The sequence below is a fragment of the Nanorana parkeri genome, unplaced genomic scaffold (assembly GCF_000935625.1).
Source record: "Nanorana parkeri isolate BGI_ZX_2015 unplaced genomic scaffold, ASM93562v1 scaffold684, whole genome shotgun sequence".
NCBI lineage: Eukaryota > Metazoa > Chordata > Amphibia > Anura > Dicroglossidae > Nanorana > Nanorana parkeri.
Genome location: NW_017306952.1, coordinates 715,603 through 787,691, shown reverse-complemented (window position 1 = coordinate 787,691; position 72,089 = coordinate 715,603). Strand labels below are relative to the sequence as shown.

The following is a 72,089-nucleotide window of genomic DNA, read 5'->3' as shown; positions in this document are numbered from 1 at the left end:
GGTCATTATATAAACTGTTCTGTTTCATGCACAGGAAAAGTCATGTTTTGTATGCTGGGGGAGAAAATGTATTGCATCACAATCAGCCCCAAATAGAACAAATGAGTGTTTTGAGAATGTGGCTTCCTATAAACAAGCTTTTTTTTTTTCTTACCGCAAACCTGTCAAAAGCAAAAAGCCAATGCCCACCCACCACTCTGTGCCTAAATGTAGCCTTGGCTCAGCTGTAGTCCAGTTTAATTCCTGACATGGCCTTGTTTAGCATTCCTGTATTTTCAGATATTTGGGAACACTTGTCATGTCTACTTGGATTGTGAATGGCGTGCCATCAGCTCTGAATGTTACATGGGGGATGGGGGGCAAACCTAAAAGTGTGACTTACTGACAATGTTGTTGTTAAATGCTGGCATCCTGTCAAGTGCAGCGAGTGATGATTGTTTTGCTCGGTCCAGTTGCCAAGTGTTCTTCATTAGGAAAGTCATAATGCAAATGTGATATTGGGCCTATGGGACGCAGCACTCGGGTACTGGCTTATTTACAAAGGAATAGAATAGTGATCAGTTAGGAATTTCCAATCTTGCCGACCGAGTGCTTTACCAGGGAGAGAACGCAGACAATAAAGATTGTTGTCCATTCTGCCAAAACCAGATGGATTGTGCGAATGTTCTCTTAGAACCTGTAGAAGTGGTGCAATGATACAAAAATTCCCATAGAATTAAAGTATAACTGCAGTTATTTACAGATAGATATATTTTTACTTTAGAGCGTAAAAGTAATTACAAGGGCTGCACCGATACCGTTTTTTCCGGTATCGAGTACCGATATATATTTTTTCGGTACTCGCGATACTGATCCCGCAAGTCCTATTAAGGAAGCCAGGCGGCGTATAATAGCACACTCACAAGCCAGCATGCAAAAAAACTTGTATCACCGCTAAGGTTAAAAACATTTATTTTGCTAGGCGGCATATAATGACTCGCCACCTTGCTTCCTGATTAGCCAGGAAGCCGGTCAGCGTGTAAAGACTCGCCACCCGGCTTTCTGATTAGCAGGGAACCTGGCTCCATGCGTCCTCATCACCAGGTGACAAGGAAGCATGGAGCCGGCTTTCTGGCCAATCTTGAAGAGGTGGGGCGGGTAATGACTCGCCACCTGGCTTCCTGATTGGCCAGCTTCTCAATCAATCAGGAAGCCAGGCGGCAAGTCATTACACAGCGCCCGGCTTCCTCATTGGCCGGGAAGCCATCTCCATGCAGAAAGCCAGCATGAAGCTGGCTTTCTGGCCAATCAAGAAGCTGGGGAGGGGGTGTGGGTAATAACGCGCCATCCGGCTTCCTCATTACCCATCTTCCCGACCAATCAGGAAGCCAGGCAGCGCGTAATGACTCGCTGCCCGGCTTCCTGATTCCGGATGTTCGGGTAACGGGCGAGGCATCGGTGCATTTGGGCGAGTAGTATCGGTGCATCCCTAATTCCAACCAAATAATATATGCAGCATAATAGCTGGCTTAGAACTGGCCAGTGTTTAGCATCTTGAACCAACAATAGCTGAGGGCTAGAATCTGTGCCAGGTTTCTATTGGTGTTTGTGTTCCCATTGCAGAAATTAACATCACTGTGTGGTCACTACAACAGGAAATGTAAGGAAATCATTGCAAAAACAAATGGTAGTTTTCTTTTACTAGAAAAGGAAGAACTTTTTAACATCAGATTTTTATTGTCTGTGTCCTCATTGTGAAGACCCCCTCTTACTTTCTGCGTGTTGTGTAGATCGTGATGGGAAGGGAGGTGAAGTCTTCTCAGCTGAAAAAAAGCTGACCGAGGTTCTAACCCTTCCCTAATCTATCTAGGAAATATAAAAAAAAAATTAAAACTATTAGAACTTTTTTTAAACTGCTTTTTAATTTTAAAGGCCCATTAACACTTATGCATGTTGTCCTTGCATTAAGGCAGCCCATTCACTTTGAGCCTTAACTTACACAAATCATACTTGAATTGTTTTACCCAAAGCTGTGCACCGTAATGTACATTGCATTCACGTCTGTGCGTTATGGTGCGCTGAAGGCTAAGCCCTTTTCTATGTACTGTATATGTGCAATAAATAACAGAACATATATACCGTGCATTGGAGGGCACACATGTTACACACAACATACACATGGACTCAGTGGTGTGATGCCACCCTACAAACTCCAGTAAAAGGAAGAAGGGGACATCTGTGCTCTAAGTTCAGTGAGGGTGTCGAAGGAGATGTCTGCACATGTCTGGTCCTAACAGGTGATGACAGAATCTAGAGAACAGTTTCTTAACCCTCAGGTTCTCAACCCCAAGGCCCACTTCTGACAGGTCTGCTTTCGAAATTAAAATTATTAGGATGCGTTATTAGGACACGTTGAAATAGTTAACCCATGTTTAGCCCATGTTTAAGAGCTCTTTTCCATGGGTTTTCTGATCAGGTCTGCCTGTCAAGTTTGTCGTGTGGACCTGATCAGAAGCCCAATTCACTAAAGGCCAAGGAGCCTAAATGTTTTCCAAACAATCCATTATGTTTTTAAATATCTAAAACATTTGTATTTACTCTTATCTGTTTTTAAGTTTCGTATATTTGCGAAACTGACAAACTATTATAATTACCCCCTGAATCCAACAGTAGTACCCACTATTGTAGTAGGTAGGGATGCACCGATACCATTTTTTTTCGGTATCAAGTACGAGTACCATTTTTTTTAACTTCTTGTTTTTGGTACTCACCGATACCAGAAGTCCCACTAAGAAAGCCAGGCGGCGTGTAATAAATAAACACCTGGCTTCCTGATTATCCGGGAAGCCGGGCAGCGTGTAAAGACTCGCCACCCGGCTTCCCGATACTAGCATGGCAGCAGGTAGTAGCAGTAGGCATGCATGCTCCCTCGTCACCTCAGTGGAGTCGGCTTTCTGGCCAGTCAAGAAGCTGGGCGCTGTGTAATGACTCATTGCCCGACTTTCTGATTGGTCGAAGCTGGCAAATCAGGAAGCCAGATGAGAAATTACACAGCTCCCGGCGAGTACTCACCCGAATACTTGGCACTCGGTGCATCCCTAGGCATCACCATATTTTTCATGACGATAACATGGCATATTGTAGGGTGATGTAGGTATCTATTTGCAAAATGTTAGACAATATTTCTGATGTGCTTTTTTCAGTAATCTCAGCATGTAAATCATGGCTGAAAATCAGATTCTCTTATTTAGATCACTTTTTTTCAGCTGGTAGTTGCAGTGATAAGTTGACCTCTGAAATGCTCTATGCAGTTTGTGGACACAATAGTTTAAAATTATGGTCTGATCTCCCATGCTTGAATGATCTGTTTTGCAATTCGTCTAATGATGGGGTTCCCAAAAATTGTGTTGGTCGTTTGCTATAATCCCAGAGAGTTTGCCATCTATGTTCCTATACCCCGTCTAAGCCTTTCAAGACCAAATCAACACAAACAAAAGCATGCTTAGATTGAGCTGAATTCGGCAGAGACTGCAATGCATACTGCCATCTCACAGGTCCCCATGGCAAAGAATTTTAGTCCCAATTCAGAGCAGGATCTTTGCAGGACACAGGTCCCTTCAAACCATTCTGTCCAATGTAGTTATTGCACTAGCCATCATCTGTAGAGACTGATTTGTCAGCAAGTTGTAAAATAATTTTGACATTTATCTTTCATTTTAGGGGGTTTTGTACCTAGAATGTTATGTGATCTTTTAAATATGTCTTGACTGTTCTCTGGGTTACCTTCCAGTAAAGCTTTTTGTTACTAATAATTATAAAAATATGACAGATCTAGCCACTAATTATTGGGTAGAGAAAGGATTGATAATGAACTAACATACCATTGGTTGCAGGTAACAGATGGCTTTGTGCAAAGTTTCTTCTGTGGACTGTACAAATGTTGTCATCTTCAGGCAATTTGTAAAACTCAGCAGAATCTCAGTTGATTTTACATCTGTTAGACTAGCACAGAATTTGTATTCAGCACCATGTACGCTCTGCGTGAAAACACTTCACTCTCTCCATAGAAATCATTGGACGCCATACCTCTTCCGTTTCTTGGACACCCAACGCTTCCGTCACTCAGCACCTAGGACACACCGGCCAGGTTTCTGGACAGCAGGGTATGGAATCATCACATAATGCTTGCTTGGAGAGGTAGTTACTGGAAGCAGAGTGCACTCGCACAGTGCCCACCCAATAATGTCCCAACCGGTTGATGTGAAGTTGCCATGTTTCCCCTGCAATGTATGCACATGTGGTATGCAGCCATGGATGGCATTGTAGGTGTAAGAGGTCAGAATTTTTTTTAGCATTTGCCTTTAAGCACATACAGATCTTTATAGTTGGCAGAAGATGTTGTCTTGTTTTTTTTTTTTTCCCATGCTTGAATGATCTGTTTTGCAATTCGTCTAATGATGGGGTTCCCAAAAATTGTGTTGGTCGTTTGCTATAATCCCAGAGAGTTTGCCATCTATGTTCCTATACCCCGTCTAAGCCTTTCAAGACCAAATCAACACAAACAAAAGCATGCTTAGATTGAGCTGAATTCGGCAGAGACTGCAATGCATACTGCCATCTCACAGGTCCCCATGGCAAAGAATTTTAGTCCCAATTCAGAGCAGGATCTTTGCAGGACACAGGTCCCTTCAAACCATTCTGTCCAATGTAGTTATTGCACTAGCCATCATCTGTAGAGACTGATTTGTCAGCAAGTTGTAAAATAATTTTGACATTTATCTTTCATTTTAGGGGGTTTTGTACCTAGAATGTTATGTGATCTTTTAAATATGTCTTGACTGTTCTCTGGGTTACCTTCCAGTAAAGCTTTTTGTTACTAATAATTATAAAAATATGACAGATCTAGCCACTAATTATTGGGTAGAGAAAGGATTGATAATGAACTAACATACCATTGGTTGCAGGTAACAGATGGCTTTGTGCAAAGTTTCTTCTGTGGACTGTACAAATGTTGTCATCTTCAGGCAATTTGTAAAACTCAGCAGAATCTCAGTTGATTTTACATCTGTTAGACTAGCACAGAATTTGTATTCAGCACCATGTACGCTCTGCGTGAAAACACTTCACTCTCTCCATAGAAATCATTGGACGCCATACCTCTTCCGTTTCTTGGACACCCAACGCTTCCGTCACTCAGCACCTAGGACACACCGGCCAGGTTTCTGGACAGCAGGGTATGGAATCATCACATAATGCTTGCTTGGAGAGGTAGTTACTGGAAGCAGAGTGCACTCGCACAGTGCCCACCCAATAATGTCCCAACCGGTTGATGTGAAGTTGCCATGTTTCCCCTGCAATGTATGCACATGTGGTATGCAGCCATGGATGGCATTGTAGGTGTAAGAGGTCAGAATTTTTTTTAGCATTTGCCTTTAAGCACATACAGATCTTTATAGTTGGCAGAAGATGTTGTCTTTTTTTTTTTTTTTTTTTAGGCCAGCAGTATGCAGCACACATTGCACCCAACAAAGGTTCAAGGAAGGCAAACGCTATTTTCAGAAAGATGTCAGCAGTGACCGTCCCCATATTTTTCTTGGTCCAGACTTCTTTTAATAATGGCCGGCAAGGAATGGTTTTAGAGTGTGTTAAAAATATTCATTTCTAATTGTTTTTTGTACACAAAATGAGCCATCATAAAAGTTTGTCCTATCTGCACCAGACTCGATAAGAAAGTATCCTGTCTATGGCCAGCCTTGGTGTATACTGCTTGTGTTTTCATCTGGTACAAACTGGTGGAACATTTTCAATATTACCTGCAAGCAGTCAGAAAGATTGTGAGACTCTACAAATCTTCATAAACAATGAGGTTGGTCTCTTCGGACTTTATTGTTTGTTGCTTCCTAAAGATTTAACACTGGCAACAATTCGGTAATTCCTGGCTCTTGGCCAGGTCACAATAACCTTCCAATTGTGTCACACAATGAGACGCAAAGTATCCCAAAAGTACAAACAATATTTTCCATATTGGCATGTAATCATGCAGTTGCTTTTGTGAATGAAGCACCCATTAGATAAATAAGGGAGACTACAAAAGCACCCATGAGATGAATGATGGAGACTGCAAACGCACCCATGAGAGGAATGATGGAGACTGCAAAAGCACCCATGGGGAAAATGATGGAGACTACAAAAGCACCCATGAGATGATTGATGGAGACTGCAAACGCACCCATGAGAGGAATGATGGAGACTACAAAAGCACCCATGGGGAAAATGATGGAGACTGCAAACGCACGCATGAGAGGAATGATGGAGACTGCAAACGCACCCAAGAGATGAATGATGGAGACTATAAAAGCAACCATTCTTCAAATGCGCTTATGAGATAAATGATGGAGACTACAAGTGGCAATTTCAACACATTACAGTGACATGGTCCACTGTTGTCGCATTCGGAAAACCCACCCTTAGAAACTCTTATTTTACAGAAAGAATAGGTGTTGCTTGGACCAGACTGCCAGCAGAGGTAGTGAGTCAGTCAAACAGTAAATGAATTTACAATAACGTACCTGGGTTAGGTACATTTAAAGCCCAACTCTGAGGACAATAAACATACCTGGGTTAGAGCAGCTTTTGACAGATATTGTTTGCTTGCACTTCTGTACATGAACAGATCTGCCAGATGTAGAATAAAGCCTGCATGATGGCAACGGGACGTGACATTGAACAATTGGACGTGCCATTGTCGTCATGCAGGCTTTATTCTACATCAGGCATGGCAGATCTGTTCATGTACATGCAGGGATTAGTACAGCTTCAGGCTTCGCAGAGAAATGACCGTAGTCCTGGGGTCTATAAAACCTGCAGCCCTTACATCCAATTGGGCCAGAAGTACAAACAGATAGGGCTGCAACAACTAATCGACATAATCGATTAATCGGCTTCCAAACAGTTGGTCCTGTTCACGGCTCCACAAACGCTGCGCACCGCTGCCAGACCCGCCCGCATTCACGCTCTACACGCCGCACCTCCTTCCCGCCTCACACTCACCGCCCGCCCACATCCACGATCGGCACAGGGACGCGGGGAGATGTAGTAAGGATGAGCAGGTGTGGGGGGATGACAGCCGCCGATAGACAGGTCCCTCAGCTAAGCCTAATCCCCCCCCCCCACATGGTGCTCTATAATGTATTGCTGGGATTTGTATTCCTCTATAGCTGATGGTACATTGTGCTGTATAGTATACATAGGAATACAAATCCCAGCAATACATTATACACTGTATGTATAATGTATTGCTGGGATTTGTTGTACTCCTTTATAGTTGGTGATATTCTGCACTGCGCTGTATAGAGGACTACAAAACCCAGCAATAATACATTATACATCGCAATGCAGAATACCGCCAGCTATAATGTACTATTGCTGGGATTTGTTGTATTCCTCTATAGCTGGTGATATTCGGCATTGCGCTGTATAATGTACTATTGCTGGGATTTGTAGTCCTCTATAGCCGGTGCCAGTCTGCATTGATTGCTGTATAATTTTACACTTTCCATTTCACTATATTGCACACCACACCATTTTTTTACTTCCACCGCTCCAAGCTTGCTCCTGTGATGGACTACAATCTTAATACAAACTAGTAGTCCATCACTGGAGCCATTTTTAAAAATGTATTTTATTGTTTATCCAATTAACCGATTAATCGAACTTAATAATCGGCTAACTAATCGATTTTGAAAATAATCGTTAGCTGCAGCTCTACAAACAGACAAGATCTGTCCAAAGCTAGAATGATGGTTTGCTTTTGTGGCAACTGAATATATACTTTAACCCCGGTTGGTTTATTGTGCCTAGAGCAGGTTTTTAAATACATATTTGCCAGGCGTACTACCTCTGCTGGAAGTCTGTTCTAAGCAGCAGCTACTCTTTCTGTATAACAATGGTGGTGATGGTGATATTAGTACAGTAAGTGTTACTTAACTGCATTAAAAATAGTCTCTCCCATCATGCAAAACAAGGCTGTATTGTGTGGCAGAGCTGTGTAACTCTCAGGACTGGATGGAGAAAAATGAAAATCCTTTTAATAGGTAAAATAGCTCTGTGTTTCATCTACCTAGTTAGCTGTTTGTCTGGAGATTCCCTTTAACATGTTAAAGCTTATATGAGATTTTAGGTTTGCCAATACTGTAATGCTTTTATTGCTAGCAAACGACAAACATAAGACGAAGACAATAAAAGCAAGTCAACAGCTATTTCAAGGCAAACATTTCATGTTCTTACACCTGAAGTGGCTGTTTTGTGGATTCTAATTTTTAGATTATTGGGGATATACCGATAGTAGTGTACTCATACTCGTGAAAATGCCCCGATACTAAGCGCAGATACCAGCGTTTAAAATTTGTAAACACGAGTGGCTGCCTGAGGTCCCATGCTTGCTGGCAACTGTCTTTGACTGCAAATCTTCCACCTTCTCAGACCCCTGCACATCTGCTCACACCCTGGCACCCCTTCCTCACATCCCGGCACCTCTTCTCACACTTTGGCACCCCTCCTCACATCCCGGCATCCTGCTCAGACTCCGGCACCCCTCCTCACATTCTGGCACCCCTACTCACATCCGGCACCCTGCTCAGACTCCGGCACCTCTTTTCACATCCCGGCATCTCTTCTCACACTCTGGCACCCCCTGCTCACATCCCGGCACCCCCTCCTCACACTCTGGCAACCCCTCCCCAGACTCCGGCACAAAGCCCCTGAGACTATGGCACAAAGCTCTGCCAGGGGAGAAGGAGTGAAGCTGCACCCTGACAGCAGCACCATGCAGCCCTCTTGAGGAAGGTAAGATATGGGGGTGCCAGGCCGATGTCACTGTATGATTGTCACTTATTGAAGGACCCTGCAGGTGTCACAAACGTAAAACATGACACAAACACTTTGTTAAACAAGACAGAGCCTGATATTCACTAGAAAGGTGCCTTACTGTGTCACCAGCTTGCTACAACCCGTCATAATTGGCTGATTTGTGAATACTGGAGAAAATGGCTGTATTGTTTTACAAAAACTCACACGACACTAAAAAAAAAAAAGGTATCGGTAATTGGTATCAGCGAGTAGTTGAGGAAAAGTATCGGTACTTGGTCTGAAAAAAGTGGTATCGGTGCATCCCTATAAATTACTCTTAGGGCTTGTACTAACAGGCATTTAAATAAAAAAACAAAACAAATAAAAACCACTTTTAAAGCTGAACTCCAAGATAAGCAGCTATTGTCTAAATACAATTGAATTGAAGCTGGCTGTGCTTTGCTTATATCTTTCAGAACCGTGCACTAACTAGCATAAAACCTTTTCCATTTGTTTTCCGGACCTGGCTGGAGTCAGGGTTAACCGCGTGTAACCGTACGCCTATCCGTTTAGACCCAGCTGCCCATAGAGTAACATTGGGCATCCAGTCGGGTCCACCTGAAAAACTGACTGGTGGTCCCGATGGCACTGCCCGTGTGAAAGGAGCCTAATGCTTACATTCTAAATCTTGACACAAGCGTTTTGGACTTTGCTGTAGCTCACGTAACGCTATAAAATGACACCGGTGTGTATGAGCTGACTGTAAGAACATTACAGTCTTTATGTCCTCACATATTGGAGTCAGTCTGTGTGAGCTGTGGTGGGGGTTTTGTAGGCCTGCAGCAACAGGGTCACAGCTCATTTTCCTGCACTGCCGCTCCAGCTTATCTCCGTCCTTTTAGTTGTGAACACCATTATCAGTTAAGCAGAGCAGTATTCAATGAATCCATACTCTATAAAAATATTTTTTGTATTGATGAAGAAAATCTAGTGTGTCAGTATTGTACTAGCACAGCTAGAATCCATGTTAGGGTTTGTTGCAGTGACTGGAAGCAGACGTTTCCAGTGTAGAATGTTATACTTTGTACAGAGTGGCAGTGCTATTTTTAGTCCGCTTAAACAAAATGGTTTCCTGAGTACAGTATGTTCAATACATCTGTAGAAGGTGTGGTGACCTAATCATTTTCTCCACACAGTATGTTTCTTGTTACTATGCTATGAGCCGCTGCATGCATATTGAACAAAAGCATTGTCACAACACGAAGACGAGCAAAACAATGTGTGGTGACGTTATGCACTTCTGAATCCGTTTGCAGCACTCTGGTTTAAATGATACTGCTGATTTACTGACTGCAACATAACTACATGAAATGAAACAAGTGATTACACACAAGTATTTCAATCCCAAAATGCATTTAAACACAGGGCCTAATGTAATGGATTTTTCTTGTCTTTTTCAGTCTGTTATATATATATATATAGATCTATATATATATTTTATCATTTAAAATGTATCTGTTAAAAAGTAAAACATTTGTGTGATTTAGTCTCAACCTTTTTTCACTCTTTAATTGTAAAAAAAAAAAATGACATGTAGTCTCCTGCAAAATCTAGACCAGACTCGTACCCTAAATAGGAGTCCAGTATGTATTTTAAAGGAGAATTATGGGGAGAGTGAAATACACTCATCCCCATAATTAGCGCCAACGTGTGACACTGCAGCTATCACACATCAGCTCTATTTATCCAGAACTGAGCAACCGCATATCGCTGATTACCCAGTTCCCAATCTCCATGCAGAGAGCGGTGACAGCAATAGCCTGCTGTGTCATCCTGTGACCCTAAAGAGAACGTTGGCAAAAAAGAAGTCTGGCCATAGTTTTTTTTTAAGGGAGACCCAATGCAAAAATAAGTGGTGTCCCCCCCTCCCCAAAATATCTCTATATCCCATCAGTCGCTCCCCCTTCCTTTTTCCATCAGGATAGCCCCCCCACCTCAGTATTTTCAAACATTTCTTAGAGCTGTGCACTTCTGGGTTCACATTTCACAGGGGAGATCCGTGAATGGAATTTCACTGTTCCACTGCTCACTATCTTAATACAAGTTTTGGATTAGCCCTTGACACATTGGGGGAGGGCGGCTGTGCATACTTGCAGTAACGTGGGAGTGATCAGCCACCCAAATCGCTACCAGGAGAAAACTGACCAATTGCAGAACAGATGGTAAACAAAGTCAAAGCTGTTATTGCAGTTGTAAGTTCAACATGCTGGTACTGCCTCCTCCATTGTAGTTCTACTGGTGGCAGTGAGGGTTAAATTGCACCTGTGGCCAGACTATATTGACTATATTTAAAGCTTATTTTTTTTGCATATTTGTAATGAGCGGAAAAATAGCTTTAGGGCTTGTTCACATGATATCAGGTCCTGATCAGGTGCGGATCTGCAGACGCGGTGCTACTGGTGCAGTGCGTTTTTGATGCATTTTTGATGCGTTTTCGGTCCGGAGGCTGACAGTTCATTTTTTTTCAGCCGTGGGGCTGTCAGTATGCAGATTCTTCCTCTGAGGTCACTTCCGCCCTCTCGTAACATCTACTTCTCTTTGTGTATGCTGGTGATCAGACACATATCACATATTTGCGGGCATGTTGATGGCGCTGGCTACAGCAATCTGCAGAGAATGAGCTCGCAGGAGACGTCGTCATTGGGTACACCCGATCTTGAGGCTTCGGGACTCCAAGGGTCAGTCCTGGAGTTTGTATGAGGATTTCAGGATTGCGAGGTCACCCGGATAAAATGTTTTCCTTTACTCGTATGTCGTATGACATCATAAAAAGTGGAGCAAGAATACTATTTTTTTTTTTTTGCTTAGCTGCGTTGCGTTTTCGCTGCGTTTTCATTGGTGTGTTCTTGGTGCCGCTTTTAACAGCAGGCAATTGCTGTTAATGTACAATCGATTAGGCGTCTGTACAGCCGCTGGGTCGTTTTTTTACCATACAGTGCAACACCTCCCCCCGTGCCCCGGCTGCCGCTGGCTTACCCGGGCACCGATGTCTCCGTGCGGCACCCGGGACTGGTTCGGCGGGTCTCCCCACAATGCTGGGAGAGAGATGCAGAGCAAGAAGCTGGGTGCTGGGTCATCGGTAGAGGACGGCAAATGGGCATGTAAGTCAGCCATAATGTGCTAGTATGCTATTCATACATGAACATTATGGTAAGAGCAGCTGAACTACACTTCCAATTTAACAACTGTTGAGATGAGATATCTGCCACATAGGAAGTGCATTGTTTTCCATTAGTCGGCCAACTTCTAGGCTTTGTAAGAAGCAGTAAAATACAACCATTGTCTAGTACTGCAAGGCAGGAAGTTGAGTCTGTGTATGTAATTGGCAAATATGTTCATATATAGAATTAGAAGCTATACATAAAAACAAAGATTTTTTTTTTTAGTCACATTACCAGTAAGCTTTCCTCCTTTAAATGTATATAACAAATTACATTCCCTGTGTAATAAGCTTATGTGTTGTTTGTTCTGTTGTATTACTCCGCTGCCTTGACTTTTTTGGTTCATAAATATTTTTTCCTTAAAAGCCAACTGTGCAATGCCATTGTGTGTTTTATAATTTGCATTCTAACTTGGGAATAATCCGGGAGATGTGTCGTCTTTCCTATTCGGCTGGGACTTGAAATATGATTTGCCAAACCATTATGGGTGGGACCCCATTTCTGCTTTCTTTGCAATACTCTTGTGCACTATAAGAAAATACTTCATTTTTATGATGCTCCAATAGAAGTTTGTACATGACTTGATCATATAGTTAATCACATTAAAATCTGGAAATCTGACTGGGAAAAAAAGAACAAAATATAAATATATTATAAATAAAAGTTGGGTAATACAGTATTATAATTGTAGTTGTTGCAATACAAGTTTTTTTTAAATGTATTTATCTTTGTGAAATTATCTGGTCTAAAGAAATAAGTTCTTTTGTACGAATGGGGGAAGTTAGCATGCAGTTGGAAATAGAAAACCATATCCGAAGATAGATTTCACAGTTCTCTATGCCTGATCTGGTTCATAAGACCCAGCGTTCTTAAGAAGGCAAGGAAATGAGTGATTGCATGCTCTGACTCATACATAGTGACACACTACCAACGTCTGTTCCCTCTTCTCCATGGTAAACTGACACTTTGTAATTCCATTTAAATCTGGAATCACAAGGTGAAAAGTTCCAGCTGGGATTGACTGTTGAGCAATAGTGAAATGGGAGTGACTGTTTTTTTTACATTGGCCTTTGCCAACCCGCAGAAACCCATGTAATCTGATTCTGGGAGTTCCTTGTTACATGTACTTTTTTTTTTTCTTTTTTTTTTGGGCAGAATTTCAAGACCAAATGATATATGGAATATTGTTGAATCACTATGTTCCAACATTGACTGTTTCAGTACAATTTCTCAATACCAGAGTCCCGGATTGACATTTATACATTTTTATCCCATGAGATCAGAGCGGTCAAAGTGCAACTCTGTATATACATTTAAAAATATATATTTGGGATAAATAAAATAAACAGAACATGTGCTGTAACTTGAGGCTCTGTTATTTTCTTTCTGCTGTACCTCATAAAGTAAATCTAAATCATTTTTTGTTGTTGTTAGAATCGGAAATGGTTAGACCAGGGCTTGACAAATTTGCTTTGAATCTAGGAGCCAGCTAAAAAAGTTAGTTTTATAAAAAAAAAAATTAAAAAAACCTGGCTCCTGACAAAGCTTTATCTTCAACATATTAAATGGGGCACGTGGCAATACCTGACATGTCTAGCGCAATTATTGTTTACGTACGTAGGTGCACCTGAATTGTGTTTCCGTTTATTGCGGGTGCAATAGCCAGCCTGCTACTGGCTATTTCAAATTGCAATAGCCCATAGTAGGACGGCTATTGCATCCGCCTACTCCAGGGGTGGCAAACTCAAATTCATCGGGGGCCGCATCAGCAGTATGGTTACCCTCAAAGGGCCGGTTGTATAGGACTATGCATCTACTCTTTATTATCATAAATAGTTGCCTCTGTATTCAGTTGCTACTGGTGATAGCGGCCACACCCCCAGTAACCACACCCATTTATCAACCATATTTTTGCTAAAATATAAGAGTCGGGGTCACGTCGGGTAAATAGACACCAAACATGACATGCTTTAAAATTGCGCGCACCCGCAAAATCGCAAAAATTTACCATGCCCAAAATTGACCATAGGTGACGCTTTAAAAGCTTTTACCGCTCATCAGTTTAGTGTTATCAGTGATTGATAGCCCTACAATTATTGCTCTCATTCCTACAGCCTCATTCTCACTATATGTACCTCGCAAACCTAGATACCACTGTCTGACTAGAGCTTAAAGTAGAACAATGAGGTGAGTGGTTTTCACTCAACCTCATAGTTCGAGCCGACGTGACAATGAAACTGTCAGACGTCGGCTCAATAGATTGGGAAATGAGCGAACACATATCGTTGCTCGCTCACTTCTTGATCCTGGTTGGCTGTGGTGGTCTCTGTATACCGTCATCTCGGTATACCGCAAGCTGTAGCTCGCAGTATACTGAGCTTTGGGTCACGGGAGGATGCTAGTTTATGTCCTCCCGTGACCCTGAGGAGAACTATGGGGAAAAACACTGACCCCATAATTCTCCTTTTTAAGGAATGATTTTTTTTTTAATAATAAAAGAACAGGTTTTTTTTATTTTTTAAATTATACTGCTACTCCTATATGTTTTGTGACGGGTAAGGAATTTATATGCCGTCTTGCAAAGTTTCTAATAGGTCCATTTCAAAAAACCTCTTTAAAGTTGTATTGGGAACAGTGGAGTAAATTTATATTTAACCCATTAACCCATTTTTTTTTTTTTTTTCTATTACAGGACATGGCAAAACATCAAGAGATGCCGCTTCAGTGCGGGCAACACACCCTATCCCAGCTGCCTGCGGGATATACTATTTTGAGGTGAAAATTATAAGTAAAGGAAGAGATGGGTATGTATTTTTTTAAACTTTATTTTAATGGTGCCCTTCTAATAACTCTATTAAGACAAAAATGGTATAGTATTTTTAAGCAGGGTATTCACTGTTATTTTCACTTAAAGGATACGTGGCCAAGTAAATTAGATTAAACTTTTTTCTGAGTTCCTGATTGGAATAATTGTCTTTTTGTATTTTGTCAAGAGGACAGGAAGTGAGGGCAGATCTCTTTGCAGTTCTTATTATTACTATTATTATTATGCCGCATTTATATAGCACCAATAGTTTGCACAGCACTTTACAGGGGAGACAGTACAATTACAGTACAATGCCATACAAAAGGGGGGCAAGTGGTGCAGAAGATAACTGTGTGGGATGAGCTGATTGATGGAGTAGATGTACAGTTTTTAAGAGGAGGGGGAATATGCTTCTCTGAAGAGGTGAGTTTTCAGGCATCACCTAAAGGCAGACAGTTTAGAAGATAGCAGGATAGGTTGTGGTAGAGAGATCCAGAGGATGGGAGAGGTTCTGGAGAATCCTGGAGGAGGTGATGAGGGGTCTTGGGAAGAGATGGCAGTTTGGGTCATATCTTGACATCAGGTTTGAGATGTAGCTGGGGGCAGAGTTGTGGATGGCTTTGTATATTGTTAGTATTTGAACTTTGTGTTGCTCTATTGAAAGCCAGTGGAGGGGTGGTGGCCACTGAACGCTTGGTGAGGTGGATGAGTCTGGCAGCAGCATTCATGAAAAACTGAAGGGGGGGGGATAGCCAGTGTAGTGGTAGGCCAGCGAGAAGGGAGTTGCGGTAGTCGAGGCAAGAGATGACGAGAGAGTGAATTAGTAGCTTTGTGGTGTCGTTTGTTAGAAGGGACAAAGTTGTGTGTGCTTACAGAGGTACCCAACTTATAAAGAAAAGGTTCTGGGGTTTGGAGGAGTGTCCTAGCAAGAGCCCCTGCTGAACTGATGTTGTCTTATATTACGGAGCAGTGGAACGTTGTGGTTTGCCTTCAGAAACCTACTGGTATCCACAGTGACATGCAGGCACCATAAAACTCAAGCAAAAATAGTTTTTTTTTATAGTTGACTCAAAGCTGAGAAAATCTTTAAAAGCTGCAAAACTGTTTCTTGGCTTTGTTAAAATAGCTGATTATTTGGAAGTTGCACTTCCAACTTCCATCAGTTTACCATCAGTGACTGGGCCTCTGAAAGTCGAAAATGTATACATATATACAGGGCTTGAAAAATTTGATGGTGTCTCACCAGTCAGTCAAAAATTTCACCAGTCAGCGTGACCGGACTATAGCCTTGCAATTAATGTTAAAAAAATTTGGGGACAGATAGAGCTTTATTCTTACCCATATTTTAGTAAAACATAAAAGTCGGGGTCACATCGCGACCAAACATGTCAAGCCTTAAAATTGCACGCGCCCGCAAAATCGCAAAAAAGGCCCATAGGCGACGATTAAAACGCTTTTACTGTTCATCAGTTTAGTGTTCTCAGTGATTAAAGTAGAACTATGTGGTTAGAGCTTTTCCCCATAGTTCTCCTTAGGCCCCGTTCACATTGAGCAGTTCGCAAATCGCGCAAATGCTTGCATTGAGCAAGCTTGAATCGAGGATAAATCCGTTCCAAAAAGGGTCCTGCTGTAGCGACCCGCGACAGCAGGACCCTTTGCCCCATTGAGAAGCATTGGAGAGCGATATCGCGCGGTAAATTGCCGCGATATCGCAGGATTTACCGCGCGATAAATCGCTCAATGTGAACGGGGCCTTAGGGTAACGGGAGGACACAAACTAGCGTCCTCCCGTCACCCTAAGCTCAGTATAACGCAAGCTACAGCTCGCGGTATACTGAGAGCTGAAGCGGATCCCGACAATTATGTCTGGATCCGCCCAGCTGCGTGAGTGACAGCTGGCCCTGCCTATCTAGAGGCAGAGCCAGCTGTACCCGCCCCCTCCCCCGTCCGTTCCGCCAGGCAGCACTGGAGGATCGGAGGAGGGAATCCCAGTCCCTCCCCTGTCGCAGCTCTGTGCTGTGACAGGATCGAGAAGTGAGTGAGCGCCGGTATGTGTTCGCTCACCTCCCGATCTACTGAGCCGAACTGTGACAGTCTCATTGCCACAGGTCGGCTAGAACTATGAGGTTAGTGAAAAGCACTCACCTCATAGTTCTCCTTTAGGCTGGGTCCCACTTAGGTGATCGAAATATGCGCGTATGACGTGGGTTTTCGGGCCACGTGTTTTTACCCCGATTTGCGGTCCACGAAACGCGCATCAAACGCGCGTTTACAAGGGCTATCCGGCTGTATCCTAATGGATACGTGCAGAAATACGCCCCAAAGAAGCTCCTGTACTTCTTTGGCCGTAGGGCGTTTTTCCCATGCCCATAGTAAATAATAGGATTTCACTTGCTGGGCGTTTTACAGCGCGTCAATCAGCGCTGTAAAACGCCCAGGTGTGAACCCGGCCTTAATGGCTCTAAAATGATTGCTCTCACTCCGACGTTTGCGGCGATATGTAACGTGCGGCACAATAGCGCAATCGTCTTCACACGTAGACGCACCCGACGCATATCTGTGGGGGGCGGGGACTTGTTTATGCTTTCTTTTTTTGTGTGATTCTTTAATTTTTGTATTACTATTTTTTATTTTTTTTACACACAACTTTATTGCTATTACATGGGGGGCTAAGAAGCCTCCTATGGGATAGCCAATTTACATGACAGGTCCTCTTTATGGAGACATCAGGGGTCTCGAAGACCGCTAATGTCACCTAGGGACCCCCAGAGAAGCTGATGGAGCAGAGATCGGCTTCATCAGCTTCTGTAGCTGGAGAGTGACACTGAATGCAGGAAGTGATGTAATATACTTCCTGCATTCGGGGACTGAGAGGAGATCAAAGGGAGTTTGTATACTGAACTCCCTTTTAATCTCCTGTCACAGAGTCGTGCCGCCACAGCGGATCTCGGGACCGGCAACGGCAGTGACGGCTGCTGATACAAGCGATCGAGCGTCTATAGAGATCGCTTGACTGTAAAGCTCCCGGCCGGCCGTGTAATTACAACGGCCGGCCGGGAAGCTGCTCGTCGGGCTCCACAGGCATCGGGCAGACTTCTTCCTGATTGGCCGGGAAGCCGACTCAATGCTCCCTCGTCACTTGGTGATGCAAGTGACGAAGCCAATCAGGAAGGCAGGCGGCTTGTAATGACTTGCTGCCCGGCTTTCTGACTGGTCGGCAAACTGGCCAATCAGGAAACCAGGCAGCGAGTCATTACCCGCCCCCCCGACTTTGGCCAGAAAGCCATTTCCATGCTTCCTCGTCACCTGGTATCAAGAGAGCATGGAGATGACTTAGTGGATAATCAGGAAACCGAGCGACAAGTCATTACACCCATCTCCCTCCCCCGCCTTCCCTAATGGGACTTCCGGTATCGGTATTCGGAATCGACGGGTACCGGAAAAAAAAATATTGGTACTCGATACTGAAAAAACGGTGTCCTGCATTCCTAATATTTCGTTTTGACTTTTAAAAGGCAGTATGATGCACATTAATTACATACAATTTTCGTGGTAAAACAATAGGCCGACGTGAGGTTTGGGAGTCTAGTATGGGCATGGACTATTTTGGGGTATATGTGACAACTTACAAAATGTAAAAACATCTGTCTCTATTCTTACATTAAATAACATTTTGTATAGCTTTCTATAACATTTTTACACTGCATCTATGTTGTGGAGGCACATCCTTCTGTACCTGTCTCAAAGCATCAAAATGGGGCATAGCTTAGTAGTGCTGATTGGTTATGACCTAGAAATATAAAAACCCGACATTCAAGTTTTAGGTCATCCTCTTAAGGGAGGTATATTCTTTTACATGTTTTCTAGTGCCAAAATGCATTTAAATGTTTGTTGTTCACATTTTGGAATGTGTCACTGGGGCTTTAAATGCAATTATACACCCAAAATGATTAATTGCCCAGCCCAAATTTTACAGTTGTGATGCATAAAGTTTAAATAAAAGGTGCACCTTTTATAAGAACACTGTAATGGGTCTAGCCTGTGTATCCTGGTTGCCATAGATCAGAGAGACCTCATTTAGGCCACAGTTTTAGAACAGCACTATGGATTAAATCCCTGGCTCACAAGACCCAGTGTTTTTCTTTTTGTTTTTTTGTTTTCAATTTGATTACCTTTTTTTCAGGTACCTTGTGTCTATCTCAAAATAAAAGGGCATTTTCTAAATAATGAAAGTAATTCTGTATAATAGGAGAATAGTGCTTTCTATTTCCGGTCAGCACCACCAGAGGGTTATTGCACACATTCAGCCTTATACCCCAGAGTGCATGCTCCTGTTTTCTGTTAGCAGTAATGGAGGATTCTTGCAAAATGAACCGGAAAACGTTTAATATGGCAAAGAGTCCCTTGTTGGAAAGTGATAGGCTGTCCAAGAGTCACACATGATAAAATCTGATAATGTAACACTGAGATGTAAAGCTCAACCATATCCAAACTGTCCATTCCAAGAGCTGAAAGTAAAACCAGTGCTGGATAGTGCCAACAGGGAACCAAACACTCCGTAGCACACTTCAGGGAGCTGTCATTTGACCTCTGGCCTTCTGCCTGTACCAGGGACACCATGTGCACCTTAGGATATACTTTACTTATTCTTTTTGCCCGCCCCCCCCCCCCTGCCCAGATCCCACCCTCCCCTCCACAGATGCAAACTTACCAAGAACCGTTGTACCGTGGCCTTTTGTGCCTGTTTACATCCTGCGACGAGGAGACAAAGGGAGATGACCCCCCATAGACTTCTAAGAGGCTCTACTGCGCAGGCCCAGTCAGGAGATTGAGAAGTTTGGAGTGGGATGTAAGCAAACACAGGAGGATACGGTGTCCGGATCTCAGTAAGTGTGCATCTGTTGGAGGGGGTGGATAAGTGCACTTCCTTTGCACTTATTCTTTATGAGCATCCCCCAAACCTCATATGAGGCAGGGAAGGGGAGTTTGGAACATTCATCTGTGTGGGTGTTGTAAATTATAGTGGTAAAAGGGTTCAATATAATATTTAATCATTTCATATTTATCTATTTAAAAAGGATTATGTATACTTGTAATTGTAATCTTATTTCCTACACAAAGTAAACACATCATACACATAAACACTATATACACTCATGCACAATTTTTAGGCAAGTTGTATTTTTGAGGATTCATTTCATTATTGAACAACTACCGTGTTCAGTCAATCCAAAATGTTAATAAACCTCAATATTTAAGAACGTGAAAGTAAGGTTTTGGCTTTCTTAGGAGAATTTCTATGTGTGCACAATTATTGGGCAACTATTAGTGTGCAGAATTATTATGCAACTGAATGGAAAATTTTAAATTTTCCCATCTCACTTGTTTATTTTTAACTGTTAAAGTGAGAAGAATAAACAACTCAATTTATAAATAAACATTTCTGATATTTTCCAAAACAAAATTGGTGACCAATATGGCCCCCATTCTTTTCAATAACAGTCATCAGCCTTCCATCCATGGAGTCTGTCAGCTTCTTCATCTGTTAACAATCAACTTTTGTGCAGCAGCAACCACAGCCTCCCAGACACTGTTCAGAGAGGTGTACTGTTTTCCTTCACCGTAAAGCTCCTGTTTAAGATGGGCCCACAAGTTTTCAATAGGGTTTAGGTCAGGTGAGGAAGGGGGCATGTCATTATTCTTTCATCTTTTAAGGTCTTTACTGGCTAGCCACGCAGTGGAGTACTTGGATGCATGCGATGGAGCATTGTCCTGCATACATATCATGGTCAGACTGTTTCCTGTACCACTGCTTGTAGAAAGTGTCTTCTAAAAACTGGCAGTAGGTTTGGGAGTTGATTTTGAGTCCATGTTCAACCCGAAAAGGTCCAACTAGCTCATCTTTATTAATACCAGCCCACCAGTAACCACACCTCCACCTTGCTGGCGTCTGAGTCGAAGTGGAGCTCTGTGCCCGTTACTGATCCAGCCACGGGCCCATCCATCTGGTCTGTCAAGAGTCACTCTCATCTCATCAGTCCATAAAACCTTTGAAAAATCTGTCTTCAGATATTCTTGGCCTAGTCTTGACGTTTCAACTTATGTGTCTTGTTCAGTGGTGGTCAAGTTTCAGCCCTCCTTACCTTGGCCATGCCTCTGAGCACTGGACACCTTGTATTTCTGGGCACTCCAGGTAGGTTGCAGTTCTGCAATATGACAGCACTGGAGGATAATGGCTTCCTGGTAGCTTCACATTTGATTCTTTTCAAATCTTTGGCAGTTAATTTGCATCTTTCTTTCTCTACACGTTTCTTGCGACCCTGTTGACTATTTGCAACAAAATGTTTGAGGGTTCTGTGATATCTTGGCAATTTCAAGAGTGCTGCATCCCTCTGAAAGACTTTTTACAATTTTTGACTTTTCAGAGTCAGTTAAATCTCTTTCTTGGCCCATTTTGCCCGAGGAAAAGAAGCTGCCTAATTATTATGCACACCTTGATATAGGGTTTTGGTCTCCTAAGGTCACACCCTCCCTCATAACACAAATACACATCACCTGATATGCTTAAATCCAATCAGCCTTCAAGTTTATACAGCTTGGAGTTAGGACAATATGCATAAAAATGGTGATTTGGTCAAAATACTCACTTGCCTAATAATTGTGCAGACACTGTAAACTTACAGTGTAAATTAAGCAAAAAGTGCACGAAAGGTGGATATTTACTGGTATAACAACAATCCTAAAAACATTTCTGATCCAAGTCTACTGGGTAGGTGCTTATCATGTAGCTGTCCTTTCCTATCTTTGTCCTTCTTTTTTATTGCTCATTAACCTACTGCACGCTATTGGTATCTATCCCCTGTTCTGCAATGTCTTCATTCTGACCTTGGCTACTTGCTCAACAGAGAATAGCATGTAAGCAATGATCAGGTGGGCAGTGGCAAGGACACATGGACAGTAGATGCTAGCTGCTTAGTTGTCCATTGTCTCTGAATTCTTTGGAGTCCTAAGAATAGAGTGAATTGGCCATTTAAGAAATATGAGGTTTGTCAGTGCTGGCCTCCTTCTGAAAATGCTAGTTGTCTGGGTGTGTCTGGCTTCAACACGTTACAGACCCACAATAAACAAGCAGCAAATGAAGATTGGAGACATCAGAATCCTTATCTCTGTACTTTTTCCAGGTCAGCGAGGCCAATAGTGTTAAAGAGACAGCATAATATCCAGGCAGCTAGAATTAACAGATGGTAGGCTACAAATTTCTCCCATTACAGGTTTCTAAAGGTGACCATACACTGTACGATTCTCGTACGAGAATCGCGGGAAATCCCGCAATCGTACGAGAATCGTACAGTGTATGGAAGGCGTGCGACCGTTTCTACTGTACGGTCGCACGTCTTCAGTCGAACAAGCAGGCTTGAAAACCCGCCGAGAATGCTTGTTCGACAACTGCCGAACGGGCCGGTGTGCGCACGCGCACACTGCCCGTTTGCAGTGATCGGAAGCACGCCTCTCAGCGTGGCGGGCTTTCGATGATCACAAGTACGATCTGCCCGTCCAAGATGGGCAGATTGTACGGGCTTTCAATGAGCTTACGACCATCGCAAGACCAAGGTCTTGCGATGGTCGTAAGGTGTATGGGCACCTTTAGGCTTCTTTTCACTATAGTGTCACTTATTTGACATTCTATTTGCCCTTACAACAAAAAAAATATGTAGTAAAGTGTATATAGTTAACTACCCAGTTATTGACAATGCCACGCATGAAGGGTGTGTAGTGTATGTAGGATGGGCACACTGATAGTCAAATAGGATTATAATGTCTTTGGGATGTTGACTTTGTGCAGTATTTACATGATGTTGACTATGTTTGATCAGTGACATACAGTGGAGACCTTTTATTTTTCTATGTGGATAGGGGCTATAGCAAGTGCAATTTTACTTGGGCATAATTCAAGTGTGGCCCCCAGTACTTCGATACGGCTGCTCAATAGCTGCATGGCCTTGTGTGTTGAGGTGCATTGCATCAAGTTCCACAACCCATTTAAAATAAATGGGTTATACTGTGCCTCAGTGCCCAAACATTTCTTGCAGCGTAGTGTAATGCCCACTAAAGAGAAAGCGGGGAAAATATGCCCCTATCATTAGTGGCAGTGGCCGGAATAGTAACTACCAGCGTTGGTGTCAGTGGCAGTGAAATCCCTCAGCATTTGCACCAGTGGCAACCATAACCCCCACATTGGTGTTAGTGGCAGCAATTATAACCCGAAACATCGGTGTCAGAGATCACAATAATAAACCACACATTGATGTCAGTGACTGTAGTAAATCCTGACATTGATGTCAGGGGCAGTGTTGTTAACCCCCTCATGCACTGGTGCTCTGTTACAGTGCTATTTAACCCCCTCCCCCCACATTGCTATTCAGTGGCAGTGGAATTGAACCTCTGAGCAGAGGGGCTACTTGCCTAATCACACAATCCCTCACCGCTCTCTCTCTCCCACCAACAAGGCCAGGACTTGTACTGTTATGGGGAGATCACTCCAGGGGTGTGGAATTCCTATCGCCCAACACCTGGGACATGCAGTTTCGGGTGCCGTCCGAGTAGTTTTTTTTGTACATTTAGCCCTGCTTCGGACAAGCAGAGCTAAATGTACAGTGGGGAGCCGTCGCTCGTTTTTATACAAGTGATCTGATCAGATCACTTGCATGAATTGAGCAGCGGAGATCTTGTCCACCCGTGTGATCACTGAGACTGGAGCGCTGTAATCACTCATCAGTCTCAGCTGTCAGGAACTGCACAGAACATCTGTTCTGTGTTGGAGGGCAGGTTCCATAAAGAAAACCTGTCACCTCCAAATTATCACATAGGGGCTTGTATGTGATAGGAATGAAATTAAGTATAGAAAAAAAAAGTAAAAAATAAATTTAAAAAAGTAAAAAATAAAAGAAATTAAGACCAACCCTGCTGCCCCCGCCATCTGCATGCAAATAAACGCTTGCGTAGGACATTGTGTGTGTGCGTGTTGAGTGCTGCCGCCATTCCACCGTGTGCCGTTTTGTGGTAGCCAGGCAGCAGAACTCTTGGGGCGGGCTTGCGATGATCGAGAGTGCGATCTGCCTGTCCAAGATGGGCAGATCGTACGTTTTTTTAATCGCTTTACAACCATCGCAAGACTAAGGTCTTGCGATGGTTGTACAGTGTATGGCCACCTTTACACACACACAATGTGCAAAAGGTAAGTTCAATTTCCAGGTAACATGGGAAAATGGAGTTACCTGATGAAATCTGGCCCCGTCTCTCACAAACACCCCCCCCTAGGAAGCCAGGCGGCATGTCATTACCCGCTGCTCGGCTTCCTGATTACCCATGAAGGCGGATCCATGCCAGAGAAAGCACCAGTATCGGTATTCTATATTGGCGAGTACCGAAAGCAAAATTTCGGTACTCAATACCGAAAAAACGGTTTTGGTGCATACCTAGTTTTGAATAAAACTATTTTTTTGTATTGGGACAAGTAGATTGGGACCCTGCTTCAGCCCTTGGACAAATACCGTTAGTTTTTAAAAAAAAATTTAATTTCCACACCCCTTCACTCTGCTTGGTACAGTCTTTATTTAAGTGCTAGGTGCTGGAACGCAGGGAGCGTTTCAGTGTCTCCTGCTGCTTCACCCAACAGGTGGCAGACACAGCCTAGCTGATGGCTAGTTGCATGTTGGACACCAGAGGTGTAAGGCATCATGTGTACACGCAGCCAAAAACCTAGACTTCTACCCGTAAACAAGGATTTAGGATTGTGATAATCTCAAGGCCAATATCTTACTCCTAGAAGTAGACACTGACCCTAAATAATGCAGGAACAAACATGGAGCCAGCCTCCTTGGGGGCTGGAGATAATAACGATTTGAGAGAAAGATTAAGCATGGTCAGGACAGGTACTGTGATCACATTAAAAGGTGATAAATATCTGCAGTTATGTCATGCTCACACATATTTAAGTGCATTTTTTGCTTTGTCTAGCGTGAAGGCTTTGCTATGTGAAGGCCCTTAGCCTTCACATAGCATGAAAAAATGCATGATGCTTGATCCACCTCAGTTTGAGCACTCAACATCAATGGATATGTACTTTTAATATATTTTATTTTTTCTAGGATCATTTCTATTTCACCTCACACATTTTAAACCACATCGGTATCTTTGAATGTACCCACTTTATGCATCTTATTCAGCATACACTGATATTACAGCTTAGGTTAACAAGAAATATTCTGATGGCTAATGTTTTGTCCTGTCATGTATATAGTGTTTAAGTAGCCATATGTATTAATTCCAAAAAGTAAGACCTGGGCTTTGCTAATGCAGAAAAAACATGTGTGCGTTTCAGAGTAAACCGTTGTTTGCTTCATTTAGGGCCCATTTACATCTTGGCAGTCAATCACATTGTGTATGTATGTCCTTGGCAGTGACAGCAGACTGTAAGCTTTAAGGCCTGGTTCACACCTGGGCGTTTTACAGCGCGTTCCTACGCGCTGTAAAACACTCAACATGTTAAAAACCAATGATTGCCTATGGGCATGGTTCCCACCTGGGCGTTTTACAGCATGTAGGAACGCGCTGAAAAACACCCTACGCCCAAAGAAGTACAGGAGCTTATTTGGGGCGTATTTGCAGCGCCTATCCATTAGGATACAGCCGGATAGCCCTTGTGGTAAAACGCACAGCAAACGCGCATATTCGGTACGCCCAGGTGTGAACCCAGCCTTACAGGTCAGGGCCTACGTATGTCTGTGAAGGAAGGGGATGATTGGACATTAGTCTACAGGAAACCTACCAACACTGACTAGTATCTACTTTTGGACTCCTACCGCTAACTGTAGCACAAACTGGGGGTTATAAAACTCTGACAGGCTGAGATGGTAACGACAAATGCAGTCTAAAGGCAAAGAGCACAGACATCTCAGGAGTGCTTTAAAAGTTTGTGGCCACCATTTAATTCTCCAGGATCTTGGCTTTCAGAAAATAATATATAATGTTTGGGGGTTGAAGTAATTTTCAGGCCTAAAATGTGAATTATAACGTGTGCAAAAAAATGAAAAAGAAAAAGGCTTTGGTCATGAAGGGGTTAATTGTTGTGATATTTTATGCCATCATGAAACTTTATGACCTGTGATATATGCTTTTAATTTTAAAGTTATTGCATACTTTGTCATTGAGTTTATTTTACATGAGGTTCAGGAAAACCGCTTGTGACTAAGCTATTTTTGTTTCTGGATCTGTGTAGCCATTTTGTGCAATAAAAAATATACAGACCTGTTAAATGACAATGTTATGTGACAAAAGAAACTATATAACTCTTTTTTTTTTGTCTCCAGATATATGGGCATTGGGCTGTCCACACAGGGCGTAAATCTGAATAGATTGCCAGGTACGTTCAGCAGATTGCTTTATTAGTGTGATATTCCAGTTTAGGACTTGTTGCACTATAACTTGTCATGTTTAGGAGCTAGAGCATGAATGATGTTTTTAAAATATTAATGTGAGCTTCAGAGAACCTGGTACTAAATTACAATTTGTTCTGCATAAGTGGGCATGATGCAGTATATGAATGAAAGTTTAATGCATATCACAAAAGTGTGTTTTGGTAACTTTATTTTACTGAAAAAAAGGAAGGAAATGCACAACAAGAGAAACGAAAGAAAAGAAGGGGAGTACATTGTGTTAGAAATACACAAGTGTTTGGCATAATATGATAGGCACTTTCAAACTAGCTACCACTCATTTTTCACACCCCATCTAAGGTGAGGCATGTTGTTTCTAGACTCGTCTCCCTTTTGAGTTCTGTAACGTCCGTTCAAGCTGCAGCTATAAGACCTTCAAACATCTCACAGCTGATCCCTTTCCTGCTTGTTAATGGGTTGAACATTTGTCACGCTGCTACCTGGGTCGGCTGTATTAACGAACTAGCTTCAGCTGTTAACCATTGACTGCTGGAAAAAAAAAAATGCTGCAAATGCTTTCAATGAGTTTACGACCATCGCAAGACAAAGGTCTTGCGATGGTCGTAAGGTGTATGGGCACCTTAAGAACGCTTTTAAAAATAGAAGTGTTTAATAGTTTAGTTTATTTTTATCAATTAAAATGGAAAATGAACAAAAGAGAAATTTAAATCAATATTTGGTGTGACCATCCTTTGCCTTTTAAAACAGCATCAATTCTTCTAGGTGCACTTGCACACAGTTTTTGAAGGAACTCTGCAGGTAGATTGTTCCAAACATCTTGGAGAACCAACCACAGATCTTCTGTGGATGTAGGCTGCCTCACATCCTTCTGTCTCCATGTAATCCCAGACAGACTCCATGATGCTGAGATCAGGGCTCAGTGGGGACCAAACCATAACTTCTACATTGTGTGTTTGGGGTCCTTGTCCTGCTGCAGAATAAATTTTGGGGCCAAGCACACGCCTCCCTCATGTTATGGCATGATGGATAAGCATCTGCTTGTATTTCTCAGCATCAAGGACACTGTTGATCCTGACCAAATCTCCAACTCCATTGGCAGAAATGCAGCCCCAGACTTGCAAGGAACCTCCACCATGCTTCACTGTTGCCTGCATACACTCATTATTGTACCGTTTCCAGCCCTTTGGTGAACAAACTGCTTCCTCCTACAACCAAATTTGTTAGACTGTGACTCATCAGTCCAGAGCACCTGCTGAATCTCTGGGCACCAGTAAGCAATTAAATGAACATTTCAATAAATAACACATTCCTTCTGAAATCTATGCCTCAAAGAATAATTACAATTTCCGTTTAGCGCCCCTTTCATATTTATCCCCTATTCAGTTTAAAAAATGCATTACCAGACTTCACACGCAGACTTTTTGCTGTATATGTTGTAGCGTACCACTAGCTGGATAGCGTTTACAGCCCCCATTGTGCTGGCAAACTGTTACTAGGGCAAATGTTGTGTTCTTCTATAGAGTTAAACGGACTACCTGGGCACAAGTAGATAGCTGGCTCATTCCACTCTGTAGAAGAGAGCCTTGGATATTCTATAGTGAACCCTGATATCTGGCATTATGAAGGATCATGAAGCATCAGGGCTGCCTCAGAGGGTTGTTTCTCAACAGCCTCCAGAGATGAGCCGCACAGAGACCAGCCATAGATCTGATGCCTATGTGACTCTGTTTTAAGTGATCATCTCCGTATCTACACTCCTCATCTGTAATTTGGAAAATTATTTGCTGCTCTTCTTTTTATCTTTCTGTCTCAATAACCAAAAGGTTGGGATAAGCATTCTTATGGATATCATGGAGATGACGGACATTCATTCTGTTCCTCTGGAACTGGTCAGCCATATGGCCCAACATTCACAACAGGCGATGTCATTGGATGCTGCGTGAATCTAATAGACAATACATGTTTCTACACTAAAAATGGACACAGCCTAGGTAATGTATTCAAATCAATTTGTTTTATCTATTTTCTGTAAAAAAAACAAAAAACCTTTGAATTGCGAACCATTAAAGAGGAACTGATCTGTGCTCCAAAAAACCTGGAATGGAGGAGAGAATTAGTTGCCAGTATTGCTTGTGGTCTCCCTGCAGCTGATCTGTCCCCATGATTGACTTACAATGCCTTGTTCTGCACTGTTTCTATATGGAGGTGGCTAGCTTGGTAGAGGCAGGGCTTTGTTTCTTCAGGTCAGAGCCTCCAGCAAGGAAAACAATGAGCAGCACAGCATTGACATCAGCAAATCTCACTCTAAATTTCCTAACCCTAGCAGTCAGGGGCAGCAGTGCCCTAACCTCACACTGTGAATATACAGTGTACAAACGAGTCCCTACACACCAGCACATACCTGGAAGCACATACCTGGAAGTGCACTGCTGTTTTTTCAGGAGAAATTCCAGACAAAAAGTAGGCATTACAATTAATACATTTTCCTTATAACATTGCAATTCTTAATTTTGAGTTCAGTTCCACTTTAATGTAAACCTGTGCTTTCCTAATCCAGGACAGAGTGACGGGTATTCTTGAAGGGGACATAAAGCCACACATTTAATGATCTGCCAGTTACTTTCAAGGCATGCCAACTGTCAAGGTGGCTAGTGTGCTTATTTCAGCTCCCCTCTGAACTTTTAAGCCTCAGCATGGTGTCCTAGTTGACCACACGTGCAGCACCATGGCAACTGCAATCCAAATACAGGCTAAGATGGCACCTTTCTTGGCTGTAAGGGATAGGAGGTTTCAATTTCACTTTAACCGCTGCCTTCCGCAGCTGCACTTTCTCACTTTTGGTTGCATAGCAAATAGAAATATGTGATACTTCTGGGTATGGGGGGGGTGCATGTGACTCGCACACCTTCCTTTCATGTGACAGCGCTGATGCTTGGTGATTGGCCACTCAGACACTCAGTGTTGTCAAATGAATTTGAGGACCGTTTGGAGCCCTGTGTAAGCAATATATTGGAGCTTACATGGTGCTTCTTAACTTTCTACTGGTAGTTAAAAGGAGTGGTAGGGATTAAAAGAGGTATGTGCAGCTGGGAGAGCAAAAAATAAGTGAACCTTTTTATGTTACGAGCCCCCCACCCCCCTTTATTTATTTTAACTATCTTACATGTGAGATCCCTCTCATTTTGTAGCGATTGAAAGCTACAAACTAGTGTCTGAAACTAGTACAATCATCCATTCAGTTATAAATGTAAATGTGCTGTACTATTGGAGTGTGTAGGAGAGATCCGGAATCTAAATAATCCTGGATGAATGGATAGATTTTTTTTTTTTTCTGTGCACATATACATAGTATATACAGGGAGGAAAATAATTATTTGATCTCCTGCAGATTTTGTAAATTTGCCCACTTACAAAGAAATACAAGGTCTATCATTTTTATCATAGGTCTATTTTAAATGCTAGAGACAGAATATCAACCAAAAATCCAGAAAAAAAACACATGATACAAATTAGATAAATTGAGGAGAGGAACATGTTAAAGGAAGCTGTCCTTGAAATGAGCAGCTATATTTGCGGGTACAAATGAGTTCGTAATGAAGCAGGTCTTTTATTTGTTCTGCCAGCTATGCAGTTGTACATTCTTAAAATGACACTAACACTGTGTGTATTCATTATAATCCTTCAGCCCTGAGGTTTGCACACTGCTCATTGGCTGAATTAGAGGGTGTTTCTAAGAGGGTGGTTTTATTCAAGTCACTGAAGATGTTCTTTAAGAACTACTTGGGAGGATACAAATTATTTGGCTGGCAAAACAAATCTATATATACATATTGCTGATGGCACTTCAATGTTCTTACTCTAAATATTTCTTCTTGTAGTTTATTATAAAAATGTCACTCGCCAAGGTAAAGGTAACATTTATTTTTGTCTTCTTTAAACAGGTATCGCCTTTACAGACCTCCCGGTGAGTGGCTTTTTAGAATTCAAATGTGTATTTCTTTTTCTCTCCGTTGAATCAAAGTGCCCCAGGTAATCATACTGTCTACATTGCCTAAGAGCCACCAATAAGATTAACTCATAACTTGGGAAATGGCAATAAGAATCTGAAATATCGGGCTATGAATAAATAGAGATCTCATTAATGACCCTTATACAAAAAGTTGGCCCCATGTTATGTGGTTGTAGAGTTTTTCTTGGATCTACCAACAACTATGTATTACAAGGGACTGCCTGATTGAACAAAAATTAAATGGTTTGTTTTGGGAAGCCCTCAAAATTACAAAGATTTGGTAAATAGTATGGTGGCCATACATGGAGAGATTATACTGTATATACAATTGTCATTTCGATTCACCAGCAGGGAGAGAAGTTCCTTTCAGACAGTTGATTAACCACCAACGCAGTAATAAAATTGTAAGATACAAACAGTCCATATAACAAGATCGGAAATAACAGTTTAATAACGATCGACTTTCTCGTATCCTTTGTAACAATCATTTAAATAAACAGAATCGCATGAAAAGATCGTTTGAGGTGCCATACACATAACGATCATATCTTTTTACTAACTTTTATGCTATTGGATTTTCTGCCCAGACTGATCGTAATTTTAATATAATCAATGGGGTTTGATCTAAATAGATTGATGACACGGTGTATGGATTTTCTTTAATTGATAGATTTGATTGTAAGGTCTGATTATGTAAAGAATGGTTACATGTATGACCACCATACGTGATGCAACAATCAGACTGTAAGATGTATGGCCAGTTTTAGGCACAATGTTGGGCTACAACATTAATGGTTCCTGAGGGCTTGTTCACACCAAGCGTGGAGCAGGTGCAGAGCAGTTGCAGACCGGATCAAAACTGCGTCCAATGTATTCCTATGGTATTTTTAGCTCCAGTTCACATTGCAGCGTTCCGTTCCAAAGCAGGTCCAGAGCAAGTAAAAAAGGGCTTGCTGCAGTTTTTTTACCTGCTTTGGAACTGGAACACATCAAAAACGCATGTAAACGCGTCACAAACGCAACGCAATTCAATGCAAAAAACTAACCATAAAGAAAAAAAACTCTATGGTCATCTGTGATGACCTAATCTTCCTTGGTCACTTCCTGTCTGTGTAAAAAGGTGACCTTGTGATCTGTAGACCAAAGGAACAATGATGGATAAGTATTGTGACCCTGAGAAATTCATTAGTATGGTGGAAGAGTGCCCTGAGCTGTATGACAGCAGACACTTTCAATACAAAAACAATAGGAAGAAGGCTGATCAGTGGAGTTCTATAGCAGGAAGAGTTCTCCCTGGATATGAGGATATGTCCTCTACTGATAGGAGAGCTGTGGTGTGTACTTCAATGTGAATGGCACTTTGGCGTAGCAGTATAATAACCACCAGGAGCATGCCTGCATCCAATGGATCCATGTTGCAACCCCCCCAAAAAAACGCTCTGAAAAGCATCAAAAACGCGTCTAAAGACTAGGGTGCGTGTGCAGAAACGCGAGCAGATCTGCTCTGCATTTGGTGTGAACAAGGCCTTAAAAGCAATGTTAGAATGTCCTCTATTTATTAGTAGTATAGTTTTATTAGAATTTCTGTTGGCAGGCATGTATTTCATATTTCTCCCTTGCCATGACTTTGTTCAGCTCTGCCTCCTAATTTATACGGACAGTGCTTTTGACAGCAACCAGTGCAGCAGTTTATCATCATGAGACTATTGTGTGCACCTGTGAATGCAGGTTAATACAGGCCTGCCAATGATTGACATTTTTGTACACTTCATCCATTTGTAAAACAGGGGTAGCCAAACTTCGGCCCTCTGGACCACTTCCCACCACACACACTCCTCCAGATAGCTCAGAGACCTCTCTTCTGTCATGAGTATTAAGTGTCCTCTATGGGAACAAGAGCTTTATCAATCGATCACTAAAACTGCATCTTGAACATTCTCATAATATTAATATAATATTTAAACGCATTCAAATATAACGTAAAATGTAGCAATTTTGTTCACTCCTTGAGCATACATATAAACTCCCACTTCCTTCTGTACCGACTAGATCAGCATGGGACATCGATCTTAATAAATGATTTCCAGTTATAATCCAGTTAAAACACATCGACCAAGTTTAGTCCTGACGAAGCCAAGCAGATCAATGGGCGAAGCGCATTGATGTAGAACGCTAGAGGTTTCAATCCACTGACTACCAGGATCCTTCACACGCTATCAGGAGTGTGTGTGCGGTGGGAAGTGGTCTGGACTTTCTGTGGTGTGATGTGTTGTTTTATATGACAATGTTGTCATAATTTTAACAGGTGATGGTAAAGTGTTCTGTTTTTTGATTACCAATATAGAATACATTATTTTTTTTATATCTTTAACTCCGCATTTGACCCTTATTTGTAACCTCTGTGGCCTGAAAATGTATTTTTACCAGGAATTGTTTTTCTTTAGAGTTTAATGGTTACGGGTCAACATCGTATTAGATGAGATGGAATGGAGGAATATTCCCAAGAAGGGATTGACAGTATTTTATTTATTATTGTTTGTAGTTTGGCTAGCGCTGGTATAGAAGATCAGTTAGGTGACGCTTTTAGCATGGTCTGCTGGCGGTCAAGGGTTGTTGCTAACTTTCTTCAAATAGTTCCTGTTATAGAATTATCTACACAGTTTTGTAAGGGGATGCGTCACATATGAAATATTTCTAGAAGCAGTTGATGTGGTTTGAGTTTAAGGCTCTGTCCGATGATGAACATTACAACACACCCTTGTAAATTTCCTAGTATATGCAGAAGACATGCCTTAAAATTGGCCGGACTCTCAGTTGAGTCAGGTCATCAATTTCTTGGAAAGCTGATAACCCTGAAAATATCGTAAATGAAGCATTAGAATCTCTCCAAACTGATTGATGAATAGCATATTCATTTGTTATTATTATTGTAATTATTACAGGTATATAGATAGATATTTTTGTCAGTGAGATATCCGCTGATTTCAAGTTCTGATTGCTACATAAATATTTTCCTTAATTCTAAGTTTAACAACTAAAATCTAACTTTATTCTGTATATATAAAATGATGCCATATTTGCAGACTGTGTACCTTCTCAGCTTGAAATTTCTAATCACAGTAGCAAGGCAGTAGTAGTGTAAAGATAAATGTTAAGACATGCGACCGTCCAAGTAAATATTTATAGAGCTTTGCTATTATAAGATCAGGTTGAAGTTTGGCTGAACTTACTCTTCCCTTTTTAGCTGTGTCATTCTTTTATAACTACTGCAACCTAATAACTGATGTTTCTTTTTTAAAGCCGAACCTGTACCCAACTGTCGGTCTTCAAACACCAGGCGAAGTAGTTGACGCAAACTTTGGCCAGAGTCCTTTTGTGTTTGATATCGAAGACTATATTCGGGAGTGGAGAGCCAAAATTCAGGCACAGATTGAAAGGTTCCCAGTTGGTGGGGACTGGCAGTCTGTAATTCAGAAGTAAGTGCTTTTGTGTTACAAGTTCAGCCTTTAGGCGCTAGCTGCAATGGTAATCCTCTGCTGACCAGATTTATAAGCACCTGCAAAACAAATGATTGTTACCGTACACCAAAGCATCTTCATTTTACACAAATGGACCATCACAGAGGCACAGAGTTCACTCACATTTACCACAATTCAATACACTGTGGCTGCTTCAGGAAAAAAAAACAGGTTGAGTAAAATTGGATTTGTTGCCCATCAAAGCCAAGCAGATCTGAGTTATTTTCCCAGTTCAGCTCACAACATGAAACCAAACATCTGATAAATTGTTTAATAATCTTCAATTTTAATATGAATTGAGCAGAGAAATTATTCAATGATCCACTGCATTTTCTTCATATGTGTTTAAATGTTAATATGATTGAAAACTATTCTGATGGTTTACACGGCTACAGCTTCTTCTTTACATATATATGCCTAGGAATATTTTATGATTTTGTGTGCTTGGAACTGTGCTAAAGTTGGCATGTATCCATACTTGGCTAGTGAGACATCATTAATTTAGTCCTGCAGTTAGGCGAACGATTACACGTTTATTGTACTAATTTATAACTACATTCAGTAATGACTTAATGGAGAATAGTGCCTGGGTAGCTATAGATTTGTTAAAACAACAACCAACAACTGTGCGGCATACTCTTTTCACGCAATGCTGTAATCCATTCAGAAGCCACAATGCAAAGTGTTCTCAGTTGTGATTTATAAGGTCAGTTGCTATTTTGTAGCTAGGTCAACACATAAAAGCTTTAGCTTGCTTAATGAAAGGTGTACCATGATTAATTGACTTGACCCATGTCACTGGTTGATAGAAAATATTCAGCGCTGTTGAATGCAGACAGATAGCTGACTTGTGACAAAGGAGCTAATCAAAGGTGAACTGATGTTTTTTCATAATATCATATCACTGTTTTAAAGCTCCCTAACACCTCTTTCTTTTATTTTAGGATGGTGTCTTCATATCTTGTGCATCATGGCTATTGCTCTACAGCAGAAGCCTTTGCCAAGTCCACAGACCAGACTGTTCAGGAAGAGCTGGCCTCCATCAAGAATCGGCAAAGTAAAGCATTTTTGATTATTGTTTGATCATAGCACTTGTATCCCCACACTGTCTTTCTTCGAACATCCAACAATAGTATCAAGGTTCTGTTCAGACATGTGGTCAGCTGTAGCTTTCATTATTGTTTATTCTCAAGGCACAGGACAGTGTTATAATGTTAATGCGTTCATAAGGTTACCAATAGTCATTTCATGACTATTGTTTTCCATTTTAGTTTGTCTCCACTGCATTTTTTACCAAAGGTTCCTAACCACTGTCTCTCAGATACGATATTGGATATGGTGGCTTTCAGCAGCAGTGTGTTTATCCAACTGAAAATCTAGCTACTGCACTATATACTTCCCACATAGATAAGCCAAATTATGACAATGTATATCTCTCCTACTTTTTACCCTGCAGGGAGTCTTGAGGATTTTTAGGCATCAGGTAACCCTTCCTAAAAAATAATCATATTTATAGCTCGCTAAACTAGTATAGCCAGTGGGGGTGGTTGGTGGGAAAAATGCCCCCCTTACTGACTGTTTAAAAAGAACATTGGTGTCAGTGGTTACTTACCTGAGAGAGTACACTGGTCCCACACCACTAGTTTCTGCCAAGTGACATTGGCCCCGGAACTATGCAGGCATTGTCGGGCAGGATTTTCATCTACTAGGAGCCACTTTTTGGAATAACTTCCCATCAGACTATGACTTGGATACAATTTTGACCACTCCTTCATGCATAATTTCCAGTAGCAAGGTGTTTGTCGGTTTCCATGAATGAACTGCCTGTTTCAAATCCCTCCACAACAGTTTTATGGTAATTCAGGTAATTCAAATTAGAGCTTTTAATAAGCCAGTTCATAACCCTCTGCCTCTGATTTTAAGACATTCCCTGGTGGAATTGCTAGTGTGTTGAAAGCATTTCCAGCTCCACCTTATCTTTTGGACAGCTAGCCTTACATTCACATCAAGCACACTTTGATATGTTGCAGAATTCATAATTGACTCAGTGCCTGCAAACTACCCTAGCCCTAATACAGCAAAGCAAGCCCGAAACATAACATTTATACCACCATGCTGCACATATGGTTTAAGGTTCTTCTCCTGTAATTCTGTCTTCAATTTGTGCCAAACATGTCTACTGTTACTGTGGCCAAACAATGCCATCTTTGATTCATTAGTCCACAGCACATTTTTCTAGGGCTGCAACCACCTAATCGAATAATCGATAATGACAATAGTTGTCAACAATTCTCATTATCGATTTGTTGGTCTGGATCCCCTAGTTCTCTCTTCCCTCCTGGGAGCCGGTGTTTAATCGGCTCTGTGTGCCCTTTGATCCCCGCTGCTCCCACACAGACACAGATCCCTGCAGCCTGTGGCCTGCAGTGAGGAGAGCTCCCCCAAACCTCAAACACCCCCCTCCCTTCCTCGCCACCGCTCTGTAGCTCTCTCCTCCCCACTGGGAGCCCACTGGATGTTGCGGTTTGTGTCCGAACCCAGCTGTTCTCCCCCACCTGTATCGGCAGAGGTAGCAGGGATCAGAAGGGAGCGCACCGCCATGCCATAACCAGATTGACAGTGTACAGACAATTCAGTTGGATGTATTCAATGGTTCCATCATGTATCGTCATTAGGGCCAGTTTGGCGCAACAAGCAGACAAGCCTATCTCATTTTTACAACTTTATTTGCTTGCCATTGAGAACGCTGTAGATCTTTGTGTTTGGTAATTGATAATTGACATCATCTTGGGTTTTTTTATTTTTTTCATAATGGTGTGAAAGTGGAGGGTAATGCTGGTAGATGCTTGTGGTTTTACGAGTGTTTAACACTTTAATGCATTGTAAAGGCTGTCCGTTAAAGCCGGCCATATACCTTGCAATTTGAATGTACAATCTCTATTTAGTCTCCTTTTTAGATATACCAAAATAATGTAGTAGCAGCTCCATCTGAACACTCAATTTGATCTAGTCAGGTGGGCCCTTGTACTGCATTACTGTTGGTAGATCTAACAGCTTTAGTTCGATCAAATTGACCGATGTATGACTAGTTTAAAGGCCTACTGTTGTGCTGTGTGATTCCATGATGTTTGACTGTTACAGTAGCGGTGCTAGTTGATAATGTTGAAGAGTTAAGTGTGATTGGATTCATTTTTTTTATTCAGTACCCTAATGTCATTGGGACCTGAAACTCCTCTACAGAATTACCTCCTTATTGTGGCTATATGCAAACAGCGCAGCTTTATAGTAATACTGGGCAACTGCATGGTACACAGGTTGTTACTAATTATCGGGAACATGGAAAACCATCCCAATGCTTGTCTTCCTACTAATCGACTGTATAGTTTCTCTCCAAGATAATAGGTGCAAAGCTTCAAAATTCTTATTTCATAGAGTAGTATTATACTAATGAGTAAGCATTGATTTTATTTGCCTTTCAGGGATCCAGAAATTGGTACTAGCAGGAAGAATGGGTGAAGCTATTGAAACCACACAACAGTTATACCCCAACCTACTAGAAAGAAATCCTAATCTGTTCTTCACCCTAAAGTGAGTATCCAGTCCTTTTATATTTATGATCTATTACTGAAAAGCTGTCAGCTACATTTGTCTGAAATTCATGTACAGTATACATTGTGCATTTCAGTTTACTTCTGAAATAGGGGAATTCCTTTTGATAAAACTGTAATCTACACTGCCTGGCCAATAAAAAAAATCACCACCTGGATTTTGGACAGTGTTATGATCTGGGGTTGCTTCAATTGGTCCGGTCTTGGTTCAGCAACTTTATGCCAGCCCAAAAAATGAGGTCAGCTGCCTACCTGAATATACTGAATGACCAGGTTTTTCAATGAATAGATTCTCTCTTCCCTGATGGCACGAAATATATTCCAAGACGACAATGCCAGGATTCATCAGGCTCAAATTGTGACAGAGTGGTTCAGAGAGCATGAGCCATTTTCACTAATGGAATGACCACCACAGAATCCAGACCTTAACCCCATTGAGAATTCTTGGGATGTGCTGGAGAAGACTTTACACGGTGGTCCGGCTCTCCAATCATCACTACAAGATCTTAGTGAAAAATGTTTGCAACTCTGGAATTAAATGTTGTGACATTGCATAACTTTATTGAACCATTGCCATGGCGAATGAGTGCCATAATCAAAGCTAAATGTGGTTCAATGTAATATTAGTGTGTGTGACTTTTTCTTTAACACTAAACTGTGTTTTTTTATTGTACAGAGTGAGGCAATTCATAGAAATGGTGAACGGGACTGACAGTGAAGTGAGATGTCTGGGAGGTCGCAGCCCCAAATCACAGGACAGTTACTCAGGTAGGCCTTTGTAGATAATCATTTGATGTAACTGCACATTAAATGATAACCGTGTTCAGCGATTTGCTTCCCTGATTTACAGAATAGTTTCTGGAATAAAACTATGTAACATTTTCATCATGTGCAGTATTTTTAGTTGTTTGCATTACCAATTTAGCAGTTTGACATGCACTGTGAAGATCACCATGTCCAAGACTTAGTGACAGAGTGGACAGGCTTATTCCTAATCTGCCATTAATCAATATTTGCATGGGGCAAGCAACTTCTGCAACAGTAACATCTGGCCCTTTCTTCAGTAAACCCCTAGGTATTGCAAACACAGTGTAACTAAACTCTGTGTCTGAAAGAAGCCAGGTCCAGGTGTCTGCACATGCCTTTAGCATTAAAGCTGAACTGGCTGATACAAACAACTACCATTTAGAACAGCTGTAAATTCCTTAAAATGAGTTAAATGTATTTTCAAATGCAGCTAGTATAAATGTGAACCTGCCAGGTTTTAGAAGGTGGACGAGCAGCACTGGGAGCCAGTCAGGCTCTACTTTACCGCAGGGTGCTTTCTGTTTATCCTTGGGAGCTTTCTGACTGGAGAAAAAAGAGCAGAGTGAACGGAATAGTGACCTAATCACTGTGCTGATATTCCCTTTATTCGCACAGCGGTCTAGAGGTGGGTTGATGAGGAACCTTGTATTGCCTTACTACAATGAGGTCAGAGATCTGACTATATTGTCTGGCAGGCCTGTCTGGATAGCAGGATTGCCTAAATAAACTTACACATCTTTGGCAATTAAGACCGTTCACATATGTGTGCTTTTAACACATAAGTCTAGCTGTCTGCCTGGAATTCTCCTTTAATACTGCTGCACCCAGCAGCCCCCTGAACCTTAGTTTAAATACTGCCATGCAGCACATTGCATTATTTATTGCGTGTCTAGGTTCTGATTTCCACTGAATTTATGGCAGCAGTGATGTGAGCTGTACTGGATCTGAAGGTGGAAGTAATGGTGGATGCCAAGCAGGCGTTGTTTGGATCACATTCTTTCTGTAAAATGTAAAAGCGTACATTTTAATTCTGTACACTATTTTTCTACACTGTATAAATTCTCATTTATATATTTTTCTAATTTCGATAACTGTTCACCTTTACAAATGTGGATGTAATATTTATGTATAACCAACCTCCTAACACTTATGTATTTGAGGGTTTTCTTACAGCAAATGTCTCTCCTTTCCTCTCCTTAGGATCAGACAGCAACTGCAGTAATGGTGTTATATCCAACAAAGCTCACCAGTCCCACAGTCGTAGTAAACACCAGCCTTCCAGCCTTAATGTAACAGAACTTAACAGTATAAACATGACAATGTCACAGCAAATCAACAGCTATCCTAGGTAAGGAGCCCCCGCTGCGAATGAATGGTCTGCTTGATAACTAAAATTTTCTGACGACTGTCAGATTGAGTTTGTGCTGCTCCTGCAAAGCAGCCTGTTGTGTGACTCACTGCGCGCTGCAGCATTCCTGCTGATTTACCAGAATATAAGCTTGCAAGGGAGACACTTCATTCATGCTTCTGTGCAGTCTCAGGAATACATTTTATAGAAGATTGCATGGTGTAGAGCACTGTGGAATATAAAAGACAGACTGGCAAAGACTGGCTTGGCTTCACCTGCAGTGCAGTACTGTGTTAAGCTAACTTCATGTCAATTAGCCCCTCCCCTTCCATTTATACAGGGCCTTTAGCATGGCCAAAACATTTTTTTTTTACAAGCTGATTTTTCTGCAGCTTGTATTTTATGAATAAATGTTTAGCACATATAAATTAAAGAAAAATGTAAAATTGTTTTATAGTTGCTTTTAAACACACAACATGAGTTATAGTATCATAATTACCTAACACGCTTTTTTAAATTTTGCTAGCCCCCCCAGGCTATAGCCTTCGTGACTCTTCTATAAGCCTGGGTTTGATGGTAATGTAGCCTTGTACTCTGTATTCTTTATGAGCTGAAATACTGTCACTCTGCCTGTCTATCCTAGCTACTGCAAATTAGAATTGCAACATGATTCAGAACAAAACCATATAATGTTATATATGAAAATAAGCATGATTGGAGCAAAGTAAACAAAATGAGTGATGTTTCCTTAATTCAGGAAACCTGATATCTTAACTGGTAAGCATTAAAGTGGACCTTTACCCATATCTTTAAAATAACCACAAACATACCTTTTAGAAATGTTTAGTAATGACAATCTACAAACACAAACTTCTAGATAATTGCCGGCTTTGTATTCTTTGTATACCTTTTATTTCTCTTTTCTTCCCCAGTCTTCTGACAGTGGCCATGTTTACTAAGGGCAGGTTACTAGCTCTCCCATTACTTTCTGGATTTCTGGCACATGTGACTAGACATGTGACTAGGACATGTGACCATGCACATCACTCAGGGGAGGAAAATGCCTTTCCCTGAGATCTTGTGAAATTACAGATGAGATTTCCCAGCAATGCTCTGCTGATAAGGCAATCCCAGTGTGCATTGCTTTGGCAAACAGAAGTAATTTGCACTTTCAAACCAGGAAGTGAATGCTCTGCAAGTGTAAGTATTTCACAATCACAGCATTTTACACCTGACATGTCTATGTTCTCATTAATCATCCTACATAGAGGGATGCATTGGTAGAATTCGATTTTTTAGTGTAAAGGTCCGCTTTAAAGCGCTTGCAGCCTGCTCCTGGGATAGAATAGGCTAAACGCAAGACGTGTTCAATGCTCAGTTAATTTGTTGTGCACATGTTGAATTCTGGCAGCCATGATGCCTCAGAATGGGAACACTTATTCCTGGATTGCTTTTAAAATTTAGAGCTTAGAGGTTCTTTTGGAATATTTGTGATGTAGCATTTTCTTAGTGTCAGGTTAAGTACTGATAAAGTGCTGTTGATATTGTATTCTAGCCATAAAAATGTAAGGAAACCTGTCCTGATCTTCTAAAATAACCACTTCTGGTACTCTGTTTAATTTCATGTGCACAGCTTACCTTTGGTAAAAAAATTTTTTAAAAAAGCTCCCCTATCTGAATTTAGAACTCTGTTGTTTTCCTGCATTAGGGCCTTCCTCTTATCTGTCACTGTATTGGAAGGTGGGCATGGGCTGTTAGTTACCACCAGCACATCAACTATTGTTGGTATATGTGCATTTGAAAAGGATGTCCTGCACTGTAGTTTCACAAAACCATCTGATTGGGTGTATAAAGTGAATGAATTATGTGAGAAATCAGCTATAGTGGCTGTGGCAAGAAGGCAGTGGATGCTTTTGAAATCAGCATATTCTATATGATGCTGTGTATAGGCATTGGCAGAACAACTTTGCTCAAGAAAAAAGGTCTATGGAAAGATTTTTGACAACATTTTATAAGCTATGGATATTTTAGTGTTACATGGACTTAGCTAAACACTCCTTACTGAAGTACTCTTGGTATATGTACCCCCAGAGGTACCTCTGGCATTGTGCCTCAGAATGCATTATAAGAGTTCATTCACACATACATGGGTAAATACATTCTCTTAGTACAGGATACTAATGGACACTAGAAAATAATAGTAAGTAATGGAACTAGTACACACCAGTCTCCTGCAGTGCAACCCTAAAATGCTACCTTACCCTTTTCATTTCATTGTGTTAACACACACATATATATACACACACACACACCATGTTACAATGGCACCTGGAAGTGGTTGGTATATATTGGGCAGCGAACATTTTGTTGGAAGCACAAAAATGGGTCAAGCGTAAGCATTTGAACGACTTTGACAAGGGCCAAATTGTGATGGCATGATGACTAGGTCACAGCAACTCTAAAACTGCAGCTCTTGTGGGCTGCTCCTGGTCTGCAAAAGTGGTCCAAGGAAGTTGAACCCAGAGACAGGGTCATGGGCGGTCAAAGCTCATTGATGCATGCAGGGAGCAAAGACTGGCCCATGTAGTCCAATCTAATAGAAGAGCTACTGTAGCTCAAATTGCTGAAATAGTTAATGCTGGTTTTGATAGAAAGGTGTCTGAACACACAGTTCATTGCATTTTGTTGCATATGGGGCTGCATAGCCTCAGACCAAGCAGGGTGCCTATGATGACCAGTTTTTACCACCAAAAGCACCTACAATGGGCAGGTGAGCAATCAGAACTGGCCCACAGAGCAGTGGAGGAAAGGTGGCCTAGTCTAATGAATTATGTTTTCTTTTACATCATGTGGATGGCCGGGTGCATATGTATCACTTACCTGCGGAAGAGATGCTTCCAGTATGTGCACCAGTATGCACTTTGGGAAGAAGGCAAGCTGGCAGAGGCAGTGTAAATCTTTCGGCAATGTTCTGCTGGGAAACCTTGGGTCCTGCCATTCATGTAGATGTTACTTTGACACGTACCACTGACCAAGTCTTGGAAATGACGTTCCCTGATGGCTCTGCCACACTGCAAAATGGTTCAAGAATGGTTTGATGAACACAACACGTTTGATGTGTTGACTTGGCCTCCAAATTCTCCAGATCTCAATCCAATTGAGTATCTGTGGGATGTGCTGGAAGAACAACTCTGAACCATGGAGGCCCCACCTCGCAACTTAAAGGACTTAAAGCATCTGCCACTGATGGCTTGGTGCTAGAGGTCTAGTGGAGTCCATGCAGGTGGTCATAATGTTATGACTTCAGATACCAAGTACAGTACTCGGTACAAGTTCATGTACAGAAACTTTTCCAGCTCCAAGACTAGACTAGAGAAAAATTCAAAAAAAGTTAGGAGGCAGCTGTCATTTTTAAGGAGCACACAGAGTTCCTGGGATTTGTACATCTCTGTTTTTAATGTACGATTGTTTTTCATAAATATATATAAGTGATGCACAGATACCAGTTTTTTTCAAGTACAAGTACTGATACTTGTCCAAGTACTCACAGATACAAGTACTGATACATTTTGTTGATTGTCATGTGACAGTTTTTCTAAAACAATACCGACTAATGATTTCAGGACAGTGGTGGAGCGCCAGAGTCAGGTCCCGTCTGCAACCGCTGCAACCCTGGTAGTTCTCGTGAAAATGCCAAGTATCTGAACTGGTATCTGAACATCCCTAGATACTGGCTGTATCCCAATGGATACGCGTGGCAAATACGCCCCAAAGAAGCTCCTGTACTTCTTTGGGCGTAGGGCGTTTTGCAGCGCGTTCCTACGCACTGTAAAACGCCCAGGTGGGAACCATGCCCATAGGCAATCATTGGTTTTCACATGTTGAGCGTTTTACAGAGCGTAGGAACGCGCTGTAAAACGCCCAGGTGTGAACCAGGCCAAAGGATTATTTAGTATAATCTGGATGACTAGAACCCCTCATCAGTTTTTTTTATTGGAGATAGCACTTACCCCCTCTATCCAAATCTTTGGATTGGAATTCAATTGTAAAAGGAAACTGGATCTAATAAAGTTTATCAGTGTGTATTCCCCTAATCATCTTATTAGTTTTGGGGCAAATAATTGTTGTTGGGATTTGTGCACAAATGTTCCCAAAGACTAAAACAGGACAAACCTGAATGTGACAATATACAAGGAATGAATGATATTTATTTTATTAGCTACGCATAGTCTAGGAAATGTTATAGGGAATGTAACTGTGGGTGTGCACAATTTCCCTAGTTACCCCATATTGATTAGTTCTAATTAGGAATTGGAGGTCAAATATGCATAATACACACTGAATCTTTTTACAGTACCATGTTTGATTGACCAAATAGTCTCAAGTTGGGTGTGATCAACACAGACTAAGCAGAGGAGTAATAAGAAGCTCTAGAGCGATTATTGGGGAATTCTCCTAAATCTTACTGTGTGGTCCTGGTAGGAGAAGGGTGGTTTTCTTACCTGGCTAACATAAAAAGTTTCAGATTGTCAAAAGGACCCCCAGATGCCAGATATAATGAAATGAATAAGCTGATCATTAATGGGTTATACTTATTTAGTGGCATGATAATGATTGCATCAGTAGGGGGTTTGTTTTTTCTTTACATTGTCTCTGTGAAATAATGTTTGCACCTTCTTGCTCTGCATTTTGCTAATGTAATGTATGATTTGTTTTCTCTACAGCAGTGATGTAGAAATGGAGACTGATCATTACTCCAATGGGTTTGCTGCAGCCTCATCTAATGGATTTCTTAATGGCAGCACAAAGCATGACAGTGAAGTGGAAGAATGTGACACGGAAATGGGTTTGCTGAGATACTCATTGCATTAATCATTAGCTGCTCAGGATTAGCTTAGAAGGGGTTTCCCGTTTTAACTGGCCAACCAGTACTGTGTGGGGCCTCTCTATTTAGTAATGCAGGGGAGTGTTCTGCAGCTCCATATTCTTACTGGGGTCAGAAAAGATTTAACATCTGGTATTGTGGTGCAGTCAGAAAATATTGCTCCTTGAAGGTATTGTACCTGAACAGTTAGGTTTCCACCTACCAAGCACTGTAAACAACAATAATAGAAGGATCCTGCTGTTTAATGGGAAGGGAGAGGTTTAGGCAGATGGGTCCCTTATGTGTTCCTACCTAGAGAGGTTCTAAGCAGATGGGGGGCATACAATGTAACTGAATTGACATCTACTTTGGGGTACCCATGGACATTAGAAGTAGGGTATATCCGGTCTGTCCTATGGCACCTCTGACCTCAGAGTACTCCATAAACATGCATGGTCGGGCATGCATTCATTATTATGTCAGTGGAGGGTAAAGGCATAGACAGATGTAGTCTGTACTAGTTATCTCAGGAGAGAATAATATTGATTGGGACATATTTTCGTACCTGTTTGATCCATGTTCCCACTGAAAGTTGTTGGCTGGAGGTCATCTACCTCAACCAACGAACAGAATATTTCCTGGTATGGCTAAAAACAACACTATAGCATTATAGTATCCTTGCTTCTGTATGCAGCTGTAGATATTTGATGAGTTGCTGGAAAAACAACTGATCTAATATCTAAATCTTCCTACGCGGCAGATGATCACTCATTTAGATAGTTTTCAGGGTCATTATTTCAGTTTGTGCAAGATGCTGTAGAATTAAATCAGCTAATGGTTTCTTTTGTCTCTTGTGTATTCTAGTAGGTAGATCTTAGGGCATGGATCCTAAGCAGGATATAGCAGGAAGTGCAACAGAAGTAGAAATACACCATGGTGATGAATATCACCCAGCTTGGCACAAAGCCAACACTGCAGCAGGGAGGTTGAACCAATGGAGTTCTCATGCCATACAAGAAGGCAGCAGATGATAAAGACAACCTATAACTGACCCGTTAATCTGACTACACTGGCTGCAGGAACATGTGATAGTATCTGGCAGTAATGGGGTGGACATGGGAGGCATAGGCATTTTTCAGTCGCACATTACCACAATCCAGTATTGTACTGTGATGTGCTATTAAACCTCTTGTTGCCACAGGTTCATGTTTGGTGGCTGCAGATGAGAATGCAATGTGTGCAGAAACATGAACAGTTGCTGGTTGATCACAGACTTTCAAATATATTTGCAGATCTCAGTATTCAATAACGAGTACATCTAATGCTGAGGAGCTGATATCACAAATAGCGCTTCAATAATGTTATCAATATTTGACCACAGTTAGTGTACTGGGCTAGAAAATATTGCCTGTGTTTTCCCTATAAACAATTAGCAGTTCATGGATTTTTGCATGATGGAGCATGCTACCGTTGCAGTCAGGCCATGTAGGGGTTAAAGTGGAACTTCAGGCAGAGAGTACAGCAGTAATGATTGTAAAATGAAGAGGAAGATATATATATATATATATATATACACACACACACACAAAATAAACCTTTTTTTTTATTTTAAGGATTCTCTACTGTATAGTGTTTTGCGGTGGAAAAAACCATCAACACTAAGGTGGACATTCTCCAGGCTAAGATGTATTGGCTTCACTCGAACAACATACACTGGCAGCACTGTTTTTGGGAGGAAGCCTCAAACAATCCACTACAAGTTGAATGGATCAAGCACTGACCACTCTGCTCCATCTTGTCATATCTGTTGTCAGATTGGCAGTTTAGAGTCTATAGGGGATGTTGTATAGTGTAGAGGGAACAATGCAAGTTTAACTTTCAAAGCCAGTTCAGAGTCTATTGGGCATGTAGTTGGGTGTAGAGGGGACGATGAAAGTGTCGCTTTAAGCTGGTGCTGGTGTCACCTGGTGGCCAAAAGAGAAGAGTTTTCACACCAGTCTCGCTGCACACTGAAGGCACAATTAAACATTTAGGCATTTAGGGCTCTGGACTTTTTGAACAATGCTTATTAGATTTATGTTTTGGCTTCCAGTTTATTACTTCTTACTTGTGAGACTTGGTTGTGCACATTATTGCACTCTGAGATGTTTTTTACCAGCGTTTTGTAAAATCTGTGGTCATTTAGCAGTTGTTCCTTTTTGCTGATGGAGTCCTGCGTTGTGTCCATACTAGGGATGCACTGATACCAATACTAGTATCGGTTTTGGTGTTGATACCGAGTATTTGGATAAATACCCGATACCCAAATTTCCGGTATTAGGATGCCGGGCAGCGAGTCATTACACGCTGCCCGGCGTCCTGATTGGCCGGGAAGCTGGCACCATGCTCCTTCGTCACTTGGTGACAAGGGAGCATGTAGCGGGCTTCCCGGCCAATCAGGAAGCCGGGCAGCGTGTAATGACTTGTTGCCCGGCTTTTGATTGATAGGGAAGATGGCCAATGAGGAAGCCGGACGGTGAGTCATTACTGGCCAGAAAGCTGCCTCCATGCCTCTTCGCCACCTAGCGACGAAGGAAGCAGGGAGACTGCTTCCTGGCTAATCAGGAAGCCAGGGGGCAAGTCATTACAGGCCTCCTGGCTAACTTAATGGGAATTTAAGCATTAATCTTCTGTATTTCCCTGGAAATCTGATATCTGACCTAAAGCCTGGGGAACATGGACACTTGCATATATTTTAGAATTCTAGTCTTGCTAAACATACCCAAATACCAATGCCCTATCCTTAGTAGCTGAAGAAAAAAAACAGTAGGTTTAGGGAAGGAACCTGTTATCATATATGACTTCATCATTAAACAATGTAACTGGTACAGCTTCTATTGTTGCAGAAGTAGATTCAACTCAGGTCAGACGCCAGCTGTGTGGAGGGAGCCAGGCCGCTGTCGAGAGAATGATCTGTTTTGGAAGAGAGCTACAAGCTATGAGCGAGCAACTGAGAAGAGAACGAGGAAAAAATGCCACTAACAAAAACATGTTAAAGGTATGTAGGCTGTTTGAGCTAAGATGCCTTGTTATAATTTGGCCCTCATGTATGACAAAGGAAAGATGGGGGCAGTTTGCCTATTGTTCACTCCTCTGTATCCCTCAGCTACCCATAGAGGGGCACTCTGATTGCATTGAGGAATGCAGGATGTGATTTTTAAGTTTACCCATCATGAGACAAATGCATTGGCTGCCATTGCTGACCACCTACTACAAATACTAGATGCCTGGCTGTCTTTGACTTCAATACTTACTGACCTGCAAACAAAACATGCAGCAATAGAATTCAGAATAAAGTCAGAACTCCAGGGCTACATACTTGTTCTGGTAGAGTAAAAGTATTGAAGTCCAGGAGTCGCATGACATCCAGGCACCTAATATTTTGAGATGGAGACCAACAAATGGCAGACCTCGCATTTGTTTCTTTTGAGCATCATTCGGGAAAGAAAGCTTTTTTTCTGGGTTTGGGGGCTCCATGGATGCATTGTACTGCAATTTACCCAAACCAGGGGTACGCACCGGCTCCATTATATGAGGTGGCCTTATCACCTATTTACAGTGGAATCTACTATCATATTTTGCTGGGCTCGGGCTCGGACCATAACTCTGTGTGGTATCAGTCACTATACCACACTGTAGTTTAAGAGAAGGGAACTACCAATCTAGGAAATGTATTCCAAATGACAATGCCATTGTTACTTTGTCATATCCATTTCCCTGACAGATGACAGCTTCACCTCCTCAGATAAAACAATATTCGGAGCTTCGTTCTATCTCAGAGGTTGTGCTGCAATACCAGCGTTCACGGAGCTATGGTGCTGCAAGCATAATGTGACATCATCAGGTCCCAGTAAAACAAGGGATCCAAAACGGAGATCAGAAATGGGGATTACATTTAATTTTATTCCCTTTTTGGGGAAAAATATCTTTTGGTATAAATAGTCTGTGCTTCCGGTATTTCCATGATGTTTGGTTTTCTTTAGATGTGCGTGTTTTACTATTTTTACTCATCATGCTTGTTTTTGTTTTTTTATTACAGGATGCATTTAGTTTATTGGCTTATTCTGATCCCTGGAATAGCCCAGTTGGCTACCAGCTTGATCCCATACAGAGAGAGCATGTGTGCTCATCTCTTAACAGTGCAATATTAGGTAAGAAGGTTTCTTTTGTGTTAGGACGCTTGTATTCCTTGCTTGTTCCTAAAATGTTGTGTTGGCTTTTTTTATTGGTTGCTGGTAAAATCTTGGTTCCATGATTTCCAGAAGTATATGTGAATTGTTTGATGATCTGACTTAGTGCAGTGGCTGTCTTATTTGTCTGTCTGCATTTCACAGATGCATATATTTTATACACAAGGCCTTGTTTTATACAGATAATCGTGTCCTGGCTGCCGTTACTATAGAAACAGTCTGGGAATTCTGCCAAATTCAACGCAACACATTTCTGTGTGTATTTGTGTGTGATCTGAGTAGTGAGGGGGTTGTCTGGCAAAACGCACAGGCACTCATTCTTCTTCCCCTTTACAGCAGTTACCATTCTACTAAAGCAGCAGATTTCATTTGGCATTTATTTCTTTTTATAATTTCGAGCAAGATTTACTCTATAGCAGTGGTTCTCAGCCTGGGTAACCTCAGGGCCCACATTTGAAATAAGTCGTGACCCAAGTGGCAGCAGTATGTGTTCCGGTGCAGGCGATTTGAACTGTGGGTGGGAGGTGCGTTTGGGCAATGGCAATGCAACGCACCTCCCAGACCAGAACGCGCGATAGGTGCGATTGCATGGTACAGCGTGGTAATTGCACAGGACTGTTCTATTAATGCGCTGTACTAGTGTGAACGGGCACTCAAAAATACACAACAACAGACACAATCACAGACACACCAAAAACAATTGTAAATGTTTTTTTCTTTTTACGATCCACCCTGCTTTACGAGAACTGGAGTAGATCCTCAGCCTGGGGTCCAGTGTGGGCTCCATATGTGTATTGCTTGTACAACTCCCTTGTACACCCTGTAGAAGTGCCGGGAGCCAAAATGTGATGTCGCTCCGGTCCAGGCACCTCTACAGGGCATGCAAGGGAGCTGTAAGCAATGCACTTATGGATGGAACTCCCTCGCGACCATACCCCCTATCCCACCTCAAACTAAAACTTGGTGCCGGGCGGCATATTTTGAATGGCTGCTCGGCGCAAGTACTGACAGTGCTGCGCTAGGGGGAGGCTGGGGATCCTCTCACCTAGCACAGTGGAAGGCACACGGCGACCCACTGAACAAGGGGTTGCAACCCACCAGTTGAGAACCACAGCTCTATCTACTCCATCACCATTCAAGTGATATGCAGACAATAGCTTACAACTGTTTGGTTGTATTTTTTTTTCCAGATATAAAAAAAAATAACAATTGAAAATACCTGATATAAACCTTTTACCAGCCTGGGTGTTTCTAATGAAGCACGTGGTAAAAAAAAATCTATAAGCTAGTTTCCATATGTAAAATACACATTTCAAAATGATCCGTAGATTCAGGATTATAGGCCGCGGATATCAACTTTTCTTGTTAAATGCTCATTTACCTGGCAGTTATGCTGAACCTCTGGCTTCAGTTACTGACCAGGAACCCTGGAACAAGCATGTCTTATATTGCAGATTACCAACCTTTCGATGTGGCATCTGCATTAGTCGTCTCTTTTTCGGGATAAGTCCATTTTCTGCAAGTACAGGAAATGACCTGCTGCTGATCCAGCAATCTTCTGCAAACTACAGAATATCTCCGTCCCTGTTGTACAGATGAGGAGGCATTTTATAGTCAAAATGAAACCTGAGCAGGCTCGGGTGACAACACTGTTGCTCCATAAATTCAGTACAGTGAATGAGCATGATCACTCAAGGACAGGAAGTGTTGCTGGTAGGATGACACAGGTGCAAATAAGTCATAAAAAAGAATGCAGACACCTCATTTTAGCACTGGCAAGATGCAATATATTAAATGTGTGTTCTTGGGTTTAGATATCATTTTAAAGTATTTATATATTATTATTATTATTATTATTATAACAGCAGTAGTGAAATTGCAGCTGCTTTCCCCTTATTTTCTCTGGCAGCAGGGACTTGTCAGCCTGCCAGCCTTCTAATGTAAACAATCCGCAAGTGCTGTAAGCGGTTAGAAAGTGAGTGTAACCTGACTTTAGAATATGTGTGAATTACTCCACAGTACACGCAGCTACAGAGGTCAGTATTGTCTCCTGGTAAGAATATGTAGGCAGTATGGCCCACGCTATCTAGTTGTCGTTTTTACTATTAAGAGTCTCTATTGTTTTAAAAACGGGAAAACGATGGCTAGTTAAGACACGCACTCTCCAGTCTTCTTTTTACAATAAAACCCTAGAACACATATTTTTAATGCTTACGTGATTTTTTTTTTTTCTTCTGTCTTGGTATTTCTCTGTTCCTAACAAAATGTTGTGTGTTTAATTCCATAGATATTCACAACCTGCCAAAGCAGCCACCTCTCTCCTTGGCTCTGGAACAAGCTGCTCAGTGTTTAGAGATGATGGCTCACTCAGGCATAGGTTCCTGTGCATTTGCCAGGGTGGCTGATTACTTACATTAGCTATGCATTAGAAGTCCAATGTAAACACAGACTATATATATGCAGTATGGGAATACTGTAAGACACATAGACCAGCTCTAGTTATTTGGAACTTTTATTTTGTTTTCAGTTATACCATTTGTAACAAGCACGACTCTACCATTGACTTTAAATAGCTATTATTTTTTAATTACTATATTTTCTTTTACTTTTAAGAGGATGTTGCTATGTAATTCTGGTGTGATATACCAGCAATAATTTGATTTGACTATATTAATCTATAATATTCTCTTCCAATACGTGAGGTACAGTGAAGAACAAAAAGTAAAAAAAAAAATTCAGAGACTCTCACAGGGTTGCGCTAAAGGACAAGCGAAATGCTTGCGGCTTGGTCCTGTGGTTTCTTTTTTTTCCTTTTCTCGTTTTGTTTGGGTGCGTAACAGACACTTCTGTGCTGCAAAAGGATAAGTGTTTACAATCTGCATCCAGGCTTTTTATTTGCACAGTCCATTCATTGCCTCCAGGTCTTCACTCACCAAACTGTTATGTAACTGTTGTGAGCCTGCACGCACTGTGATTGAGAAACCGAACTGCCAGCGTACCAGTTGTGTATGTTCACTTGGCATGTCTAAAGTGTGGACATCAATCATATACGCTTCTGGTCTATCTAGTAACCTGCAAAGGGCACCATCGGATGTAGGACATCTCGTGTGGAACTGCAGAATATCCCCCAACTCTTGTTGTAAGACTTGAAATAACCTGTAATTTTTTTTCCTTCTATCTGCATCTTGACTTTGTAGTCCCAGGATGGGTTGCTGTGGTCAGCTTCAGCCTTTGTTCTCGCTACGGGCTGTGTCATTGTTTTTTCCTGTTGTGTGATAAAATTCTTTATTGTAACATGTCAGCACAACGTGTGATGTGAAGACTTCTGCTCGACTCATCCCATAACAGGACTGCTTCTTCTACACTATATTAGAGATTGGTGTGTCTTTAATCATTTATTTATAGAAAAGAACCAAATATTTAGTCTATTTCTAGGTATCTTAATTTCACCTTTGTACACTTTAATTTTTAAGTGCTAAAATATTGAAATAAAAATGTAACTGTACTTAAATTAATCTGCCAATAAAAATTTAAAAATTTGGAAACTGATACAAGCCTTGGCGTAATTTTGGTGTGTCTTGGCTCAGGGAGAACGTTCAATGCCGATCTCGGCACAGGATGGCCTGATGCTTCTGTATTGATTTCAAGGGCGTGTAATGACGCACTGCCCAGCTTCCTGATAACGGAAATATCGGGCTAGGCATCGGAGCATTTGGGCGAGTACAAGTACCCGCCCAAATACTCGGCATCGATACCGATACTAGTACCGGTGCATCCCTAGTAAGTATTGGTGGGGGTGTTGGGGACTGCCCGTCTTCCTGATTGGCCGGGAAGCTGGCTCCATGCTCTCTCGGCACCTCATGACGAGGGAGCATGGAACTGGCTTCCTGGCCAATCAGGAAGCCAGGCGCTGCGTCATTACACAGCGCCCGGCTTCCTGATTGGCCAGAAAGCCAGCTCCATGCTTTCTCATCACCTAGTGACGAGAAGCAAGGAGACAGCTTCCCGGCCAATCAGTTCTTGAGTAGTCGGGAGGCTGGCTTCATGACGAGAGAGCATGGAGCCGGCTTCCCAGCCAATCAATGCGATCCGCCGCACGGGATCGCAAGGCACATTGTGCCTGCGGTCCGAACCTGTGCGGTGCGATCAAAATGCTACAAGCACTATTTTGATCGCATCACACAGGGCCGTGCGGCGGATTGCATTGTGGCCGGAGTGTGTGGCTACGGCGCCATTTACTTGAATGGCCCGCCACGCCCCCTCCTACCCCACTAAAAAGGGAGCCGGCCGCAATGCGAGGCAGTGCGTTCCGGCCAAAATCGGGCCGGAACGCACTGCTTCTAGTGTGACTGAGCCCTAATGCTTACCTTTTGGCGAATGCTCCTTCCCTTCTGCCGCTGTAGGTGTACTACTTCGGCTCAAAGTAAGTATAGCAAGAAGGGGTAATTCCATTTTCCCAAATTCTCCTGCGAATGTGGAATTACCCTTTAAGTCCAGAGCTACACTCGATATCAAATATCTTTGCCACTAAGAGATTATCTATGTCTCTGTGTTGACTGTTATCTCATTAACATCACAGTCATTTCAGAGTGCTACAAAGAAGGTGACCATAAACAAATGGTTAAATCTCTCAGGCAAGAGATACAAGCGCATGTGTAGTCCTGAGCATTATAACAGCAGCTGTTACCTTGTTGCGTACACAGGGTTTAGTGCACCTACAATAACACAGCTGTTGTCCCCTTTCATGTGTTTCAGAAAGGGAATTTGTGATGCCAGGAATATAGAAAGCTGTCATTCTGGAAATGCTGGCACACTGGCTTTAATATCTATAGTTACTGACCTAGAAGAGTATGCAGATCAGAAAAGTCACAAGTACTAATTTGCATACTTGTTCTGTACCAGTAAATCCAAATATCAAAGCCATTCATTTACTGTGAGAGTTGGGCAACTAGCATTTTCAAGACGGTCCAGCAATGGCAGCCTCCACATTGTTCTCATAATACGGTGGCTTAATAGGACAACTTCACCTTTTCGTTTAGATTTTTTTTTATCCATTGAGGGACACAGCCCTGAAGAATTCTGGGACATGGGGTTAGAGGGATCCCTCCTCTTTGCACCTGGTGTGTTTGTATTTGCAGCAGAGGGCTCGGGGACCATTTGCTCGCCCTAAGGCCGTGGACAGTATGGAAAAGGATTTTACGGTCAGAACAAAATCCTGTTTTTTCTCCACTGTCCACATGGCCCTAGGGCAGGGATGTCCAAACTCTGGCCCTCCAGCTGTGGTGAAACTACAAATCCTCTCTCTCCGGGAGTCATGTCGGTGGCTGTGAGGATCTTGCAATGCCTCATGGGATTTGTAGTTCCACCACAGCTGGAGGGCCGGAGTTTGGACACCCCTGCCCTAGGGCAAGCAAATGGTCCCTGAGCCCTCTGCAGTACATACAGGTGCAAATAAAGAGTAGGGATCCTCTACGCATCTTGCTCCCCCTTGCTGTAGCACTCGCTAAGCCTTTGGTCTTCAAACTCTTCAGAGACTCTCGGGCTGAAGCATTGTACGGTCTGGTCCTGTCATACTGAACTCTGCAGAGAAATCACCAGGCATACTGGCCTGACCTTGCAGCAGGGTCCCGTGAACTGGATGTACAGACAGAGAAGTTACTGCAGGGCTGTTACAGAGAGAACACCAGTGTACTTAATGAACTGGGAAAACCTCCACTTGGCCGACTGGAGAGACTTTCAGGGTTTCCAAAATCCAGCATGAAACTACCGGAAGCTAAGGATAGTAGAAAATCTCTCAAAAGACGTACACAGCAAAGCTGATAAGAAAAACACGTCCACTCTCTCTTTGAGAACACTTAAGCTGGCCATACACCTATAGATTATCTGCAGACTTTCTATGGTCAGATGGGAAAAGTGCAACAGATTCCTCCATCTATGCTAAGCTGTGTGGATGGAGGAATCTCCCATCGGCCAAGCTTCAGTATCTTCCTAGTTGGCCCCGCTGGCTCTCAAAATACATGAACGATCTGATTGGATGCAGACATTGCTCAGGTATTTTGAGAGCGAGCGGGGCCGACTAGCAAGATACTGAAGCTTGACCCAGTGCGAGATTCCTCCATGCACACAGTTTAGTGTAGATGGAGGAATCTGTTGCACTTTTCCCATCTGACCATAGAAAACCTGCAGATAATCTATAGGTGTATGGCCAGCTTAAGTGAAACCGAGCATGAATTGTGTGGGAGGGGTTATAGCCCTTAGGGGCAGGCCTATAGGGACAGATGGAAATTTCCCCTGTAGGTAGCAGGTTCATAGTTGGTGTTTTCATTTGCAGCTGTTTTCCTCGATGGATGATGGAGACAAAGCTTCTGTGTTCCAGATTTTCCTTCACTTTCTGGTCAAAACATAGAGCACCTTACTGTCCTGGTGAAGGCAAACCTCTTCACAGATCCCCTGATAGGGGTTCAAATCCTTCCCCAATCTATCCAAAGCCTAAAGTATATGTCAAGCCAAAAGGTTTTGTTTTTTTAGTGCACCTAGTACCTGTCTTTGCCATTGTCTTACTTATAAGCCACATACTGGTTCCAAGGCACCTCTACTGCCATCAGAAATAGAGGCTGCCTTTGCTGACCACCTTGTGGAAATTTTGAGTGATGTAACGGACCTGGAACAAGAATGCGGCTAGTGACAAACTCCTCCTGCATGCTCGTTCCAGGTCCATTAATTATTGAAGTCTTTGTTCACCAGAACAGCCAGGAACCCAACCTTTTCAAAAGGTGAGTTCCGCAGTAGGCTCTGTATTATGGTGATGCCAGTTTATTTTAGTGTTAGGCTTTAGGGGGGTTTTATGGTAGGTGGTAATTTTCAGTGTTTGTGTGAGGGGATGGTTAAAAATAAACCCTGGCCACACTTTGAGGAAATGACGAAGACTTGGAATCTCTTCCGGTCTGTGTTGCCGTCATGAAGAATTCTTGTTTGGGTGGGACAACAAGGATTAGTATTATTGGGGACACAGACACAAGCGAACAAAGACTTCACAATAAAACATCAGTAACAGTGTATGGGGAGTGCATGAGCGACACTGCTGCTATTGACGCAAAACCTATTTCACCAGCAAGTTAACCCTTTGCATGGTAAACAAGAGAACTCTGTCATAAATTAAAGAAGTCCTCCGAGACTTACCACGTTCCTAGACTTAGAGACTGCTTTGCCTCCAACATAGTACATAAGAGTCTGGGGAAGCACCATAAGCAGGATTCAGTACTCAAATGTGACATTCCAGGTTATCTTTGCCCCATCAATGGGCATATACACAAAGGGAGCCTGAAGAGAACGATTCACATCAAAGGTTCTGGACCCAAAAGAGTTCTGCGGCTAACACAGTACCGAAAGGTCTGGGAAGTGCCACAAGCAGAGCCCAGTGCCCAAAGGTCACATTCCAGGCAAGACCCATAATCTATCCACTCTTTGACATCCATCCACCTAGGGCACACAGGAAAAAGAAAGCCTGAAGCATGCTGGGAGTGGAGGGGATTAAACCTGACTGGCCAATTGCTTTATTTGTCAGTGTCCAATTCCACCTGTAGGTGGCAGTATAACCCTGTTATCTCTTAATAACTGAATCCTGTGCTTTATTCCAGTGAAAGAGATCTAACCCCAGCTACACATAATCCTGATCACCATAAATATTTAACCATACCGGAAACTCTATAGCACCTCCCTTTCATTGCCGGCGTAGTAATCGACTCTAATGCTGTATTTCCCAGCTTTACACAGATGTCATAATACTCAGATGTAAGGAGAAAAAGAATGGTACATAGTATGACTATGTTTAAGAAAAAAAAAAAGTTTATTAAAGAACATAAATGGATTTAATCATATGGCAGACAGACGGTTCTACCCGCTCCCAGTTTCTGAAGTTAGTGTATCTGGAATGAGGAATTTTTTCTTCTCCTCTTTGATATGATGCAGACGGCTATGTGAGTAGATTCATTGATGCTCCTTAATAACAAATGAATATCGAAAATGTCTGCGCAAATAACTATTTCTCTGTAATGTGCATCTGCCAACACTCACAGGGCTAGTCACAAAAGGGTGAAGAGTTTGGAGAAGGCAGGAGAAGTGAACAATCTAGGACAGCGGTGGCGAACTTTGGCACTCCAGCTGTTTTGCAACTACAAGTCCCATGAGGCATTGCAAGGCTCTGACAGCCACAGACATAACTCCCCGAGGCAGATGCATGTTGGGATTTGTAGTTTTGGCACAGCTGGAGTGCCAAGGTTCGCCACCACTGATCTAGGACAACATAGCTGAACTGGGGAATTTCCCAATCAGCTATGTTGTCCTAGATTGTTCACTTCTCCTAACTCTTCACCCTTTTGTGAATAACCTTGTGGGAATGTGCTATCACAAGCAAATAAACTCAAAAACAGTGTCATTCCATCACTTACAGTAACCATATGGAAAAAAATAAAATACATCAAACAATTGTGAAAAGTATTACCATGTAATGTTTTCAAACTGATTCAAAAGAAGTGAAATAAACAGTATAAAGTGCTGTGCAATCAGTTCCAGAAGTCCACCTAACAATAAATGTGCTGAATGGGGAAATGTAACTTCTTTGCAATGTGCTAAATATCCAAAAACTCCAACTTTCGCCTCTCACCTGATGGGTGGACCTGGTGTATAAACGAAGGTCTAATTGTGCTCGTTTCCCTCCTGTGGGGAATCTCTGGACTGCTGTCCCCCTGATAATCTGATCCGTTGTATGAAGCAGGGCTTTTAAAAAAAGAACGTATAACAAAACCATAGTCCTCGCTGTCTCAAAAACACTTTACTAACAAACAACAAAAAATGGCCGCTCACATAAATACAATGCGCATAAGACAGTTACATATAATAGCTGACTTGTGCACAATAATCATTTTTCCTCCTTCCTATAACGTCATCTGAAACTCTGGATAGCACATTGAGAAGTTACATTTCACCGTTCAGCACATTTGAGTGGGCGGACTTTTGGGACTGATTGTTTATTTCACTCATTTTAAATAAGTTTGGAAATGTTACCTGGTGATACTTTTCACAATTTTCGGATGCATTTTATGTTTCATATGGTTCCCGTTAGTGATAGCGCTAGAATGGTTTTTATGTTAATAGTTTGGTTTTTTTTTTAAACGTAGTCACACTATGTACAATCCTTTTCTCTTTACATCTGGAGTATCATCTGTGCGAAGCCGGAAAATACCCCATGAGAGTAGATTACTACCCCGGCAGTGAAGGGGAGGAGCTAGAGACCATACTGAAGTACTTCAGTTACGGACAAATGTTTAAAGTGAGCCGGATTATGTGTAGGGGTCACGGATCTTTCACTGGATTAAGGACTCAGCCCTAGTGGTGTAAATCACTTGCAGATGTGTCACACAGACAGCGGTTTATCGTCAGGAAGATAGAAGACATTTTACAATACACAGCGTTGGACTATTTGGTAATATAATGCTAAAAGTTTAAGACACCTTGGCTGACACACTGTTATTGTTAGATTGTAAGCCCTCAGGGGCAGGGCCCTCCTTACCATCTTGTCTTGAATTGTATTGTGATTGTAATGTCTTCCTTATATTGTAAAGCGCTGCGCAAACTGTTGGCGCTATATAAATCCTGTATAATAACACTGTCCTATTCAGACTGGATTGAGTTTATCTTAATTTGTAAAGAGCACTACCCATTCTGTCACCTGCACCCTTGTTGACTACACTCTATACTTACCTGCCCTCGGTGACAACAGTGTATTCATCGGTCTGCACTATAATTTCAGGTTTACATTGTGTCGCTGGTGCCTAAATATTATCACACTTGATCATTTACAATGTAAAATATACCCAACGTCTTGAAAATGGTACGATGAGCTTCTGATGCAGTAGAAATGTGAGCACTGACAAAAAAATTGTTTAGTTTTGATTCAGATTTTGGGTTGAAGTAGTTTTTCGGGATTCGGACGAAATTCGTTAAAAAAAAAACAAAAAAACATTCTATTTTACAGTCTGCAGAAGAGGAAAGGGGGAAAAAAAAAGTGCATGGGGTAGGAATTTTAAAGGGGGAATCCCAGCCCCCCAAAAAATGAGAACAACTTGGGGTCACCCCTAACAGACCCTTGATCCAAGCACTGACCCAGAAGGGTGGGGACGATCGAGCTCTCTCCTCCCCTGCGTCTTACCAGGCCTTTTTAATAACTATTTGATTTAACCCTTTAGTGAATGGGTACAAGTACCCCTTACTCATTCACAAGGGGGGCAGCATCTGGGTGCCCCTTAATTAAAGGAGTACCCTGATGCAAATAAGCTCCCTTGCCCGCAGACCCCCACAACCACCGGGTCAGGGTTGTGGGGGAAGAGGCCTTTATCCCCATAGACATGGGGATACCCTCCCCATGCCGAAGGCCCGGTAAGGTGCAGGGAGGGGCACTCAATCCGCCCCCCTCTTTCCTGCCATGCTAACGAATTTCAGAATTGGAAATTCGGATTCGTTTGCATTAGTTATTTCTGTAATTAGGATACATCCTAATTTCGATTTGGAACTAACGAATCGCACTTGTCTAGTAAACAGGTTACGTACTGTAATGATTGGTTTTCAATGTTCATTACATTTGTTATCAGGTTATCCTATATGTGTATAAAATGTTATATTCTTGTACATTTCTCTCATGTTCAGGCAGAACAACAAATGAAGTTGCAGCAATATGTTTCTATTAGTACAACCAACACAGTTCAATCTGCTTACACCAAATCTGGATCACAGCCCAAACAAAATCCTTTGCCTGTAGATTGAGCAAGGGAAAACTAAATGAAGTCAATCAGCTGCCTCCAGCACTCCATCTGCTATACTGTGCTTAACTACTTATCTGTAACACCTTCTGAGGTCAATGGCATGGCTAGTTCTATTCTGAGGCAGCAATAAACCTGCCAGTGCGCAGCACTTTCACTGCAGCAACCAAACTCCCAACATCAGAATCAGCAGAGGGACACTGCGCTTTATAACTGCAGTGTGGATGTGAGCCGAGTATAAAGATATATATGTATGGCATGTGTCCATTCTCTGCTGCATAATCTCCTAATCACAATTCGTTTGAACGAAGACAACTTGATGCCACAACGAAGACATTCATGCCAGCCTGAATGAGCTGCATTCAAATATAGGTCAGGAGGATGTGTGACGCAGTTTGGGACCATATGGATGTCTAGGAATCATGTCATCCTATTTAAGAAAGGATCACATTCAGAGTGACGGCAGTTGCCGCATTATCTCCAGAACACTGTGTGTACAAAGCCTTTACTAATTCCTTACACATCTTACTAAATTAAGACAAAAATGGGTTTATTAAAGAAAATCCACGTGTACTGCTTTACATTATCATATAACCGCTTTCACAGAAATCCAAAGCATAAGAAAAATATTCCCCCATCCTGTACTAGTGGCAATTTACGTTTCTGATCTTCAACAGTCATATTTTCCAGTCTCCCATGAAGACTAAACCTACATTACAAGCTTGAAGCTGGCCAAACACCAACATTTTCTTAGTTTAACTTGTGGGCTGAACGGAGAAAATATTACAGATTCCTCCATCAACGCTTACAAGTGTCCATCAAGGAATCTCCCGCTGTCACAATACCTGAATACAGCCAGCAACTTGCTAACTGCCCGCTCTGTTCGGTCAAAGATTTTCCAAACGTCTCCTTTGATCAGCTGATCGAGATATGCCGGCCGAAAGAGTGCCAACTGCGGCACCCACGGTGACATTTTGGCCAGTTCATCAAGAAACGGCTCAAATTTGCAGTGTATGGCCAGCTTAACACTGGGTATGCATGTAATTATATATACATACCGTATTGTGCGCTCCATAAGGCGCACCTGACCATAGGACACAGGGGAGGGGAGGGTTCTGTGACAGCTGAGACAGGTGGCATGTCCCGGGCGTCGGGCGATAGGGATTCGCTCCATAAGACGCACGCACATTTCTGCCCGCCTTTTAGTGCGTCTTATGGAGCGAAAAATACGAATATATATATATGTGTATACACATACAGTCATGGCCTGCATTTCAGTCACATAATGCACCACATTGCGCAGAAAATTGTTGCAATTACAAATGTTTAGGCATTCATGTTTATTTCTTTTGTTTGTATTGGTATGACACAAAAAAGTGTAGAAAAATAAAGCCAAATCTGACACATTCCACGCAAAACGCCAAAAATGGACTGGACAAAATTATTGGCATATACAGGTCGTGGCCAAAAGTTTTGAGAATGACACAAATATTACATTTTCAGTGTCTGCTGCTTCAGTTTGTATGACGGCAATTTGCATATACTCCAGAATGTTATGAAGACTGTTCAGATCAATAGCAATGAATTGCAAAGTCCCTCTTTGCCATGAAAATGAACTCAATTCCCAGAAAAACATTTCCAGTGCATTTCAGCCCAGCCACAAAAGGACCAGCTGACATGTCAGTGATTCTCTTGCTACCCAGGTGTCAGTGTTGACGAGGACAAGGCTGGAGATCACTCTGTAATGCTGATTGAGTGAAGGTGCCCATACACCTTACGACCATCGCAAGACTGTCTTGCGATGGTCGTATGCTTATTGAAGCTCGTACGATCTGCCCACCTTGGACGGGCAGATCGTACTTGCGATCATCGAAAGCCCGCCCTGCTGAGGGGCGGGCGTCCAATGACCGCAATGCAGAACGGGCAGTGTGTGCGTGCGCACACCGGCCCATTCTGCAGCTATCGGACGAGCAGGCTAGAAACCCGCCGACAATCGTACGATTCCCGGGGGGTTTTCAAGCCTGCTGGTTCGACAAAAGACGTGCGGCCGTACAGTAGAAACGGTCGCACGCCTTCCATACACTGTACGATTCTCGTACGATCGCGGGATTTCCCGCGATTCTCGTACGAGAATCGTACAGTGTATGGGCACCTTTAGAATAACAGACTAGAAGCTTTAAAAGGAGGGTGGTGCCTGAAATCATTGTTCTTCTGTTAACCATGGTTACCTGCAAGGAAACACGTGCAGTCATCATTGCTTTCCACAAAAAGGGATTCACAGGCAAGGATATTGCTGCTACTAAGATTGCACCTAAATCAACCAATTATCAGATCATTGAGAACTTCATGGAGAGAGGTTCAATTGTTGTGAAGAAGAGCAAGGACTGTCTCCAAAAGTTGATTCAGCGGTGGCATCGGGGCATCACCAGTGCAGAGCTTGCTCAGGAATGGCAGCAGGTAGGTGTGAGTACATCAGTCCTGTGTCATGCCAACAGTAAAGCATCCTGAGGCCATTCATGTGTGGGATTGCTTCTAGAGCTGCAACAATTATTCGATTAAGTGGATGGAAAACGTCAACGCTTTCCATCGTCGACTCATCGGCTAAAATTTTAATTTCCTGCTCACCATTGCCCGCTGCTCACACCCGCCTGTTCACGGCTCGCACAAGCCGCACACACGCCGCCGCCACAACTTACAAGGGTTCAGAAACAGGTAAGGGGGACCCGTTTTAAGGTTTACTGTTTAAAATTTTAAAAAAGCGGCATCGCAGAAAACTACCAGCTAGAGAGGAACAACAAATCCCAGCAATAATACATTAAACAGCCTGTATAATGTATTATTGCTGGGATTTGTAGTCCTCTGTAACTGCTTGTATTCTGCATTGCACTGTATATAATGTATTATTGCTGGGATTTGTAGTCCTCTGTAGCTGGCGTTATTCTGCATTGCGCCGTATAATCATTTTACAGCGCGCTGCAGAATACCACTAGCTATAGAGGACTACAAATCCCAGCAATAGTACATTATAGTATAAAGGACTATTGCTGGCATTTGTTGTATTACTTTATAGCTGCTGGAATTCTACATTGCGCCGTATAATCATTTTACAGCGCGCTGCAGAATACCACTAGCTATAGAGGACTACAAATCCCAGCAATAATAAATTATACAGCGCAATGCAGAATAACGCCAGCTACAGAGGACTACAAATCCCAGCAATAGTACACTATAGTGTACTATTGCTGCGATTTGTTGTATTCCTCTAAAGCTGCTGGTATTCTGCATTGCGCCACTGTATAATGTACTATATTGCACACCACACTTTTTTTTTTTTTACTTCCACCGCTCCAAGCTTGCTCCCGTGATGGACTACAATCTCAATAGAAACTAGTAGTCCATCACTAGAGCCTTTTTTTTTCTCTCCGATTAACCGAACTTAATAAAAATCGGCCAACTAATCGATTTTGAATATAATCGTTAGTTGAAGCCCTAGTTGCTTCTCAGCCAAGCGAGTGGGCTCACTCACAATGTTGCCTAAGAACACAGAATAAAGAATGGTACAAAAAAATCCTCGAAGAGTGACTTCTGCCAGCCATTCAAGAACAGTTTGGTGACGAACAATGCCTTTTCCAGCATGATGGAGCACCTTGCCATAAGGCAAAAGTGATAAGTGGCTTGGGGAACAAAACATCGAAATTTGGGGCCCATGGCCAGGAAACTCCCCAGACCCTAATTCCATTAAGAACTTGGTCAATCCACAAGCAAAACAAAACCCCACAAACTCTTGACAAACTCCAAGCATTGATAATGCAAGAATGGGCTGCCATCAGTCAGGATGTGGCCCAGAAGTTGATTGACAGCATGTCAGAGCGAATTGCAGAGGTCTCTAATAAGAAAGGTCAACACTGGAAATATTGACTTAATGTCATTGTCAATAAAAGCCTCTGACACTAATGGAATGCTTATAATTATACTTCAGTATAGCAGAGTAACTTTTGACAGGCAGATCTTAAAACACCGAAGCAGCAGACTTTGTGAAAATTAATATTTGTGTCATTCTCAAAACGTTTGCATATATATATATATATATATATATATATATATACACACACACACACACATATATATACATATACACACACACACATATATATACCCCATGATTACCCACATACCTGGCACTCAGGTACTTCTCTCCAATGTTGCTCCAATAAAGCACAGCAGCCAGCACACTGAATACAAAATTGCTACAGCTCAGCGGCCTCTTATTGGAGTGGGGACACAGGAGGCTCTTTCCCACCCTGTCACTACCAATAAATCTGGGGCTCAGATTCTTCACTCCAGTGAAGCAGAGAACACAATATTGGTGGTGTGACACTAGAACATTTTTTTAATTGCCAACATTAGTTGTAAAACCTATCAGGGAGTGACCGTGTGAAATCCAGACTTCTCTACAAATTGACACCTTTTCAGTATTAAGAAGTATACACAGAGGAAATATTATAAGGAGCACTGTTTCTTTTGGGGCAGAACTCTGTAGGGTAGCCATGGCCCCATCAGTTGGTTCTGTCTTTACAAGTGTATAAACAAAGTGTTGTTGCTTTCTATAATGTGGAGTTCAATAGTTTGTTTTTCCCATCGTAATATGAAACTATTTCCCTTGCTGCCAACCCATATACAAATTACTGAGAGTTAAAGTAGTATAACATGAGGTTTAAAGCACAACAATTGCTCATCGCACGCCCAGAAAACTAATAGTAGGTCATCATAGTTTTTCATCGGAGGCCGGGAAAACGTGCACTGCATGGAGAACAGCAGTACGGGGTTACAACAATTTACAGAGTCTTTGTCATGGCTAGCTCAGAGCTTCTTTCGACTTTTCCACTTCAGGTTGAACTTTGCGGCTCTCTTTTTCTCTTCTTCCCCTGTTTATAAAAATAATAATAATTGTGATGAAAAGATTGTCCCATGGGAGTCTACACAACATAAGGTTCACTTAATAAAATAGTAAGAAAAGGTTAAGCTGTGCCAATTTGACTAATACATACATACAGTTGTGTGAAAAAGTGTTGGCCCCCTTCCTGATTTTTCATTGTTTTGCACGTATATCACACTTGAATGTTTCAGATCATCAAACAAATTGAAATATTAGTCAAAGTCACACACGTAACTACAGAACATTTACCTCCCTTCACTTGAATATTGGGGCCATCAGATATAAACGAAAAATGAGGAAATGGTGTGGAAAATATGAATACATACCCCAGGAGCGGTTAGCAAACTGAACTGCTGGCATTTTCATTGCAGCCCTTTTTCTTGCAATGGAAAGAAATTCATTTGCTGCAAAGAGCACAAAAGAACAAACAAATATTTAAAGTGTTAAGCATATCAGCTTAAGAGGCATTATAATATCCAGGCAACCATCTACCAAAGAAGATTAAAAGGGAATGTAGTAGGCCAGAAAAATGGGAACAGCAACTGCTGACTCACCTTGTCCTCCTCCCTGCTTCAATACTTCACGTGTTACTATCATGAACAAGCACATTCATACCAGTTTTTATGACATGCATCTGGTATGTTTCAAGTCAATGACATCAAAACAGGATCATCATCATTCCATGATCAGGATGACAACCTTGGGAGTCTCGGTCTTCAAAAGCAACTCCAACTGAAGCAACTGACGTGTTCTTTAGCAGACTTCACTTGACATTACATGCTTTGTATAGTTCTGGTTAAACTGTGTACTTGTAAGGATCCTGTCTGCCAGAATTCACTTTCTGCACTACAAATTCACTAAGTCTATTCTAAAAATAATAGTGAGATTTCCTTATAGTACTGCCAAACTATTAAAGGAGAACCCTCCTATCCATTACATGCAAAGACATCGCCATCTAAATATTTAGACCTGCAGTTGCCATGATGCTGCACATGTGACTGTGACACCAGCCATTTTCTGGGCTTGAAAGTCCAATAGAGAGCAGACCGAAGCACACTGAAAACTTTAAATGGAAAGTTCACTTTAAAAAAAGTAAATAAAAATAAATGCACACTAAAATGGAAAAAATTGCATTCATTATTTCCTTGCATAGAAGCCATTAAAGCATTACAACCGCGATCAGTAGATCCCAGATGAAATGCTCTGGCTCCTGCAGACAGTTCATCCTGTCCATGCAGCATACTACATGCAGTAACATGGACAGGAGGCATAGTGAGACATCACAAAACTTGTATTTGAAACTATAAACCCCTCTGCCACAATGGCAGAGGGGAGTTGTAGTTCTACCTTCCTGTGGATGTGTTTTTTTAAATTGCCCAACAGTGCGTGGCTCCGCCCACACAGCTGCCCAGTAAATACCCCCCCCCCCAAACAAACCAGCAGCCTGCAGGGAAAAGAACCCCACAATTCTGGTAAGTGGTGGGAGGGTTGCAATCTGATCATGTTACACCCTAAATATGGGTGTAACATGAAACGTGGTCAGAAAGGAGAGTTATCCTTTTACATTCAAAGCATCCTTCTAGCGATAAAATGTTAGAGGGTTATTATACTAAAGAGCCGAAGGATCCAGCTCTCCTCGGCCGCCTCTGCCCTTTGGTTCAGCGGAACTGAAGGGCTGCTGTACAGGCTATTCATAATAGCCCGTACAGCAGCCAAGCGGCTTAGCCGAGCCGAAGGCATATGCTTTGACTCCACTGAGCTGAAGTGACAGCCGAAGCTGACCGATGCCCACGCAAATGACAGCTGGGCGGAGGCAGCCGTGATCTCACGGCTCGCTCCGCCCAGTTGTAATGACAGTTCAGTGTCCCAAAATGACCTGGGAACGCTGATCTGTCCTTCATTAACAACGTGACGCCACGGCCGGCTCTGCCCAGTTGGTGTTCATTGGCAGGGACCTGCTAGAAGACTATGGCAGGTGCCGGCCAATAGGAAATAGCTGGGCAGAGCTAGCTTTTACTGCTAGCTCCGCCCAGTTCTTTTGCCAGCATCTTTGCCGCCGTTGTTTTTCTTATTTTCAATTTGCTTTAAACTAAATTTTTTAAACTTTTAAAATAACTTTTTTTCATTCATTTCACTTCATTCATTTTCACTTATTTTGCTCGGTACCTCGGAGGTAGTGAGCAGAATAGCCGAGCCAAATGCCACTCGGCGGCATTCGGCTATTCCCTTACTGCCGCTCGCCCCTATTTTCATAGGGGCGAGCAACAGTAAGTGAATAGCCGAATAGGGGCGAACGGCAGCGAGTGAGCCAAACCAGATGTTGGATCGGCTGAGTCGAACTCCCTCTGCACTTCAGCTCAGCCGAACAAGCAGAGCATGCTGGGCTTGCTGAAGGCAGCCGATGCGTGGCTGAAATCAGACGTACAAGACTGAAGTGAATAACCGAACAGCATTCGGCTCACTTCACTTCGGGTCGGTTATTTACTCAGCTGCCTTGTGAATAACCCCCTTAGTGTTTTGGGAAACAGTTACATTGATGGGTTTAGTTCTGCTTTAGCCATTAAGCGAGACTTTACTGAGAAAGAACCCATGCAGTGAATGGAATGAAATTGACCCTTCCCATCCGCAGTCCCTAAATTTACATTCCGTATTAGTCCTGTGCTGACCATTTGTTAATAAACATTCTCAAGCTGAACTAGCAGCTGGAACCCACTCTGACCACTTATTGTGTAAAAGATTCTATGGAGAAATCATATTGTTGTGTACATGGTCAGTATACTTGTGTCAAAAAGTGAAATGCAGAAAACACAAACAGGTGACATTTTGATTTAATAAAAGATCCTTTAAACCACGGACTCTATTTTTACCTTCCGGACATTATCCCTTTTCCTATAAAGTCTGGTGCCCACTAAAGTGTTGTGTAGGGTGCTTGAACGCAACTTTAAACATGACGTCACCTTTTCTACTGAACTGCAATTTATCAAGTGCATTTGGTATGATTTATCATTTGGGTGACTGATTTAGGCAATCAAACTGCTACTGGCAGAGTTAAAAAGAACTGAGGACGCAAAGGTGAAGTTAGAATTGAAAAAAAAAAAACAGAGCACAAATTAAATTCAACCTTCCTTCATCCTTCCTAATTCTATATAACACATTCATCATGAAATAAGAGATCAGAGACAAAAGGATTCACTGCAATCAAACAATACGCACCGGTTGTCCTGTTCTTGTTCTTTCCATACAATGTGTTCTGGAGAAACAGTTTTGCCTTCTGCTGCTGTAAATCTATTATACTGTCATCAGTCAGGTGCACGACCTCATAGTTGTCTTTGAGACTGTGACAAGAGAAGCATACCATGTAACATTTGTGCAAAACTCATCCACTTATAAATACATATTTGACCATTTAGCCAGTATTCAAGTTTAACAAAACTGGGATGATTCACAAAAAACAGACAGCAACTCTTTTGCAAGCTGACTTTTTCTTCTTACTTACTGGACCAAAGTTCTGTTTACAGTCACACAGCAGAACTCCACCCACGTGAAAACCAGAACAAACCATTACAGAGACACCGGCACCTTGTCCAGTTGCTCACCCCTCTGACCACTTTATATTCATCTCTCCAGTACTCCACCCACAGCTCCTTCCTCCACCAAAGCCACCACCAGAGGCATTGGTGACATCACCCCTTCTTGTCATGTGACAGTGCTCGGGTGATTAGCCGCTATGAAAATTATGATTGCCATCTAAATATATGCATCGTGTAGGCAGGTCTAAGCAACATAAAGACTACCAGTTCTTGTACTTGTTGGTTTACAGGATATGGATCTGAACAGCAGTGGCTCACAGACCAGACAAGCAGGGGCGAAGCGTCATAAAAAGCCAAATTACCTTTGGGCTACAATTACTGAACTGGACGCACACTAAAGTACTTTAAAAACATTTGAGTTACATTTCAACTTTTTTCTTTTGAATGCAAATATAATGTATTTTTTGTTTGTTTTGAATTAGACTATGGTGTCTATTAGGCCAGTCTCAGTTTAAAAATGAACATGTGAAAGCAAGTTATCAGTAATGCAAAGGAAACTCTAGTACCTTTTCCGAGGACGCAACTTCTTAGCATGTTTATTCTTGCCACTGTGTTCCTTCTCTTCATCACCTTTTAAAAGAAATATACATTAGATCTAAAATTATGGGTGCACAAGATAAGCTTTCGGTCTTTGGTTTGCTGGAAGATTGTTGTTTGTACCCACTTTCTCGAGTTTTTCCACTACTGCTCTACTACTGATCGGCTCCATTCTCATCTAAAACAGACAGGTTGGTTATCCAGCTTCTGTTTGGCACTCTTCCTTACCAATGGAGCGTTCCAGAAAGCTGGAAAACCCACCACCTACCAATTGAGCAGTGGCCCTCTGGTGCATGATCCTGTCATAGGAAGTCGCCATAACTGTATGTAAATATTAATGCTGACTGTGACAGCTATCCACACCTACAGGCTGTTGCCATGCTCCTATTGGAAAAGACAACCTGCTGCAGCACCTAACCTACCCACAGCCCTGGCCATGCACAGGAAACTGAACAACACTTGACTGCAGAAAAATGCTCCTAAAAAAGGCACTTTGGGGATGCCTGTAAGTCTCAAACCTCAGATAGGTCTATACGTGTAGTATACCCTGCTTGTTTATGAACAGTTGCTTTTCCATTCACTCTAAAACAACTGTCTTTATGGAGAGAGCTCTGTATGGTGTGTTAGGGAGCCAACGTTTTATAATGCTTTCTTCCTATCCGGTTTACTCATCCACTGAGAAAGTCCAAATAGTAATTACTAATTGCCCAGTGAGGCAAAACGCCCTACACCCAAAGAAGTACAGGAGCTTCATTGGGATACAGCCAGGTAGCCCTCCAAAACGCCCGTTTGTCGCGTGTTTTTTTTACCGCGAATCGCTATAAAACGCACGGCACGAAATGCGCGACAAAAGCGCATATTCGATATGCCTAGGTGTGAACCCAGCCTAAGATAAATGGACTTTTAAGCAGACAGGAAGGGGATGCAGAATAAATATCAGAGGCCAGGAAATGCATAGGGAAAGCTGCCTTGTGCACGCTGATCTCCTTGCCTGTAATAACCCCCAAATACAAGAGAGAAATAGAGGTTGTCATATCTGTTGTTAACTTGCCTCCAACTCTTTCATTCAGGTTTTTCTTTAACTTTTTCGCTGCTAGAGCCATTTGTATGTTTTTTTTGCACGTGTTATAATCCACATTTTAGGCCTGAAAAATGCTTTAAACCCCCATAAATTATTTATTTCCTGAAAGCAGAGACTCTGTAGAATAAAATGGTAGCAGTTGCAAATTTTTATGTTGCATGATATTAGCGCAGCTATTTATCAAACCCAAACTGGGGGGCGGCAGACATGTTTACCAGCCCCTGGAAGTGATCAGGAGACTTTACAGCCACCCGAAATGCTTCCAGGGTAAAGATGACGACAGGTGGCTGTCCACAAGTAAACCGTTTACAAGGGTCCGCTACTGCTGATTTATGACATAAGCTGGTGACAGCGAGATGGTTAAGGAAAGGTTTAGACAAGTGTTAGCTCTGTGTTTATATTTTGAGGGCAGGAAAACATATGTAAATGGAAGTTTAATTTTCTTTTTTCATTATGCTTTGCTCCAAGGTTTAGGTGTGCCCATAAGACCCTTTTTATATATTTATGATGGACCTCAGACATAAGATATCTGTAGTATACAGTCAAAGTGTATTCTACAACTACATACATCAATACTCAATATAATAAATATTCCGAGCACAAAGTGAATCTGGCTTTAAACTGTTATTCTAGTCAAGACAATGCACAAGAGTATAACCAAATATCACCTTACCTTTCCCCTTTGTCTCCTCAGAAGGTTCATCCCTATGAGAATAAACCAACCACAGTTATAAATAAGAGGAAAAAAAAAAAGAAGGGTATATTACAAACATCAGTAGAGGAAATAAAAACTTATATTACCTACAAAATATGTAAATAAAAGAGCCAGTCCATGCAAGTGAATATTCAGTTAATAAGGTACGTTGGGCTATTACATCCTAGTTTCTTGCACCCCACTCCCCCCCACTATAAAGCTCCAAACTGCAGTGGTACCTCGGTTCACAAACTTAATTTGTTCCACGATTCTGGTCGCAAACCGAATCAAATGCTGTATGTGCTAAAAAGCACACAAAAAAGCTTCACTGCAATTGCGCACAGGTCTGCCTGCGGGGAAGATGGCTGCAGTCGTGTTAGTCACTCAATGCGGAGTTCGCAAACGGAAGCAACATTTTGACTAACTTTGTTTGCAAACAGAAGCGTTCGTGAACCGAGGTATTACGGTATTTGTTTTTCATGTTAAATAAAATGGTGAAAAGTTACAACAGTGCCTACTTCATCTGTGAATGTGTCATTGCTGAACACAGCAACTATAGCAAAGCCCAGGTACGAGCTCTGCCTTCACCATATGACACAAACTGGTATACAAATATCACCATTGACTATGGGCAATAAACCAGCTACGTGTTCCATGACAGTTACTAGAACCATACCACCTTCAAAACAGAACTAAAGCCTGCTTATACTCACCTATCCTCCAGCCATGCGACGTTCATGAACTTCCTCGCCACATTCTCTTCAGGGTTTAGAATCTCTGGCCATCTTATTTGGCCATTATGGGGGTTCATTTATCCCAGCACTAGGACATGCCTAGAATGCCACTAAGCTGCACATGTATACCTTGGTGAGAAGAATGGCAAGAAGGTTTTATTGTAATATGTTAAAAGTTGTATTGTAGGTCTCTTCTGTGATTATAGCCTGGCCAAAATGTTTTTTCAGTAACAAAACTTCTGTTTTTAAAGAACTCAGGGCAAAGTTATACTCACCCAATCCTCAAAGATGGCTTGTTCTTAGACCGGTCCTCCCAGCCTCACTTCCCCCTCTGCTGCAGTGGTCTAAGGATCCTCGAGTCATCATGTCCAATACACTGTGTATTGTATTTGAGGATGCTGAGGGACATATCGATGCAGCATAGGATGGGACAAGCTGTGACAGTCAGCCAGTTCTGAATATTGGGCGAGTATATCTTTATTTTAGCACCTAGATGAAAATGGGTAACCCACTGAAAAGGTCCATAAACATTTTGCCTGGGGTTCTTCTTTAAATATATATATACTTTATTGGTTATCATATATCAAGTCCCTCAATGATCTCAGAATACCAGAAGTGCCTCCTTCTCTTAATGAAAAAACTTAAATCTGAGCCTCTGTTATAAATAATGATCATAAGCTATGAGCACCTGTAATGACCTGCTAGACAGCCAACGAGCCATTTGTGTGTCAAGTGCAACATAAGTCTAAAGTGTCTGCTCACCTTGTAACACACCTTAACCCAGAAGTCCCCAACCTTTTTGGCATTGGGGACCGGTTTTGTGGAACATTTTTTTCACATACCGGTGGAGGGGAGGGGGTAGTTTCAGGATGTTTCAAGCACGTTTATTGTGCACTTTATTTCTATTATTACAGTGTAATGTAAGATGAAATAATTCTACAAATCCCCATAATGCAGAATCAGTGGGAGCCCTGAGCTTGTTTTCACGCTCTCAGGTGGTCAGTTCAAGCA

General features: G+C 42.0%; 1 protein-coding gene across 2 annotated transcripts; it reads left to right on the top strand.

Annotated features, from left to right (window-relative positions):
- The first annotated feature begins 14,734 nt into the window (after positions 1 to 14,734).
- On the top strand, positions 14,735 to 51,426 carry RANBP9 (RAN binding protein 9). 2 transcript variants are annotated; one of them, XM_018563675.1, is made up of 13 exons: positions 14,735 to 14,851; positions 26,223 to 26,275; positions 28,133 to 28,300; positions 30,251 to 30,273; positions 33,619 to 33,794; positions 34,781 to 34,893; positions 37,316 to 37,424; positions 38,121 to 38,212; positions 39,452 to 39,599; positions 44,324 to 44,445; positions 47,349 to 47,500; positions 48,542 to 48,653; positions 50,980 to 51,426. In XM_018563675.1, exons 2-13 carry the CDS (start codon positions 26,227 to 26,229, stop codon positions 51,108 to 51,110), a joined length of 1,395 nt encoding a protein of 464 aa, XP_018419177.1. In that variant the 5' UTR covers positions 14,735 to 14,851; positions 26,223 to 26,226; the 3' UTR covers positions 51,111 to 51,426. The 2 variants fall into 2 exon arrangements, with proteins under 2 accessions (XP_018419177.1, XP_018419176.1); XM_018563674.1 differs by having other exon boundaries at positions 14,768 to 14,851; positions 44,327 to 44,445.
- Positions 51,427 to 72,089: the final 20,663 nt, after the last annotated feature.

Coding starts and splice junctions, on each gene's coding strand:
- RANBP9 (XM_018563675.1), top strand. CDS start 26,227: ATGGGCATTGGGCTGTCCACACAGGGCGTAAATCTGAATAGATTGCCA. Junction 28,301..30,250: donor TAAAAATGGACACAGCCTAG/GTAATGTATTCA, acceptor TTCTTTAAACAG/GTATCGCCTTTACAGACCTC. Junction 44,446..47,348: donor AGAATGTGACACGGAAATGG/GTTTGCTGAGAT, acceptor CTATTGTTGCAG/AAGTAGATTCAACTCAGGTC.